The sequence below is a fragment of the Phragmites australis genome, chromosome 5, assembly GCF_958298935.1.
Source record: "Phragmites australis chromosome 5, lpPhrAust1.1, whole genome shotgun sequence".
NCBI classification, from domain to species: domain Eukaryota; kingdom Viridiplantae; phylum Streptophyta; class Magnoliopsida; order Poales; family Poaceae; genus Phragmites; species Phragmites australis.
In genome coordinates this window covers 37,995,197-38,067,285 of record NC_084925.1, presented here as the reverse complement: position 1 = coordinate 38,067,285, position 72,089 = coordinate 37,995,197, and the positions used below count along the sequence as shown (strand labels likewise).

General features: G+C 42.8%; 3 protein-coding genes and 1 pseudogene across 7 annotated transcripts; 3 read left to right on the top strand and 1 right to left on the bottom strand.

Moving 5' to 3' along the window:
* Window positions 1-36,060: 36,060 nt before the first annotated feature.
* Window positions 36,061-38,855, top strand: LOC133919519 (mitochondrial import inner membrane translocase subunit Tim13). The gene is made up of 2 exons (XM_062363939.1): window positions 36,061-36,313; window positions 38,534-38,855. The coding sequence occupies exons 1-2, from the start codon at window positions 36,200-36,202 to the stop codon at window positions 38,681-38,683; spliced, it is 264 nt and encodes an 87-aa protein (XP_062219923.1). The 5' UTR covers window positions 36,061-36,199; the 3' UTR covers window positions 38,684-38,855.
* A 959-nt stretch (window positions 38,856-39,814) lies between these two features.
* On the top strand, window positions 39,815-44,707 carry LOC133919518 (protein TRANSPARENT TESTA GLABRA 1-like). 5 transcript variants are annotated; one of them, XM_062363933.1, is made up of 2 exons: window positions 39,815-41,067; window positions 43,887-44,707. In XM_062363933.1, the coding sequence occupies exon 1, from the start codon at window positions 40,002-40,004 to the stop codon at window positions 41,061-41,063; it is 1,062 nt and encodes a 353-aa protein (XP_062219917.1). In that variant the 5' UTR covers window positions 39,815-40,001; the 3' UTR covers window positions 41,064-41,067; window positions 43,887-44,707. The 5 variants fall into 5 exon arrangements, with proteins under 5 accessions (XP_062219917.1, XP_062219920.1, XP_062219921.1 ...); XM_062363936.1 differs by having other exon boundaries at window positions 44,343-44,697; XM_062363937.1 differs by lacking the exon at window positions 43,887-44,707 and adding an exon at window positions 42,482-42,840.
* Window positions 44,708-50,160: 5,453 nt separating this feature from the next.
* LOC133919517 (brassinosteroid-responsive RING protein 1-like) lies at window positions 50,161-51,710 on the top strand (annotated as a pseudogene).
* A 2,729-nt stretch (window positions 51,711-54,439) lies between these two features.
* Window positions 54,440-61,030, bottom strand: LOC133917661 (MADS-box transcription factor 6-like). The gene is made up of 8 exons (XM_062361540.1): window positions 60,833-61,030; window positions 58,246-58,321; window positions 57,153-57,214; window positions 56,894-56,993; window positions 55,585-55,626; window positions 55,215-55,256; window positions 54,938-55,086; window positions 54,440-54,812 (listed from the first exon to the last, which is right to left on the bottom strand). Exons 1-8 carry the CDS (start codon window positions 61,012-61,014, stop codon window positions 54,716-54,718), a joined length of 750 nt encoding a protein of 249 aa, XP_062217524.1. The 5' UTR covers window positions 61,015-61,030; the 3' UTR covers window positions 54,440-54,715.
* Window positions 61,031-72,089: the final 11,059 nt, after the last annotated feature.

Genomic DNA, 72,089 nt, shown 5'->3' with positions numbered 1-72,089 from the left:
TGCATGAAGGCACGCGAGCTCCGACCGGCCGGCAAGTGTCGCTGCCGAAGGTAGGTGAAGACATGGACGTTCTCCGGTCCGCTTTGGTCGCCTTTAAATTGGGCCATTGCCCAACTTCAGAAGAAGGTTGGATAATGGCTATGATAGTCTGATTCCTTCCTTGATTGACATGCTCTTTGCTTTGCTGTCTGATCGCATCTAGAACAGAAGACTTTCATGCTGTCATGCTCATGCACGGATTAAGGAATCAATCTTTCGCCGAGATATTTCAGGCTGGAATCGTTCGATCTGTGCATCACACAGAACCATTGTGATTCACACGGACATATTACGCAGCTTACGATATATATTAATACATAATCATATGACACGAGCATCGGTTCTAAGGTTGTAATAACTCACTACTACATAGAAGATCAGCTTTATCATTTTTTTACCGTCGATTCAGTAATTACTGGTAATGATAATATATATGTAACAGCCCATAATCCTAAAACCAAAAAATATATAAAATTTTTTCAAGAAAATAAAAGAATTTGCTAAGCTAAATAATTCTTAAGTGTATATATGTGTATATATTTGATTGCTTGCTCGATTGCTTGTTTAGGTGAGCCTATATATATGTGGTATATACATTGTATAAGTATAACAATACGTGTGTATATACATGATAGAAAAAAAGGGAGAAAAGCTTTTGAATGTTTTAGACCCAAAGCCCAGCTCTCACCTCCTCTCTTCCTCTCTTCTCTCTCGGCCCACTCAACCAAGCTGACCCAGCCTGCTCTCTCTTCTCTTCTCTCCCTCTCTGCTTCAGCTCAGCGCAGTAGCAGCTGGCACCACCCCACACGCGCGCTATTGTTGTCGTGTTTGAGCTATAGAGCAAGCACCCAACTGCAAAACGAGTTCATCCAAGCATCTAGAAGCTCAAGTCCACACTGTTTTTGCCCAAGCTCGAGCCAAATCCGAGATGAACACGCATCGGAGTCCACTAGTCACCCAACATCCATACCAAATTCGCGAGATAATGTTAGAGGTAAGCAATGGATCAAAACGGGAAAGAATCCAGGTGCTCTCTGTGAGCTTTTGGCCAAGAGATAGAGTCTCGATCGTGGTTGAATCGTTGGATTCGAGTTTGAGCCATCGCCACCACCCCTTATCAAATCCGATTCGATTTAGACATTAGGTAGCCTCCCGCCTATATATATGCGACCCTAGAGCCTCCCTAGTTCAACCCGAAGCTTTGCCCAACTCGCCGAGACAAAATCGTTGCCAGAGCTCATCGCCGTCAGGAACCGAAGCTTCAAGCCGTTGTGCACCATAACCCACCTTCCTGGAGCCTCTTCGACATCGACGTGTCCCCTAGGTATGATCCCCGTACTTCCCTAATCCTTCTCTACCACTCGCTAGAGTAGTTGGAGCACCGGAGCGCCGTTGCGGTGATCTTCCGGCCGTGCGCCGCCATAGGAGAGACGCTGCCACCCTTTGTTCCGCCAGAGTCGAGCGCCAAGGCATGAAAACCATCCGATCCGAAGCTAACGGTGCAGATTAGAACCACATCATATCCCTTCGCCAGCCAACCCGAGCGTAACACGTGGCTTACATAAACCCAGTCAGCCGGTCTGCCACCTCACTTGCCCAGTCACCCAGCCACGTCAGCATTTTTGCTTACATGTCAGCATTAGCAGCCCAGACAGCTTTTGTTTTATTTTTAATTATTTTATCTGTTTTGCTAATGTCATAAATAGTAAATATTGTGCAACAAATAGTTTTTTAGTATAAAATAATTCTAAAAATAATAATAATTAGTAAATTAATTTCTAATAATGTTTTATAGGTATATTTAAATTTTTTTTAATAGTTTTAAATAGCTTATAATTCTAATAAATGATAGAAAATCAAGGAAAATCCTAGAAAATCATAGATGGCTTTGGAAAAATCCTAAAAAATTTCTAGAAATATAATTTCATCGGTAGATAATCTCTTTAGTCCTGTTTTAATATTTAGAAAATCATAACTTGTCAACTGTAGCTCCGTTCTGACCCGTTCTTTTGCTAAATTGTCTAGAATGGTGTAATCTAGTGATGATGATGTTTGGTGTTTATGTGTTGTTATTTTTTTGTGTATGTTCTAAGTAGATGCCAACGTTCAGGAGGAGCTAGAAGATCTGTAGGATCAAATTTTTGAAGATCCAACTGAGTTTAGTGAAGGAAAGTTGTGTTCTTAATCATTTTTATCCTAGTTTTTAAATATTTTGTTTTATAAACATACATGCTAATAATTTTGTTGGGAATCCCAAGAGTTGGGCTTTACCCTAGTTTTTTTCCTTATCATCATTGTCGCCATAGTATGATTTTGGGTTATGGATGAGTAGATGATGCTTAGCTTTGCTTTGGATGGTAATCATGATAATTGTTCCACTAACTTGATAATGGTCATATACCACAATGATAAAATATGATAGAATAATTTTTCTAGCAACATGGTATAGGGATTTGAGCAGGTGGTATGATGAGATATATGGTTGGGAAAGTGGTAGTCTTGCTCAAATCTAAGGACTGGTTCATTAGGTGACATTTCTATGTTCATAGTAAAACCACAAGTCTATTATGTAACGGACATAGCCAAGTAATTTAATTACTCTCAGTATATTGTAGACCATGCAGAAGAGCGGTGAACAGACGATGTCTTGGGATACGGAAGGCGCAAGAGGGGGCCTTCGTTGTTAAGGTGGAATCACATGGCAGTGAAACCTTAGCGGGTAGACATGTGCTAAGAGGGGGCATTATAAATGCTTTGTAGTGGATTCCTAATGCATTCCTCGGTAGTGTGTAAGAGTTCTCCGTCGGCCAATGGATGCTTGGCAAAACGGGATGAAACGTTTTGTGGATAAAGTACAACCTATGCAAAGTTAAAATTGAATATTCAGTCGTGCTCACAGTCATGAGTGTCACTGAAAACCTACCATGATTATATCTTGATGTTTTGGTTAGTCAGGTCAACTCTGATGATAGGAATCATAGTTGAGGATGGTCAATCATAGTGGTGAAAACTATGATTGAGGGTTCAACCTTAATGGGTGAAACTTTGGTTGAGGTGTTGGTTAGTTGGTTAAGTCAAGATGGATGGAATCTTGAGGTGATTTGTTCACTTAATTATTATTGATTTTTAAATGTTTTTACTTAAATGTTGATTTATGCAAAGGAGCCATTCAACCTATTTCTTGTTAAAGCTTTCATATGCATACTCTTCCTTAACAACTTGTTGAGTACGACAAGTGCTCACTCTTGCTATCACCAACCACTCAGTTGGAGAAGGTATTGAGGAGTACACTGAAGGTGGATCGTTATAAGATGCTTTCTATGTTGATGATGTCTATGGAAGAGTTGTAAAAGATTAGAGTCTCCATAGTACGTTTAGTTCTGCTACAGTTTATTTGGTTCTTCGACCCTTAAAGGTCACTTTTGTAAGACGGTTAATTCAATTAAGTATCGATATTGTAATGATTATCATTAATGAAGTCACTATTGTCACACCCGGTTTTAACGACCAAAACCAGATGCGGCTTATGTGTGCCCAGGATGTTCAACACACATAAGGATGTCACAGGTGAAGTAACAAATGCAATACTTTTATTAAATAAATGTTAAACTCTTACAGCAATTGACATATATTGTCTCTTATGAAGATATCTGCAGCGGAACAGAAGCACTGGTGCCTAACAACACCGCAGGCAACCGACCGGGAGACACGCGCCTAGAACTTCACAACCTCGTCTTGATAGTCTTCAACATCTTCACTCACTGAGCAGCAGCATACATGTTGCATGGTGTAGGGAAAATAGCAAGTGTGAGCACATAGAGTACTCAGCAAGTGGGGGAAAGTAATGATATGCAGGCTTATATCAAGAATAGGCTAACAAATGATATTTTTGCGTAAATGCGAGTAATAAAATCATATTTGGACTTAAAAGCATTAAGTAATTATTAAGTGAATGTAACCCATACAGTCCAACACGCAGCATACAAGACTCCCCACCTTGCATACCATAATCATCTAGTACTCCCTGTACCAGAACCATAACCATAACCAAACCCATAACCACAACCATCTAGTACTCCCTGTACCAGAACCACAACCAAACTCATAACCACAACCCACTAATCATGTGAGGATCCAAGTCTCTCATATCCGTGAGCACGGCTGTTATAACAGTTTTACACTCTGCAAAGGTTGTCCAACTTTCCCCACAAGTCAGCGAATTTCATGTTACCGTGTTCGCGAAACACTTAACACACACCAGTGGTGTGCCACCAAGAATCACTGCATGACATTTGCGACTAACCAGAGACTAATCCAGTATGTGTCTGCCCACTAGGTTTCACCGCCAGGCTTTACGCAAGCTAAGCTCCTACCCAGAAGCCCTCTTTTGTGCTGACCCAACACATAATGGATAGACTCTAATCAGTATGTCACGTCTTACCCATATCAGCCTCATAGTTGGTACGTTACTTCTTGAGTTGTCGCTCCACGAACTGGTCCTTACTTAGGTTACTTGAGCAAACACTAAACCAACATCATAACCATGACAACCATCAAAACCACTTTGCTCAAGGCCTAAGGTTCCATGTTGTTAGACCATTAACAAATTAACCATCAATGTTGTATATGTTCATTAGTCAAGATCATGACACTTCTTAACATCCCAAAAGCATGGCTAAGCAATCTACCCATAAGAGACACCTAACCATAAACCATCTAGGATCCAAGGGATGATAAGGGAAAATATAGGGAAAACCCTAACATAGGTGACTACCCATCATATTGACAGATATTGCATGCAATTTTGTAAAACAAAACTTTTAAAAACATAGGTTCAATATGATCAAGGACACTTACCTTTTACCCAATGCTGCTCAGTGTTGTCAAAATCTTGGTCTTGAAGTCCCTCGAACTGCTCCGGAACATTATCGACTAATCGCAAGAACAACCGACAAACAACACAAAGAAAACACTAAGAACAACATACCAAACATCAGCAAAACACTTTAAAAACACTATGGTTGGATAGGGATGATTTTAGTAATATTTAGACGCAAGAATCGCCTAAATCGGAATTAAGATGAAAAGAGAACAGCTTTCGAGAGATGGATTAGGCTGAAAAGGAAATACTGATTTTCCGGAACTATCTTTCTATGGGAAAGACTTTATTGTACGATCACTATGTCAGGCTTGACAACAATATTGCGCAATATTCAAGAAGTGTAGGGCAGACTAGACTTCGCTGACTAGGTTAAGGAGAATGATGGGGCGCTGACTTGGCTTGCTATGTGAGTAACATCTTGGATTAAAGAAGGGATACACTGAGATCTAGTTTTGACCACCTATGATGGGTCAAAAAAACCAAAGGTTGCGCTTCTAGGTTTAGGATACTACTGGTGACTCTATGTAGCGGTGGTGGTTCGGTTTTCGTCGAAGATGGCGATCGGGTATGTGGCCACAAACATCGATGTCGGCTTCAGTGGTGTTTCAGTGAAACGAGGGAAGCATGGCGTAGAACACGGAAATACTAACTCAGCGGTATGGTTGGTTTTGGAAGGAGTCATTCGAGGTAGCGGCAAAACAGCAATGACTGCTTCTAGGTTTGGTGGTGACCGCGAACAAATGCAGGAACGAAGACACTCGCGATCCAGGAGATTGGCTATGAAATTTGAGAAACCGTTTGAACAAAGATGTTCATATAACCCGGGAACACAATGCTATGGTATGGGTTTTGGTAGATCATCCACTGAGAGGAAGAATGATCAGCATAGATGAAACGGGTGATGGCTGCGACATGATGTGGTTGGCAATGGCGTCCTGGTCGTGTCGCTGCACAAACAGGGATGGGCTCCTAGGGTAACGTAGAAGACTCCATGGGACACGACGTGACGTGGTTGGTGCATCCATACAGCTTTCGGATTGACGGGTGACGCGAATGCAAACCCGGTGCGCGCGCAGAACGCGTCTAGAAACCGGACAGCAGGTATGTCGACCTTGATTTCGATAGTTTGGCTACTCTACTGGCCGACCTGGTTGGTGAGGGCATGGGAAACATCATGGGACATGCACCGGTAAAAGGGCTTGGTTATTTGACCTCTGATCGGTAGGGAACATCGATGCCAATCGGCTACAGCGCGACTGTCTCGCAGCTGTCCGTGACGATGACGACCGTGGCGGCGTAGATCAGGCTTTGGCGGAGGCTAGAGCTTAGATAGGGACTTAGTATGATGCTAAAACAGTAGTAAGGGAGGAGAATAAGGGGACCTCACCTTGCTTTGATGGTTGAAGAAGGAGGATTCGCGGAGAAGACGACGTAGCGCATCACGGGCGACGGTGGCTCCGGCGAACGGCGGCGCTCCGACGACGCACGGACAGGGCAGCAGTGACTTCTATGGCTTGGGGACATGGAATAGAGGTAGGAGAGGGCGTGCAAATCATATATATAGGGCTAGGGGCGGCTGGTTGAGGTGGAGTCCAAACTGAACACGATTTGGATTCGAGTTCGAGTCGGTTACGATTTCCTTTTTCACATCTCTGTATTCTAAGGATGATATCTTCATTGTCCAGACTCCAAATTGGACGTTTCTTGATTCTAAATTGTAGTACTTGAAAAGATCTACAACTTTGGTAGTCATTGGAACTTCTGAAAAAGCAATCTTTATTTCCAAAAATACGCCACAAGATAAACTGTTTGAACTCGGACTTCTCTGCGCAGCACTGATTTCGGGAGCCATAACTCCTAGCTCCATTATCCAAAAGAGGACTTCTATAGGTTCAAATCGAAGCTCTTGACGTGACCTACAACTTTGGTATTGTCAAGATTTGCATTTGAGGCCGTTTTGAACTCCGAAACGTCATGAGAAGATAAGGCTGTCCAGGACTCCGCGAAAATTTACAGATTTCGTGGATCCTTTGTTGGGCCATCTAGAAGACTTGGCTAAGGGTTTGTACTTGAGCAAGATTAAGCCCAAAGACACTTTAGGTATATCTAGGGTTTAGAAAAGAAACTTTTTTAGAGAAATTTGAATAGGATTTGAATTTGAATTGAGTTTGGAGTGAATTTAAGAGGAACGAAAAATAAGGTTGAACAAGAATAGGAGTAGATAAGGAATTTGAATTTTGGATTTAGGTAGAATTTGAGAAAGAGAAGAGATTTACTTTAAACAAGAATTTGGATAAGATTTGAATTGACCTGGAGAAGGTTCAGATATGATCAACGATTGAATAGATGATGAATTCAAAGATTTTGAATTCCAACCATTAAGATCCTTAACTTATTCACTACTGAGTTTTGTAAAAACCTTTTCAAAATCTTTTTCACTCAAAACACCAAAGAGAAAGAAGAAGAAAAAGAACTCTAATGCATTTACCTGGCTCCTAACAAAACTCAGCATGCAATGCACAGAAAATAATAACCTATATTGATTGATTGATTAAGAAAATAGGTTTTAAACCTATACTACTAGTGAAGTTATTCAATACTCTTGGAAAATTTTAGAAATTTGAGAAATCTGAAAATCAGAGTGTTACAACTATGTGTTAGGATTAATTTATAGGCTCAGCACATAGATAAGATTGGTTTGTTTTTTGAACCGATCTCGACAATATCACCGTCAGTTTATAAGCCCCATACGCACATAAAAAATCGAGCTAATAAGAACTGACAGTGATAATAGTTATCACTGCCGATTCTAGTTGCGAACTGACAGTGATATTGAAATTATTACTGTCAATTTTTAAAAAGACGTGTATTTAATAACCAGCAATGATAATATTTATCTTAACTGGTTTGTATTATAAAGCAACTATGATAATATTTATCATTACCGGTTCATTATCCAAATCGACGGAGCAATAATTGATGAAGACAGACTGGAGGCGTTAATTATTATCACTATCGGTCTGTATTCTAAACTAGCAGTGATAATTCTTCTATAAATACATCTTGTCTCTCTCAATCACCCCATCTCATTTCCTTCCAATCTTTTGAAGCCGCTCCCAAGGGGTAGTGATAGTCGAAGTGGAGCGGTGGTCACCGTCTCCACTGCGGTCACCTCTACCCTTGTGCCCAGCTTCAACACCCTATGAGCCATAGCCACCTCGTGTTTGCCGAGAAATAGCCACCTCACGTCTATCGTGCCTGCCGTCCACCAAGCCTGCCGTCGCCGAGCTTGTCGTGTGCTCCCAATCTCAAGAAGCTGCTCCCAAGAGGTAGTGGCAGTAGAAGTGGAGTGGTGGTCACCGTCTTCACTATGGTTGTCTCTACCCCTTGGGCCCAGCCTTTCCTAAGCCAACCTGCGGCCAAGCGCTCTCACCATCTCCTCATCTCCTTTCCCTGTCTCCATTGCACGTGCGAATGTTGTGTGAGGATGACTATTGCAATAGGTAGATCTAAATGAATAGCATAAATCACAAATGTGTTGAAGATTGACTATGTTTTTGTCATTCATTTTGGTTTACTATTGTCATTGCGAATGCAGGTTTAGATATTGCCATTCATTCAAGTTAGATTGTGGCAATAGGCACATCTAGTGAGTGGCAGAAAATACATTTTCTTAAAGATGATTATACATTTTCTTAAAGATGATTGTGTTTTCTTCATTTAGATATATTATTGTCAATCGGATACCGCAAGATGTAAAATGGATATTTCGTATATAAAATATTCTACCTCGAACATTTCGATATGGGATTTTTGTCTAAGTTTGAGATCAAACTTAAGTGGATCCTCATACCGAATAGTTCGCGGTGTGAGGAACAGTGACATCCTAAGAGAGGGAGGGCTGAAATAGGACAATTAGAAACTAATGGTTCAAAAAACTTCACAATATAAACCTATCTCAATTTCTATCTAAATGTGATATAAGTTCATTTAGTGTGTCTATTCTACTGTCCAAGAGGATTGCAACATACTCTAACAAGGTAAATTGCAAGTATGTAAATATGGAAACACAACTAAGGTAGAGAGACAAACTCAACACAAGGGATTTTTATCCTATGGTATTGGTACCACATAAGACACCCCTAATCCACGTTGGAGCTCCACAAAGGATATGCTCCCGGTCGTCAAGTCTCTTTCGGTCACGGCTCCTGAGATACCAAGTCACCAAGACAAGGCCTCAAGCATGATGACCCACCAAACGACTAAGCCAAGGTCTCATCAGTAACCTCTCTTCCAACCACTTGTGCGTAGTCTTCACTTCGGAGCTTTAGTCATAAAGACAAGGGTCTTTGTATCCCCGCACAATCTTGCCACCGCTCTACACTAAGTCAAAGGGTTAACAAGTTACCCGTGAGTCACCAAGATTCCAAGGTGTTAGCGTACCTCTCGGTACACGGTTGGATCACTCCTTTATGCACTCTCTAGGTTACAACACCTAGAAGCACTTTGCTCAAGGCCTATAAGCACTAATCACTCTCTAATTATGCTTAATCACCTTAGATTAACACTTTAAGCACTTTGATGCTTGGATGTCTTCTCAAGTGTATATGGGATTCTCTGGACTCTATCACCTTCAAATAACCGAGTGGGTGGGTATTTATAGCCTTAAACCCACCAACTAGCCGTTGATACACGTCTCAACTTTATTGTGAACACCGGATGGTCCGATGATAACAGTAGTACAATCACCGGACCATTCAGTGTGTACATCAGTGGATGCTAGCTGTTAAAACTCCACTCTAACTTCTTCTAAAAACCGGATATTCCATCATCGGTCTTTCCTATGTGTAGATTTGAACCTGATCGAGCCATCTTCTACACTGTTCAACTATCCGGTGTGTAGATCTTCTGATTACCTTTTGATGTGTTAATTTTTATCTCTTTGCAAACTCTCTGGAAAACACTCCGGTGTGCACTGTCATCTAATCAACGGACCTTCTGGTGTATTGATCTTCAGTCTTTAACAATTGCAGTCTTCTTTGGAACAAATGTGCCAATGTGTAAAGCACACAGATCACCGGACTATCCGGTGAAGTCATTTATTTCCTCCTCTGAGTGAGAACACTTCGGTTTCTGCAATCTCTTGAGCACCAGACCTTCCGGTGAGTACAATCTGATTTCAACTCAGTTTTCTATCTTTCTAGAAAATGCTCCGGTGTGTATAACCGATAACATCGGACTTTTCGGTGTAGTCATTTTTCCTCAGACTTCTTCAATTCAATCAAATTTTATCATAACTTCGGTGGCTTCTTCATGTATTGCATCCATGAGACCTACTAGCATATATTCTTGACAAACATGTTAGTCTCAATGACTATGTTATCATTAATCACCAAAATCACAATCATGACCTAATAGTGCCATTTTGCTACACGCGGTAGAGTATTTTTATATATGATGATGAATTATCACTGTTAGTTTAAGGCTGCACCTGATAGTGATAAATTGGTAGTGATACTTACTATCACGGCCGGTTCAAAAATTGATAGTGATTATTATGTCGCTAATTCATAGCTGATTTAAAAATTGGTAGTGATATTAATTTTAAATCAACAGTAATGGTTTTTTCTACAGTAATGACTAATAAGTATCGATTGCATGTATCTTTTGAATGTGAAGGTTGGGATATGAAACTAACATGAGCATAAGTGTGAGTGCCTGCAAATGCATGAACCAAATGATGGCGCCTCCTAGTCATGCGTTGGGTGAAAAGTTAAAAAGGGACTCGAGTAGTTGTTGGAGAGTTTCTTTTATTTGTATATTTTTTTTATTAAATATTTAAATAAATAGACTCCTGATGGCAAGATTTGCATAAATAGGCGCCTACCGCCCTCTGAAAGGGTTGCAGCCCTTTCAGAGAGCGGTAAGGATGCCATGGTGGCACCACCACCCCTTACCACCCTCTCAGATGGCAGTTAGGCCCTTCCTGCCCTCTGAGAGGCAGGAAGGGCCTAACTGCCCTCTGAGAGTTACCGCCCTCTCAGAGGGCAGGAAGGGCCTAACTGCCCTCTGAGAGGGTAGGTAGGGCCAACCCCCTCGACCAATCCCCTTACCGCCCTATGAGAGGACAGGTAGCCCCTACCCGCCCAATGAGAGGGCGGGTAGCCCCTAGCCACCCTACCAACGGGCGGTGGGGAAGTTTGTTTTTTAATTTAACTTTTGTATACATCAATTTGAAAAATAGTGCACATTCATTCGGTGAAAAATGTTAGTTGTTGATATTTTAGAAATTTTGGATCGAAATGGTCAAAAAGTGGCCAAAACGGCATCACGGAGTAGTTACTTTTTGGAAATTGTGGATTGATGTAAATTTGTCGATATTTGTTTATTTATTTGATGTAAAATTGTATGAGTAACTTTTTAGTGACGTATTTTTGGAGGATACAAAATCTAATTTTTTGAACAATTGTAGATGTGAAGCACTCTTAGCATATTACCCGGCAAGGAGGTTACATACGGTGACAAACATTGCATGGGACATAGGGTGACAAACATTACATGGGACCCTAACCATAAAAACACGACGACAACAAATGGTGGCATGTATGGTACGCCTAAAGACCAACCTAATAGTGTGCTGCTGCTAATCCTAACATGCCTTAGGGAGTGAAAATATGCTGGGTTACATTAGATGCTCTCTACTGAGTGCACCTAGGATATTTACCCTTTCTCAAGGCATTGGGGCCAACCGCCTTAGCGCGATGGGCCCTCTCCCACTTCCTTTCCCTCTCAACTTTGCATGCTTGAGCCGCGGTATGGTCATACGCTACCTTCCTCATGCGCTCCTCTTCCTACCGCTTTAGTCATAGTTTCTCTTGCTGTTGCTAGTACTCCCGACGTGTGTACGCTTCCCTCCTCCACCGCATGCTCATGTCGACCCACCATTTCTGGTCTTCATTTTGCTCCATGTCGATCCATTCAATGAAGTCACAGATAAGTGAAGGAGACTAGACAAATAAAACAAGATGTGAGATTAGTAAAATAGTGCGTGAAATCAGAAACAATATGTGGAAAGTGTCACATGACTGATCTATGTCACTATACCGGTGAGTACTCATACGGTCCATGTTGATGCTTGTCGTATTGGTAGTTGGCACACATGAAGAAGCGTAGGCTATAGGTGCAGGAGATGTCCTGGGACTCACGAAGCTTACAAAGGTCACCACAGAAGCACATCAGTGGTTTGACCTCCTAGGGAATGAAAATCTCCCAATATTTCTTGGGTGGGCTTGGTGGAGCTGAGGAAGGCATTGCAGTTGAGAGAGTTGAGGAATAAGTGGTCTATCCACGGATGAAGGTGGGGTTATTTATAGTGGTTGGGGGTTGGTGCATGGGCTAAGTGCATATTCTTGGCGGAGGGCTGGAGCATTGGATTCCCTGATAAAGAATGAAAAAGTTATGGCATTGATGTTGGGCAGAGATTCCCTGTGTCAAGATAGAAGTGTTGTCATTTAATTTATGGTTAAAGCTCTCCCATGTAGTCACTTCTTGTCTACAGCCTGTGTCAGGATAGAGGTGTTGTCATTTCATAGTTAAAGCTGAGTCGTGTGGTCACTTCATGTCTATAGATTACGTCAAGATAGAGGTTTTGTCATTTCATGGCTAAAGCTGAGTCGTGTGGTCACTTCATGTCTACAGCTTACGTAAGGACAGAGGTGGTGTCATTTCATGGTTAAAGCTGAGTCGTGTGGTCACTTCGTGTCTAAAGCCAGACTGCCGACAGAGGTGTCGTGTGGTCACTTCGTGTATAAGTAGCTTTGTAAGAAATGCTTTTCTAGCTCTGTCGTGAACGGTTCACACAAAGCCGAGGATGATAGAAAGTAGCATGTGGTCACGTTGGATTAAGAAATGCAGCTAGTGTGCGGTTACGTTGGATTAAGAAATACAGTTATGACATGGTAAGTAGACCATAGAAAATAGACACGTCCGAATATGTAAGACTAGTTCGCGAATCGAAGATGCATCATGAAACAGACATATAAGTTACAAAAGCAAAGGTACAATCCTACTGCTGTCTCCCCCGCTGCCGTTGGCCATTCCCACCATCATGGTCCCGGAGCCACTACCAGTGGTTCACCCTCATGTGGCCCCTAGAGTAGGTCAGCACGTCCGGTGGACCAACCTGTCCAGTACACCTAATAGGGATCAAAGGTGTCGAGGCTTCCTCCTGGGTGTGTTGCATTCGAAGTGGCACTGGACAGCTGGGACTACACAAAGACGTCATAGTCCGGTGTGGCCCTGAAGAAGTCCCTCACGGTGTCAAATGGGGGTCTGGCCCAGGCTCATCCTCCTGACTCGGGTATGACGACTGCAAAGGTTCCACCGTCGTCCATGTGTACTCACTCGAGGAGCTTACAAACAGATGAATTTATTAGATATGGTAAATATGCAAATGAAAGTATTTATATAAAATACAATGTTGTACATGTATGGTATGTAGGTGCAGCATTAGATGGCCAGGCATGAGTGCCGTAGTAGGGTGCGAATGGTGGAGCTCTGAACGGTGGATGTGCGGACGGTAGAGGTGCAGATGAAGACGGCTCGGCTTCATCACCGTAGTAACATGCGGAATATATTAGATATACTATTGAATATATTGAATACGGTAATTTATTGTCGCCCATTACCTAAGAGGCCTGCAAGCTATGAGGGTATCGACACTGGGCATGGTCTAGGTGGCAGCGTCGAGACGTAAGTAGGTGCACCTAATACTTGTTTGAAATTAATGCTTCGGTAACAAAAGAATATTGCTAACCGCCGCGCGTATGAAAAATGCGTAACTATTGTGTCTGGGCATGGAGGGCGTGGTCCAGGTGATGGTGTGGATGTCGGTCCTGATGGACGGTGTTACATATCAGACCTCCTGGACGACTCTGCATGGACCCTACTCAACCTGACAGGAGCGCCGGCGATGTCTGCAGTGGATTGGATAGAGATAAGCTTCAAGGCCCGCGTGGACTTGTCGAAAACCCGCTTGACAAACCCCGCTACATCTGCCACACTAAGCTGCACCTCTTGCCTGAGACGGTTCATGGTTCCAGCCGCGTCCCGATGGATATCATAAATAATGTTGGCATGTTGAAACAAATATAAAATGAGAATTTCAGTTTATAGTGGTTCTTATGGGATTATAAGATAAATAAACGAGACATTAATTACACATACCGCTAATGCAACGTCCTCGTCCCAATGGCCCGGGTAGGCCTCTGTAGTCGACGCGACGTGCTGCCGGACAGTATTTGGGGTGTAGGTGACCGGTGTATGTGTACGCGGGACGTACCACCGCAGGTACTCCTCGAAGCTCGGTGTGGAGAAAGGATGAGGCTCCTTGACGACATCCTCAAGGGCATATGACCACGCTGAGACGTATGGCGTCAAATGATCTGCCCAGAGGTTGTCACCCGGCTATTCCTTTCGTGTATATATGCAATTCAACCATGTTAAATAGACTGTCAATGAGATGAATGCTATGGATTATTTATTTGATTTTAGTTACCTATGGACGTGGCCCGAAACCGTGCGAACGTAGACAAGGGGAAAGCCTGGAAGCGTCCGAACTGCCTCATCACATGGTGGGGTGAGTACTTCTCGATATAGATGTCGAAGATGAGCAGCTTCTTCGTAAGCCAGTACTCCTCGTCGTGGCTACACGATGGAAATAGACCGACATGCGCACGGGCTTGGATGAACAAGTGGTTGCAAGGGGTCCAAACCACGTCGTCTGGACACAGACGGTCGAACTACGACCAAAAAAGCTCGTACGTGCTGTGGGCCTGCTCGTGCGCCCAGTACGGCTTTGGAGAAAAATAGTAAGAAACCAGAACTAAAACATGTGGCAAGTAAAGCATAACTATATTTCATACGGACTCGGCATTGACACCACAACAAGCCCATGGTGGGCCCGTCCTCCTTAGGATCGTCGTACCATTCCTCAGAGTATGGCTAGTGGCTCCTTCTTCGTGCACATGTCGCACAAGGCCCGATACATCGTAGCAAGGATAGTAGAGGCCCAACTCAACTAGGGGACATCATTAGGCTCCGCATCTGCGATCCACCTCGCGTACGGAATAAGGGTCCTTGACATTAGGTGGCCTTAGCTGCTGGTGAGCATAACCCAGCTGAACAACCAAAGCAGGTAGGCCTCCAAGTGCCTTGAGACCGAGTACAAGCTGGCCTTCGGGTGGATGTATGTAGGCTATAAGTAATGCAAATGATGATGAGTAAAATATCTTTGAAATCATAAAGTAAATGGGAAGGTAAATTATAAAGTACCTAGAACTGGAGGATCCACTTCTTCGTGGGCCCTCACGGATCTGACAGGAACTCGAGCACGTAGGCGGGTGCATCGTCCATCCACTGAACAGGGGTAAACCACTGATGCATGACGTTCATCCAGTCTGCATCCACGTCGGCGACTCCAACAGTAGCTCCGGCGCAAGGTAAGCCTAACAGGTAGGCTACGTCCTGCAACATCGGAGCCATCTCGCCGCAGGGGAGGTGGAAAGTGTGGGTCTCAGGCCTCCACCAGTCAACCAGTGTAGTGATCAGTGAGCGGTCGAAATAGAATCACCTTGCCGCTACCTTAGGGTTCTCTATCGCTCGGGCCTCCACCAAACAACACAGCGGTAGGAGTCCAGATGCTGCCAACCTCCACCATTTGGAATATAAAGTGAATGTAGGGCATGCAATAAATAAATAAACTGGCACATATGTAGCTAATTAGCGACATACCAGTGCTTTCACGATCGTCGATCGTAAGTAACTCCCCAGGGCCGCGTGGTCGGAAAACCCTTAACTCCGTCTCGTGAACGGCACATAAGAAGCTGTGGTGCTTCTTGTCCACTGTAGGGTCAAGAAGCTCGGGGGTCGGTGGGTGCGCCATATCTTCATTGAAACCAAATATATATGAATATATTACAACATGTAGACAAGAATAATATACATTGAAACCAAATATACATGAATAATATAAACTGTCTATTACATGAAAATATGCACACAGTTATGTGAACAGCATATAACATACACGTACACAAAGTTACATGAATATATTACAACATGTAGGTACACAGTCAGATACAAATATAAGGTCCAAATAAAACATAAATAACTAAGGCGAATGCCTTAGAAATATAACATCGAGATATGTTAAATACATTCACACTTAACCGCTGTCACGACCCCACCTACACAACAGGTATATTTTTCAGGCAGTACTTGTATGTGTGATCTATTTCATTGCAGTTGCTGCATCACTTCACCCTTGGACCCACCTCGGATTCATCCGTATCGTTTCGAATCCATTAAGTTTGTCGACGTCCCGGTGTGCTCTTCATCCTCTCAAAATCTAGCACATAGATTCGTGAGGGACCTGAATTACTTGTAAACGTATCAGCAATGCTGTAGCCATACAGCTCATGGTTCCATATGTTCAGTATCTGATTCTTCATAAAGTACTTAGAAACATATTGCCTAGGTAGCATATTGTGCTCCCCACATACAGCTATGACGTGTGTACACGGCCTGTGTAACAATTGTGGCTTCTGGCACGTACAGATGCATGTTCCAATCTTAAGCACGCACTCTTGCACATGACGCTCATGTCTGCCATCCCTACGACCCTTATCACAGCACAAGACACTGAACCTGTACTCCACAGTTCCCTCCTGATTGGCGCGGTGCATATATGCCTTCTTTGTGGCCTTCTCCATGTATTCACATAGCATCGATCCATACAGCATATGGTTATCTTTTATTGCCTTCGAAGCAGCTGCGTAGCGATCAATAAAATATCTGCAAGTCACATGCATAATACCTTCTACAATTCCAACAAGTGGGAGGGACCTCATACCCAGCATGACCCAGTTGTAGATCTCAGCAAGATTAGTTGTCATTATCCCATACCTTGCCCCTCCAATGTTGTACATCAAAGCTCATTTTTCTCTTGGCTCATTTTGTATCCACTGCGAAAAGTTCTTGACAGCTGACCTTGACCTCCTTACTATCTGGGGAGTGTCTGTTGGGAGTGGTCCAAGAGCAATCGGTTCATCTCCTGTGGCTTCTAGCTCAGCTATCTGCTTCATGGTTAGTTCGTCTAGTCTTGCCCATAGGGCATTGAACTTTCTTTGCTGGTTTTGGCTGCACAATTTCTTGAAAAGATTCATCAAGTCCTTATTTTTAAATTATCTATAAAATTTTGCACCCATATACCTCATGCACCACCTGCTCTTCATGTCGGGCCACTTTGTTGTAACTCACCGTCGAACACTGCCATATTGCATATCCAGCAAAGCCTACAACAGCCCTGCATGTCTATCATGAATCAAACAAACATTAGGCCAGTCCAGAACAATAGCATGCTTCACCCACTCAAGGAACCAATATCAGTTATTCCCGTTCTCACTCTCCACGAAGGCAAACCCTAGTGGCAGGACTTGGTTGTTCCCGTCTACCCTAATTGCAGACATTATCTGTCCTTTATACTTCCCAATGAGGAACATCCCGTCCAAGCAAATGATGGGTCGACAATGCCTAAATGCTTTGATGGTTGCAGCAAATGCAAAGAAAGCACGCTGCAATACTCACTTTCCGCTATACTTCACATCAGTCGAGGGGTAATGCTTGATGTCATAGTAACTTCCAGGGTTTCTTGCACATATTGTAGCTAATTGACGCGATAGATTATCATATGAATCTTTGTATGTCCCAAACCTCATCTCAATAGCCTTCTGTTTCATCCTCCATACCTTGGTGTAGTTTATTGTGTACTGAAACCTTTCTTCAATAACATGGATTATTGATTGTGGCTCATACTTCAAGTTGTCCATAATCTCCCCGTACATAACATTGGCAGCAAAACCAGATGACAGATTCTGGTGGAAGAACTCTATTTCCTCAATGTGAAAATTATGCTCACTGACTATTGAGCACCCTCCCAGTAGTCAACCCACTTCCGCCTGAATGTATGCACCCACAAAGGACAATCAAGTACTAAACACTTGATGTCGTACTCCATTTTACTCGACTTCACAACATTGAACTGCCTCCAAAGATACAGCGACCAAAATTTAACTGCATCAATAACAGCCTCCTTACTAGGGTACATAGCACCCTGGGACATCTCATTCTCATGATATTCCCACGGTGTCCAATTAGCCTCACTGACCACTAGCTTCGAAAATTTCTGATTCCTCCACTATGTAGAAATAGGAGCATTTCCCTCCTTGTCGGATGAATCCTCATCGGTAATGGCTTCCTCCAGCCCTTGATCCTCCATCTCCATCTCTTCAATTATCCTAGGGATGTGCTCCCACTCATTGGCAACACCCCTCGGTTGCATCTCATGCACATCCTCAACATCTTGCTCGTCCCTGATATTTACTGGGTCTGCTTCATCCACCACTGCGTGACTTGTTCCTACTACTACTTCTGCAGAGTTTATCTCTATTGGATCCTTCTGGTACACCTCAGTTAGCAGCACAAGAGGGAGACGACATTCACATGATATATCTACATATTGCCTCCAAGTAGATATCGTATTGATCGGAATGAGCTCTCCAAAGTACCCCTGATTAGCACAGCTTAGCACAACTCTCAGTTTATGCTCATGTTGCTAGGGATCTAGTTAAAAATGGCGCATCAGCCACTTCCACTATGGTCTAATGAAGTATAGCGAACATATAAAGAACACAAGGTATTATGAATAAATAGCACAATGTATCATGAATAAACAACACAAGGTATCATGAATATACAATACAAGGTCTAATGAATAAACAACACAAGGTATCATGAATAAATAACACAAGTATCATGAATATACAATAGACGGTCTTATGAATAAACAATACAAGGTCTCATGAATATACAATACAAGGTCTCATGAATATACAACACAAGATCTTATGAATAGACAACATAAGGGTCCACAACTTAACTAGTACATCGAATATGCTAAAAGGAACAACATAATATTAATGTCCATAGTAGTTTTGATGGTCTGCCCATATCCTCTCAGCAGTCAACTGCCTCTTGTCAACCATGAATCTATGGTCATGTCAGACCCATCCAATTTACACTCGGCTTAATCGACACACTAGTTGATTAAAACGAGAGTAATTCTGGCAGTCCCGATATATGCTCAACAAAGTCCAAGATAATAACATATATCGTTTAACATAGTTTTGTCACAAGATATGAATAGAGTGCAATGATTTTAACTTTTATTAGATACCTTGTTCACAAGTATAGTGTCTAATTAGTAGCAGAGTTTTCACATGCAGCAGAAAGATTTTTATAAAATAAAAGGCTAGTAACGCCATTGCCCATAAGGCACCACCGAGATTAACTTAGACATTCCTCCTCTACTCTTGTCCAACCACGACATCGGCAAGATAAAAGTATCCGTACACGAGGTCATCGTACCTGCATCAACTTAAGGGCAACACACTAAGTAGGAAGGTACTCGCAAAACTTATACAATATGGGTATATATATTCTCAACTCTAAGGATAATGCATTTGGATAAATAACAAGAAAAGGTCACAAGATTAAGTTGATTTAGTGGAAAAAAGCACATTGATCAATATAATGACTTGAATAACTAGAATTAGCTAAAAGTAATCATAATCTCCAAGAAAGTAAGCTTGCTCAACTCAAAAAAGCATCAGCAGATGCTTCTCATCAACCCACATATATTCCATCGATATTTCCCAAACTGAACGTAACTCTACGGTATTGCCCAATGGACATTAAGTGTACTCCATGACCGAGAGTGTGACAATTCAAATTGATTGTGCATCTTGCAGAGGAGTACATATTTACCCACACAACACGAGACCATTTGACTTGCACAATTGATCATGTTGCACAAGGGGATACTCGTGACAATCTTTCCCAAATAAACCCCAACTACTAGGAGCATACACCTAATAGTGCGGAGGTCAACCAGGTCCACCCCAGAGCAACCTAGATACCTCTTACAAACTCGTTAGCCGACAACATCATAGACGTTCAAGATAAATGGTCACAACTACATAAGGTATTCAGCTCATCTTTACCATATTCGGATATGTAGTTAGTACAGAAAAGTTGAAAGTGCATCTAGATCCCCTATGTGGGTTTTGGATAATTGATGAAAAACAATTAAGGGAATAATGAATTCAATGAGGTTATGAATAGGTATTAGCCCCATTGAAGAAGTTAAAAGATATTGACATCCCTCAAAAAGAAAAGAAAAACGTCACGTGGTTGTTCAATAGATTTAAATTCATTTTATTTTTAAAATTGAGTATAGGTATGCCATACTATCAAGAGGGATGCATATAGATTGACTTGAAGATATCTCAGCGTTCAATATATCCATTTAGCCTAAAGATGAGAGACACAAAACACCTCATGAATATCGAAAAACTCTAGTGTGCTAACTGTAACCGAATGTTTCGAATAGCCGGAACCTCCGAATTTTCTCTAAAATAGGGTTCTCAGGTGAAAGTTCTTTGTGGACCTTGAAGTTCCGGATTGGATCCGGAATCTCCGAATTCTAGATATGATATTCGGAAGGCCCGGATAGTTTCCAGTTGGGGTCCTCGGGTTGAACTAAGTTTTGGACCTGGGAGTTCCGGGTGAATTCAGAACCTCCAGATTCTGTTAAATCGTTGAGGTTCTTAGTGAAGCTAACTTGGGTCAATTTGAAAGTTCCAGATGAATCCGGATATTCCGAATTGTGCCAGAATTTACTGTAACGACTAGTTTTGAGGGGTTGGGCATAAATACCCCCTCCTCTCATGGTCTGCCGACCTAACCCATGACAAACCCATTGAAGGTACCTCTAGAGTTATCCCTACTCCCCTTGTCTTCAATTCTTGATAGGTTTTGAGAGTTAGGTGAGGGATTTGAGATTAAGTGCTAGTGAGCATTATTCCCTTCTTTGAGCACTTGAAATCTTCATCATGGCACATTGACATCGCGTTCATTACTCTTGGAGGTTCATCCTCCTAGACGGCTAGACACCATCCGCTGAGCACCCAAGCTTGTGGAGTGGCACAAAAAGTTTGTGAAGGCTCCTCCTCACCTCTACAAGAGAAGAGAACAATTGAGTAAGCCCGAGCTCGATCTTTGTGGTCGCTTGGTGAGATAAAGGGTTGAAAGAGATTCAACTCTTTGTGAGCTCCTCAATGGAGATGTAGGACCCTTGGATCCAAATTTCGGGAAATAAATTACTTGTCTCCTTGCTTACTTTCTAGTGTTCTTGTGTTTATTCTTGTTCTAGTTAAATTTTGGGCAATTCGACCTAATCTACGTGGTTGTGTGGTTGTGACTACAGGTGACCTATGGAAATAACTTACTACATTTCTTGTGACATTTTGTAACAGCTAGAATCAACTAGGAGTACCTAGGCATTGTTCGATTTTTATTTCATCCTCTGTATCCGGAAAGTCTGGGTTTCGCTCGGAATTTTCGAGTACGGAAGTTCCAAATTGAACCTGGAGGTTCTAGATTTTATTTAATCCACCACAAAGTTTTAATTTTTCAGGAATACCTATTTACCCCCACTATAGGTGACATTACGATCCTTCAATTGGTATCAGAACCTAATCTCCTACAAGGCTTCACTGCTTGAAGAAATTGATGATGTCAACATTCAGGGTTAAAGTGCGAAGGGGGATAGTACAGAGAAGCCTATTGAGTTGGGCGATGCTTTAACAACAAACGGCTTCAAGGATAAAAAGGGAGTCAAAATTGGTTTCAATTATAGCAAGTTAAATTCTTCCTCTAAAAACTTCATCTTCGTGCCTTCCGGACGTGTGCCGTACTTCGATGATACACACAAGATGAAGATGCATCTAATCTCACTCTATCCAAGCATTTGGAAAATCGTGTGTGTAGGCCTTGATTTTCTGGAGGAAGACATGGAACTTACACCAGAGCAAGAACAAGCAATTCATCGGAATGCTCAAGCAACGAGCGTCCTCCTTAGTGCCTTGAGCCTTGAGGAATTCAACAAGGCAGATGGGCTTGAGGAGGCTAAGGAAATTTGGGAGATGCTCCAAGTGGCACATGAGGGCACCACAAGCGTGAGAGAGTCAAAGATCAAGCTCTTGGAATGGAAATTGGGAAGGTTTGTGATGGAAGATGATGAAACTCCCTAAGAAATATATGACCACATGATGGTGCTTGTGAACAAGATTAGAGTGCTTGGAAGTGGTGAGCTAGATGACCACAAGGTGGTGAGAAGATTGTTGAGAGATTTTGCACTAAGAAATCTCGCCTTGGTAACACTCATCCGTGAAAGAAAAGACTATAAGATACTCATGCTAAGTGACGTGCTAGGAAGGATCCTAGCTCATGAGCTCATGGAGGAGGAAGCCATAGAAGTATAGAACCTTATCAAGTAAATCTCAAGCTCCAAGACTAAAGAAGTGGCATTGAAGTCAAGCAAGATCAAGCAAGATGAATAAATAAGCTCAAGTGAAGAAGAGAGCTCCAATGATGAAGATATTGCTATATTTGTGAAGAAGTCAAAAAAATTTTGAAAAATGGCGGCTATAGAAAGTACAAGAAAGACTAGTCCAAAAGAACTTGCTTTGAGTATGCCGAATTTGACCATTTTATAGCCGAATGTCCTAACAAAAAGAAAAATAATGACAAAGAAGAGATGAAGAGCAAGCCTTATAAGAAGGACAAGCGCAAGACCCATAAGAAGATCTATTCAGGTCAAGCCCACATCGGTGAGGAGTGGGAATCAAATAACTTCGACTCCAACTCCAATGACAAAGGGGTTGCCACCATTGCCATCCGCTCCACTCCTCCAACAAGGTCACTTTTGGGTGGCATGAGCGACAACAATGACAATACACCCACTTGCCTTATGGTGAAAAGGCGCAAGTTACAATCACAACACAAGCTCTTAGATAGCGATAGTGATAGTGATAGTGGGCGTGAAAAATTGCTAGAAGATCTAAATAAAAATGTCATAACTAAAATGAAAAAACTAATGGAGATAATAAAGAGCCAAGAGGATATTCTTGAGAAGCAAGAGGATTTTCTCATCCTTGAAAATGAGAGATACCTTGAACTCGAGAAGCTCCTTGCTAAAGAGAAGGTTGAGGAGTTGACCAAGCAATTAAATTTGGCCAATGAATCTATTGTAACTTTTAAGGGTACTAATGACACACTTCAACTGAATTTCAAATGTTTGGATAAAACTCATAAAACTCTTGAAGTGCAATTTGATACCCTACAGAGTAGCACATCCTCTTTCTCTAATGATGCAAAAGGCCTCCATAGTGCCTCCACTAGTGAAGGATGTACAATGTATTACAATATTGATATAAATTTTTGTGCTACTAGTGGTCAATCCTTACAAACATTATAAAAGAAAAATGAGAGGCTAAATGCTTTGGTCAAGTATGGGTGTTTGAAGACGTACAAATCTAAGGACACCCTATACAAGACCATTGAGGTCAAGGACAATAAGCAAAAGAGAGCACTTGGCTTTGATATGCACAAGAGCAAGCCAAGTGAACGTGTGGTGATAAATGGCAAGTAGTGCCTCAAGTTCATCAAGAAAAGCAAGCAAGTTTCGGATTTCATACTCTGTATTCAGAAAGTCCGGGTTTAACTTGGAACTTCTGGGTACCGGACGTTCCGGATTGAACATGGAGGTTCCAAATTCTATTTAATCCGCTGCAAAGTTTTAATTTTTAGGAACGCCTATTCACCCCCTCCCCCCCTCCATGCGACATCACGATCTTTCAAAAGTGCTTAAGCCAAATGATACCCTGGACAATGCTTAATTGATGCAAGCGGTCTATGACACCTAGGTTTTCTCTCCCGAACTCCCCTAACCCTGCCCACATCTCATCTCAATTTTACCAACTCACAAGCGGTCTATGGCACCTGGTCTCCTCTCCCAAACACTTCTAGTACCACCCACATCTCTTTTCAATCTCACCAACTCATCATCTCAACTTGTCATTCCTTTGGAACAGTGATTAAAAACCCTATAGCTCGCGAACAACTGTGATCTTATCCACTCAACTTCTACCAAGGAACTATGCAAGGCTAAGCAATTACCGCATTACTTTTAAGTTGGATCATGACACATTATACCCAGGCTACAAGGATAATAATTGACAACTTTGCCAAGGTATGTACAATGCAATAAATAGGATCTACCTGATTCCCAACATCTATTTGCTAAAATATGCATATACGACACATAGAATATCAAGCAAATTGACCAATAATTCACCAAAATTTAGGAGAAATATGATTGATGCTTGCCTGATGCTTTCTGCATAGCATTCACAAAACTCCTCTGGTTCATTCTCGATTTCAACCACGTGACTCTTTGAAGCGTTGGTTTCTAAATAAGGATAGGTGCATCACAATGAGTATGATGGCATGCAATGACAGATGCTCCACAATGCATGACGATAGTGGAGATGCAATGCATCATGTTATGGATTTATAGCATCAAAATTTTCTTAATTCAAATTATTGTTAAACATTTAATACGTTCCTTAATTAATTAAGCTTAGCTCAAAGTTTAACCCTAAATAGAAAATTAATTAAACTTAACATGAGGGTGATTATTTTTAATGAACAGGGCATCAATTAATAAGATTATAAAGCAGGTTTCACCAATGTTGGACTTACCAATAATTAATTTTGAATTATTAAAGCTTAAACACATTTCATTAACTAAAGAAATATCAGTACATATTTAATGGCTACTAGAATTTTTAATATGAAGCTAACAAAATTGGTTTAACTATTTTTGTAGCTCTATATAGTTTATGGTACATTTTACATGTTTCAGCCAATTTAATAGTATAACAAAATTCAACTTCACTTTTTCTCTGGAATTACCGAATACTAAAAGCTCCTAAATATTTTTTGCACTAAGGTTCAACAAGCCGCAGATGTGGCCAGTGGGGCCTGGTCAAAGGGGTGCATAGTGCCGGCCACAGGGCAACCGACACAATGGACATGGTCTAGCACGCCGGTGGCAAGGGAGCGGCGGAGCTCAGCCGGGGAGGGTACACGTGGCGTGGACCTGTCCGAGGCACACATGGACCCACAGTGATGACCTTAAGCAGGTGGACCCGTTCGAGGCACACGTGGCCAACGGCGATGACCGAAAGATGGCCAGCGATGAACACAGCCTGACCAAGGATACCTAGAGCATCTACGCGGGCACGTGAACTTGATGGCATGGCTATTGGCCGATGATCCCGGCTGGAGCACGGTTAGTGGCGTGCGACCAAAGGTGGCAACGCCGATGTTGGGCCAAAGGGAAACGGACACGCGCATAAGGAAGAGGAGAGCGAGGAGAAGCTCAACGTGGTTTGGATTGGAAAACGGAGTAGCGACACATTGGTTCGACGATGAGGTGTGAGTAAGATGCCGCAGTTGGGGAAGAAAGCATCAGTGCGCCAAATTTAGCCGGGAAAGATGGAAAGCTTGGGGGAAGCCTATGCGGCCTTCCTTCATGCTCCACGAGGCTTGGGCCCGGCTGGTATGGCCTCGAGCATGGTGGATTTGAGTTGGCGGTGTGCTACTCTGTGCTCTGCAACTACTCAGCTGAGTGAGAGAGACGGAGCATATAGGGAGCAAGTGAGGGAGAGAGAGCTGTAGAGGGAGAGAGAGAGAGAGAAAGCTGTAGAGGGAGAGAGAGGAGATAAAGATGGTGACCAACGTCTCTGGAAGTTTCTCAGTGTTATGTCTCGGTGGCGTGGCTCAATGGCATGACACGTTGGCCGACCTTGTCAGTCAACAAAGATGGTGGCAGACTGAGAGCAGAGAGAGGGAAGGGATGATGATGATGAACAGTAACCACCAAGCAAAAAGATATCATCCCCTTCTGAGAACCAAAAACAGGTCTTCCCAACCTCCAAAAATTGTGAGAGAAATTTTGTGGGACTTAAAAGAACTCTTAATATGAAAATACACATTAGAAAATGTTCTATAATTCATGTGCAACCTATTTTCACTTGTTTGATCCAGAAAACCTAAGCCAAAATTAAATGAAAATTCTTCAAATTTGCAACCTTTTCAAACTTCAATTTTTAAGGCCTCAAATTAACTCCAAAAAATCTGGAAAATTCACTAATATTCTTCATATTTCATGTAGCAATTTCTAAAATTATTTCAAGCCCTAAGTTACATAGTAAATTTGTGGGTTCCTTCACAAAGCATCACTTATTATTGGATTTAACAATTCTTTAATTTTAAATGCATTTAATAACTTGCTCAAAACTTCAATTATAATGCTAATGATGCTCATGAATGCTTAATTATATGATTAAGAATTTAGGATGTTACAGGTCATTTGCTTGCTGCCTTGTAGTCCTTTGGGTTAGGAGTCCAATTGTTCTCTAGGACAATCAATATGTCACTCTCATGAGATAGAAACCAATTATGAAGGATGCAACATGCTATGACAATATCAACCTGAGAAGGCAAGGGGAAGAATGGGGTGGCATCATCAAGAACTTTGAACCTCTTAAGTGAACCAAAGGCACGTTCTATGGTCACACGCAGAGAACAATGCCTTAATTTGAACAACTCCTGCTCATTTTGAACAGGATTATTCCCCCACTCATTCAAGTGATACCTTACACCACAGAAAGTTGGCATGAATCCAGGTTTAGCTCCATATCAAACATCAACTAGGTAGAATTTTTCTAAGATATTGCGAACATAGTTATTACATTGGTTGCAAGAAACTACTAACGTCGTGAAAATTTCTAAAACAATTATGTTACCTTTGGGGACAAGTAGGTCATTCTCATGCTCTAGTGCATCTGGTAAAACCATAGCATCATGTGTTGTCCCCTCCCAATCGGCCAAGACAAATGTAAATTTCAAATCGAAATCTACAGCCACCATCATATTTTTAGTAGGAAATGACTTCCTACCACGGAAGGTTGGATCCATGAACTTACTAACAAATGCTCTTATATGTGTTCCATCAATAGCTCCAATACAATCCTATTTGGTGAACACATCAGAAAAAAAAAATCTGCAATTGCGAAATTCAAACAACACATTGTTATGTTATTACTATCACATGGCATACCTTAAAATATGAATCACATCTTGGGTTCCCTGCAATTTTGGTAGGTGTCAGCAAAGAAGGCGGGCGAATCATATTATTTCTTAGCTCACCTATGGTATGGAGGACTAATCTAAAATATCGGCTAACTGTTTCACCAGACCTATTGAAATTATTACCTACCATCCTATTCCTTAGGTTATGTCGAACTGTATTTAAAAACATGGCAACTTGTTCCTCAATGTATATAATGCATATATGTATAAAGACTTGGAGCAAAGAGCATTCTCTCAACACATTGCACAACTGAAATAAATGAGCTCTCCTAAGCCTTAGGGTGTTCATACATGTTGTATCATTCCTGAAATTTCTTTTATTTAGATAGTCAATCCTAGCTTTGTCTCTCTCCTCCATTGGACCATGGTGATAGGTTGCCTTCTATTTCATAATCTAGATCGCACAAACAACAATACTATACAAGAAGCCACATATGCAGCAACACTAATAATCAACTTAACTTTTTTCCTCCTCTGATCCATCTACATATTACCAATGGGAATACAAACACATATGAGATGAGTATCAAATAAAACAATCAGGTTCATTGCAAACACAATATTTATTCAGAACAAAGACTATATTTTGCTAATTGGACAAATGGATTCAAAACCAATAACATTTATCGAGTAAGAAAGTCACTTAAAAGTGATTAGCAACAAAATGGATCAAATTGACATCAAGTCTCTGTCTCTATTGCAAACATAATAGGTACTAGTGTTTCTGCCCTCTCGACACCTTTGTCTCTATGTACATGGATGGATGAATGCATGGAACAAGAAGTTAATTTCCATTTGATGGTAATTAAACCCTGGTTAACTAAATCTTGAAAATAATCTTATCAAATTGAATTAACCAGGGTTAAGCTAAATTGATGTGTCTATGTGCTAACAAAGACATTAAGCACATAGAGATGTGTCTATGTGCTAAACTGAAAATAATCCTTTGTTAAGCACATAGAGATTTGTCTCTATGTGCTATGGCCACTTGCATGGCAATTAATCCGGTTAAGCTAATTTTCATTTGATGGTAATTAAACATTAGAACAGAAGATTAAAGATGAACTAATAATACAAATAATAAGTGCAGAAGCGATGAATGCCAAATATAAGACCCACAAATCAGGAGCTCTAATTCAGTAGGTGTGTTTAGTCCGAAACAGGTTTATAATTTCAACTCAATAGTTCCATCACACTGAATTAGCACTAGCACGTCGTGGCCTTCGTAGCAGTAGCAGCGAGCGCTCCAGCTCGCCCATAGCACAGCCACATACATAGGTAAAATATGGTGAACATAGGGGTGACCTCACCTCATGATGGTGGTGACGTCCTTCTGCGCTGGGGTAGTAGGATCTGATGTTGCCGTTGCTTAGCACCATAGAACCTAGGCGCTAGCGGTGTCACTCGACGGGACAAGAGCGGGGGGTGGTGGTGACGACGCTCGGCGACACTGCAATGGGTTGGTGGCAGTAGATCTGCATGTTGTCTTCTGGTGAGCAGATGGGAGAGAAGAGCGTGAGAGGTGACCCGAGTGGATGGTGTTCGGGATAGGTCTAACTTGGAGGGAGTGGTGTGACCGATTTGGGTGCATCGGGTTGTACATGATTTTGAATGAATATTCTGCGAATCTGTAGCTCGGTCCTGTACAGGATAATTCTATTTAATCAACCAAACACTAGACATAGACAGGATCATATTCAATACAGCTTGACACAGGTATCCAAAACACACCCTAACTTTGTTAGGATTCATCAGCACCAACTAAGCCGCACTAGGACTCACTGCTCTCCTGTATATGTAGCCGTTCCTATGGCCTATACAGCTGCCGTAAATGTCCTCTCTGAGTGCATACTGGCGGCCTGCTATCACGGCACCGCTGCCTGTCCTGCTGCATGATCTGCCCCCACCTGCCACCTGTTCCCGCCTGCGCTTCTACGCTGCAGGTAAAGCCTGCGCCGCAGTCCTCGCAGGGGCCCTGCCTCCTCGAGCCGTCCAGATGCATCGTTCGAGCGCCTTGCAGCCAGCTGACCGGCGCGCATGGGAGCGACGTCGTCGCATGCTCATGGAAGCAGCAGCTGCGACACTGAGCGGCGAGCGTCCACCAGCGCCTGGCTGACGGCTCAGGCTCTGCGCCGGTCCACCCACGGGTCGCCGTTGCTTGCAAGTTGCAACACAGGCAGATGAAGCCGGTGCCAGATACACTTCCTCGTCACAGGCTCACAGCGATGGTCTCTGATGAGCACGCATAGGTCCAGTGGTGCTGGTGGACTCCACGCCTCTGGGCCGGACGCGCTGGCTTGTCCGCGGATGGGCCCTCCGGATAACCGCGCCATGCTCAGTGTCACATCGATCAGTGCCCGTATTTCGGATGGGCCCTCCGGATAACCGATCCATGCTCATTGTCACATCGATTGGTGCCTGTGTTTGGGATGGGCCCTCCACTAGTTCCATCGGCTGAGCCGTCGTTTTCTTGCTAGGCTCACTCAATTTTATCCCCCGAGGCCTTCTGCGTCTAACAACGAGTTTTTTACTTTTATATTTTTTCTATTAAATATTTCAATAGATGGAGTTTGATAGTAAGATTTACAGAAATAATCGTCTACCGTTCTCTGAAAATGCTACAATATTTTTAGAGAGCGATAAGGATACCACGGTGGCACCGTCACCCCTTACCGCCCTCTCAGAGAACGGGTGGGGCCCACCTCCGCGCCTACCGCCCTAACTGCCCTCTCAGAGGGTAGGTAGAGACCTCCCCTACGTCCGTCACCCTTACCGCCCTTAGCCCCCTTACCACCCTCTCAGTGAACGGTCAGGGGCCACCTCCCGCCCGCCCTCCACCACTATATAATGGCCAAAATTCAGGAAAATGCCTCATTTTAATCTGGAAAAAAAGAGAAGAGAGGAGAGAGAGGAGAGGAGGGAGAGAAGAGGAGAGGAGAGGAAAGGGAGGCAGCACGGTGAAGCCCTACTGTTTTTGATCTGTGGATTTTGGATCTCGCTTTCCGGTAATTATTTTAGACTTATGTTTTTATTAGTAATTAAAGTATCACTAGATCTAGAGTTTAGCGGCATAACAATAGTTAAATTATATATGACCTAGGGTTTAGAAATGTATGATATGCTGTATTTTGTAGTATATTGTAAAGATTAATTACGATATGGTAGGATAGTCATCAGATGCATAGTAGTATTTAGAGTATGGTAGTTTCGAATATTTAGATTTTACAGAATAATGATGTAAGTAATAATTATAGCTAACTAGAAACTTTATTAAATAGATGGATGGTTAATTAGTTTAATTTGGTTAGTTTGCTTAGGGGCAATATTAAATAAATCTATTGTTAGGTCATCATCGGTGTCGGTAATTTTGTTAGAGTTTCGATAATCAGAAATATAATTTTCCGATATTAACATTAGATATATTTTCGGATGTTTCCAGTGATGTTAGATAAATTATATTTTCAGAGCAGATTGTTTAGACAAGTGCAATGTCAAGCTTTGTACTTACCTACTTGACTCACCTTGTAGCTAGTGGCACTAAGACTTCTTCAGGCTTCAAGCTTGTTCATCTAAATGGTTGTGCAAGGGCTTTGAATGAGAAAGTAATAAAAAGATTTATGCAAAGATCGAGAAGATGTAGAACTTGAGTGGAGCTCTTTGGGATGAAAACTATTGCACCATAAGTCTTGAGCCAGAGTATTACAATGGTCATATCAAGGTTAGTGTTATATCGAATAGTCCTATCTATACAACTTTGCTACATTATTATTGCTAACTATGTGTACTATGTTCTTACAGGACCACCGTGATGATGCCAACTACTTGAATACTCCACTTGAGTACTACCATGAGATTACCACTATCTTTGGTAAAAGTTTGGCAATTGTTGCATATGCTAAGGGAGCAAATGAGCCTCTTGCCACATATGTCATTGCAGCAGACGATGTGTCCCCATTCACAGGCACAATCACTACAAGTGATACACCAATCTATGAATAAGTGGGTGGTGAAGAGGAAGTAGGGTTATGCAACACTGCTGGGGAGAGCTTAGGGTTCAAACCACCAGTAGCAAAGAAGCCCAACATAGTTGTTGAGGATGTCATGGTGGCTATGATGAACATGAGTCTTAGTCAATGACCACGGCTATAGCTAATATCGCAACTCTAGACAATAATGTTCTTGAGGGCCTCTACAGTGACATGATGATGAGCATTTCAAGGTTCCAAGAGGCATATCTGGATCATTATTATACCTATTGTGTGAGAATCCTTCGCAAGCAAGAGCATTCTACAAACTCCCTCTCTCAAGAAAAATGATTTGGGTTGCTAGGTACATCAAGAAGCACCTTTCAGATATAGATCCATAGCCAGTATGAGATATGATGTATTGCTAATGGTTTGCTAGTTACCTACGAGTGTCTTTTGGAGCTGCTTTTGCTAATGGTCTGCTAGTATGAGATATGATCTTTTGTGAACCTGTTAACTTTTTAACTTGTGACCTGGTAGTTATGTGAGTGTCTTTTGCTAATGATGTTCTGAAACAGCCTAAAAAAACTTGTGAACTTATGATATTGGGTCCATATGGATTTTTGAACTTGAGAAGTTAGTGATAATGGGTCCATCTGAATTTGACTGTTGTGCTGATTTCCAACAATCAATGGTTTGAGTTCCTGTGCATGCTTGAGACTTTTATTAGTTATAGGCTATCAAGTGCATTGTGATTCTATTAGATACTTCTGTTTCAAATGCACTGGTTAAAATGTATGGAGAATGTGCAGCTTTGTCAGAGTGCAAGAAGGTCATGCGTCTGATGTTTCTTAGAACTCTATGATGGGGTCATGAATATCAAATTAATTTCATTCCATTGCTTTTGATTGGATTGACGAGTTACATGCGTATGTTTGATTAATGCAAGAGGTTTTGATGCAAAGTAATCAATTCAGTTGGTAGGAGAAAAAAGTCATTCATATTTTGGTGTTGCCGTTGGCAAAGAATGTTTTGAAAAAGTATTGATAGTTATGATTGACAAGTATCTATACAAACACAAAAAGTCGTCACTAGTACAAAATATCATCTTCTTTTGACATCAAAACTCAAAAACATTAGCCAGCATTTGGTTACAATTTGCCACCTGCAAATTCTACCTTCTGTAAAATCACGCGACAGCATTATAGCCTGCTTCTATCGTCCCTATCTCCCTCCTTCTACTACGATCTTATGAAGCAGCAAGCTCTGAGCAGGAAAGACCATGGCAACAGGGTCTCCTCCTCGTCTAGCTAGCTGTACCAAGCATGCAGCAGGAGGTAACTTCACCACAAGAAGAGAAGAGATGATCTTATATGAATAGATTCAACTAACCAAACATGAGGTTGTATAAGGTCGTCTAATCTAAACAACCAACCAAACAAAAATAAGTATCATCCTATACAACCAACCAAATATCTAGACTGTATCAATCCATCCAGGACCATCCCATCCACCTGAATCATCCTGTATAGGTAAGAGTTGGTCCAAACATCCAGACACACCCTTACAACTCCAGTTAATAAGGCATCCGAGGGCATAAGATAACTATAGTTTATTTTATTTTGAATGTTATTATGCGTTATTTAGTTGATTACCGAGAAATTTCTATATATGATAAGCCGATTTGTTTCGGATTTCCTAGACGATGGCAGTGAAATGGCTACATGTATCCTTGATGTCATCTTGTGAAAGAATCGAATGGTTTAAGAGAGAGGTGTGAATTGGGCTCTAATTAAAATTACTTCTACCGAATTTTATAACAAGTAGCCACATTATCCTAGATGAAAGATAATGCAACTACATGAACAAACTAGAGGAAGGCAATTAAACAAGCAAGCTAGAACACAAAGTAAATTACAGAATTGAAGGCTTGCAAGAATGTAAATGCGAGAAAGTAAAGAGATTAATAAGAAGACACCAATTTTTTCCTGAGGTATCGATGAGTTGGCAGTCCCCTCTAGTCCTCGTTAGAGCATCAACTAAGGATATCGCTCTCGCTTGAGCCACCAAGACTCAGTGCCCCCTCATGATTATCACTTGTCCATCTCCAGATTGGCGGGCATCAAACCAAGCATAAAGTCTCTCTTAGGGCTCCCACAAGAGCTCCAAGAGCTCACCAAGACCGGCTAAGTGTTGCCAACCATTAAGAGTAACAAACTAATAGCTTTACTTGGCCAAGATCAAGGCTAAACTACAGCTAAATGTACATTTGCTACTCTCTATGCACTAATTATGTCATTAATCTTCGATTAAGAATTTTAAAAATCACTCTAGTGCATTCTCTTGTTTCTTGATGACACACACACATTGTATAGGCTTTTCTGGGTTCGCAAGAGATTTAAAGTGAGACCAAGTGAGGGGGTGTTTATAGGCTAGAGGTCAAAATCTAGCCGTTGCTCAACCAACCACATTTCCTATGAACACCAGATGATCTGGTGTGTATATTTTTTAAAGCTCGCACACTGCTAGTCGTTATTAGCGTTACTGCTGAGAAATGCTTCGACGCATCTCTTTCAACACACACCGAACCATCCGATGAATAACAACTTCACTGAACCAAAAATAAATCTTTTGAAAAATGCTCCAGTGCTTCATACCCGTGAACATCGGACCATCTGGTGTATTCAATTTCATCCTCTGAAGAATTTGCACTTCTCCTATAAAACACTCAGGTGTGCATATTGGTTCAACACTGGACCATCCGGTGAAGTTTTCACCTCTCTGCACAGAACCAAAAATACTCTGATACGTATAACCTCCTGATCACCGGATTATCCGGTGTATGCATTTTCTTCTGAACTCGTCCAATTAAACCATTCTCGAGTTTTAACTTTTTGACATCTCATCCATGGGCTTCTGTGAGCTACCTAGTGCTAAAATTTCACAAGTGTGTATCCAATCAAGTTTATACTCAACTAGGTTATACTACTACTCTTAGCCCCTCTTTATAGTACAGTCAAAAGATTAAGAAAAGAGATATATACTACTCTAAGTATCATTCATCTTCTTGTGACACTTAGAACTAGAAGATCCTTAATATTGATGCTCATATCCTTTGATCGTCCATAGAATCAACTTAGGAACCAAAAATACACAATCATTATTGTGAACTAAATTTTTGATACCCTTCAAAGCACACTTGTTAGTCATAATGATACGATTGTCATTAATCATCGAAATACTTACCACTTATATATGAATCTAGATGTTACATGCTGTTACATAGGCCAGAAGTTGTACTTCCTTTATAAAAAAAGAAATTTCTTTAACTTGATTGTCTAGAATTTATAATATTTGATATGTACAAAACTCAAACTTCAGAAAAGAAAAGAAAAGGCAACAGAGTGAGTATCAAACAGGGTCATTGTATATCGAATACAAGTACCAAATGTAATATACCAGCCCATTAGTGTTTTTAGTTTCAGCCTAGGTGACCCAAGTATTCCAGCGTGTTAGATTTAGTATCACCTTAATAATTTATATATGTTAGGGTTAGCTTATAAGCCTTTGCGCTCTAAACATAACACCTCTATGTTAACCCTTTTACACGAAGTGAGGACTAAAATACAATAGAGGTGTTATACGCATGTGGGTCTGCTGCACAAGTGGGCTGAGCTGTAAGAGAAATTTTAGAGATAAGGTGTTACATATGGTATTAGAGCCAACTCTCGCTACATGAGTGCATGCATATCGATCCATTGAGGGGACATGGCATGGCCGTAGCACCGATGAAAGATCCTAGGTATTTGTTTGCCTCTTACGCGATAAGCTATCGTGGGCGTCAACCCTGAAGGTGGGTGTAATGCCCCGATCCATTAGTATTTTTGGTTTCGATCTAGTTGTCTCGAGTGTGCCCGTGTTGTGAATTTAGTACCACTTTGATAGTTTAGATATGCTAGGGCTAACTTATAAGTCTTTGCGTTTCAAATATAGTGCCTTCAGGTTCATCCTTTTACTTGAATGGATGATTACAAGTGTAATAGATATGTTATACATATGTGAGCCCATCCCATAGGTGAGCTAGAATGTAAATAAATATTGGAGGCAGGGTGTTACACCAGAGAGACCCATTGCATATCTGAATAAGCCACCCTTCATATGACTTTTTTATTTTTATATTTCAAAAATCAAAAAATTGTAAAACTAAACGTTCATTTGAAAAAAATTACAAAAATGGACTACTAGGGCTGATAGGTTTAAAAAATAAATATATCTCCTTTCAACGTGTGATAGGTTAAAAAATAAAGAAAACACTGTGTTTTATTGCTCTTAAAATTCAAAACACTATCGAAATAGTAATGAAAAAATATGTTGTAGAGGATGCTATAATCTATCTATCCAAAAAATTTAATTCAAACAATTACTTTTACAATGATAAAAAAATACAAATTTTATTGATCAATAAGAAACAAAAAAGACAAATTTCATTGACAGACTATGTACAAAGAATTTTGAGAGTTTTTATCTTTTTATTTGAATTTTTTTAGAGCTAGATCATAGTATCCTCTACAATATACATTTTTTAAAGATTTTATGACTATTTCGATAATATTTTAAATTTTGAGAGTAATAGAATGCAATATACTTTTTAACCTGTCGCCCGTTGGAAAGATAATATCTTTATTTTTTAAACATATCGCGTGTGGGAAGGGCGATGCCTTGCTATCGTCCTTCCAACAGACGATAATAACCTATTTTTATAAGTTTTTCAAACAAACTTCTAGTTTTGCAATTTTTTGATTTTCTAAATATAAAAATAAAAATAATTCGCCTTCATATAGTTGAATTCTAAAGTACAATGGGCTTATGGTCTTACATAACATCTTTTTGATACGTGGGCTTACAGAATTGTTGGGCCAAGTCCTTTGGGTGAAGGTGGGCTAGGCCTTTGTTTTTCTCAAGGAATCCGACCATCTCGCTAGGGTTTTGCTACCCCGCTCCCGGCCGCCCCCGCGCAGTGTAACCCTCCGTGCTCGGCAAAATCATCCACGGCGGAGAACTCCTAGTAGTAGTAGCCTGTAACCGCCGATCACCTGCGAAGACTTGGAGAGAAAGCAAGGGGAAGCAAGCGTTCATGGACTCCTTCTCGTCGCCGTCGCTGTCGCCGTCCGGGAACCCCAACCCGGAGGCGGTCATGGAACAGATCAAGGCGCAGCTCGCACAGGCTTACGCACAGGAGTTTCTTGAGGTCAGAATATATCTCTTGCAATCTTTCCTTCTCGCAGCCCCTTTGTTATTGCGAATATATATGGATGGTTAGGTTTCTACTTGATAGCTACTGGGTTAGGATGATTCTTTATTTCGCAAATAATGCGTTTGATTGAAGAGAGCGAATATTTGGGGGGTTATTCTTGTTGTAATTGTTTGGGGCAGGTACTGAACTACTAATTAGTTGTTAGATAGATAAATAGATTGAGCTATATAGGTGTTGCTGGCATTCAAACTGAACGCATGTCCTGTTCTTGATGCAAGGGAAAACTGAACATTTTTAAGGAAAAAAGTAGAAGCCTCTAGTTCTGAACAATCAGCAATTCGGCTGCTGGTACAAGCTTAGTAATCCAAGACCCAACTCGGGGTGATTTTGTTGTCTATATCACCCTCATGAACTTAAAACCTAATGGAGGGGTTACCCAGTTTAAATGTGTTGGTATAAACTGTTTTACCCGTAGGTGCATCTGTAGATTATAATTTAGGATGAACACGGCGAAGCCATGCTAATGCTGAAGTGCCCATCTATTGTAGCCAGAGTTTCAAATAAAATTCCCAGACCCAGGACAGAGCTGTTATTGGGCAGCTACTAGACTGATAGCAGCTGGTTCCTGATTCAATCCCGGTGACTTTTCAGATTCATCTCATTTATCTTGCAATCATTCTTTCGCTCTGGGTGATCTGGAAGAGAAAGTTTTTTACAATGCCACTCTCTCCCTGCCGGTCAGGGTACAGATGCTCACCAGCCTCATAGGCCTCTACACTAGAGCTTTTGAAGGAAGCTCGTAACTAGTGTGCCACTTGCAACAGGCGTTGCAAGATGTACAGAGGTGTGATATCCACCTCATCTCTGTGACTTGTGTCTGAATGAATAAATCCTTAATTTTTCAAAGAAAAGAAAAGAAAACTGGTGTGCCCAACTAGTAGATGTAATTAGCTAGTGTTCTTTTTTGTTGTACCAGTGTTTTCACCTGAGTAAGCAATGAGAAATTTCAGTTGGGTAACTCCACAATTGATTCCTAAACAAACGATGTCCAACAAGACAACAAGTTCTAATAGCATCTAGAGCTCAAACCGACAAAAAAAAAAGAATAAAATAACATCACAGGGAGCTATGGTGCTCCTTTTACGTGCCTAGATTTCTGGTTTCTGGTGGTAACCAGTTACTGCTCAGGGAACCCTGATTCTGGCACCATTCTGATACAGATATTATGTGATATGCACCAAGTTCAAATTATGCATGAGGTATGTGGTCGCACATCTAGTGATGTAGCATCTTATACTCTCTTGTACTATCCAGGGAGGTGCAGAATAGAAAAAATACTCTTACAATCCAAATCGGTATCCAACAGTTGGAATGCACATCGTAGCACCAGTTGAGATCTGGGAAGCTGGATAATTGGCTGGACTATGTTGATGAAGTTTACGTACCATTTGGATAATAGATTTGAGCTTCATACTTCCAGATGTTTCCTTCATGTGCTTTAAATATGGTGATATTCTGCATTCTGTTTACTTTCTAACACACACTCTTGTCAATGCACTTGTTTTCCCTTTTCTTATGATGCTAGATTTTTTAGCTGATTCTTGAAATGATGTAAATGCAATATTTGTTAAGCCTGTTCTTTCAGTTTAAAAGGATTTCATAACAAGAGCTATACAAGGAGTTAGCAGCAAAATTTCTGCCTTCTTGTTGCTGTACCATTATTTTAAATTTTTTATGTTGGGTCATATGTCATGACACATTGATTGATTAGTTTGTCTTTGAGGTCACATGAGGAGAAATTGAAAGCTATTCTGTTGCCCTGGAACATCCACAACTCTGTAAACATGGTGCCTACTGTTCTCATACCTTGTTAGGCAGAGCTTCAGCTCCGAGATCCATGCAGGATTTAGAGTTTTAGGATAAAAGAAAATAGTTTAAATATTTGTTTTCAGTATAAAATAAGAACAAGATGTTTAAACCAAAAACATTTAATCTGCCCACAGTTGCAGCTCTAAGAATTTTTAGAGCTAGAGATGACTAGCTTTATGAATTCTTGGAGCTGGAGCTCTGCCAAACATGCCCTTAATATGTCGGTATAAACAACTATGGTTACATGCTAGAAGCCAAAATGTTCTTTTCCCGGAAATTCACCTGTTGCTAAATTTCTTTTGTTAAATGCATAACATGATGTTGATTGTTTCCTTTGTATCACAGACTGTCGGGAAAAAGTGCTTTGAGAAGTGTGTGACCAAGCCAGGATCAAGCTTGAGTGGAAGCGAGAGCAGCTGCATATCACGTTGCGTTGACCGTTACATCGAGGCAACTGGTATTGTCAGCAGGGCTTTGTTCAGTTCCCAGCGCTGAGAACACGTGAAGACAAATGATTTCAAAGAACACAATAACACTTGGTGCTTCATGCAGTGTTAGTCGCCGTAAGACTCGAGAGGTTTTCCTGTTAGCCTCTGTTCTTTAGTAAAAGAAAACAGGCTCTATTAAGTGGAGCAGATCCTTAATTGTGCTCAACTTGCGATTTGTTTCTCTGTTCCCCAAGCCTTCAGGCGGTTATCCTGAAGGGTGCAGCAGGATGTCTCCATCAGAAGATTATATGCAATCTAGTAGATATGTGTTGCTCTCTGTGAAAGAGGAAAAAGCTAGGCAGCGTTGTGCATCGAGATCATCAAAATACGCTTCATCTGGCTGTTTGACGCTGGGCGGCATCTGGCACCAGTGAAGCTTGCTCATCCTACTTAAGTATGGCAGCAGTGATGCATGGCCTTCAGTGATGCAATCAGTGATCGTGCAGATAATCTGTGTTGACATTGAAGGTGCGTGTCAGCACGATTGTGCTATTCCATTCAGCCATCAAGACCGAGCATCAGGCCGCCGTGCGCGCTTCAGCTGTCCAGGCGGCAAAGACCCGCGGCCCTGTCCCGTCTGCCGCGCTTCGTCAAGAGCCTGACGGGGCATGGGTCCCAAGCAACCGGTCCGATTGTCTCCCATCGCCGGTGGTCGGTCCGACGCTCCACCTCCGTCATCGTTCTCGGCTCCCCGTCCACGGAATGACCGGACTGACCGGAGATGCACGCAACGACCGAATCGCACGATCTGGCGATGGGACACAGTCGTAGACTGTTCACAAATCCCTTGGTTAGTTAGGCAGTTAGCAGCATACATCGAAACAAGCTTTGACCAGACGATGGCTGGTTCGTCGGCCGGTCCCCCCGAGCTCCTTCCTATTCACAAAATCGCCGGCCGTTAAGTTACCGTGTTACCGAGTGGATTCGGTTAGTATCGTATACATAAATCAGACTGGTTTTCGGTTAAGTTTAAATTTAAAATTAAAAAAACTTAAAAAATTGACAAAATTCGATCATTTTTCATCAAATTGTAGCAAATTGCTATACAGTTACCGTGGTAATAACCGAGGACCGGTTTTTAAGGTTAAACGCATTTATAACCCTGACTCCCATCCACCACAGCCCGCCGGGCCGAAGAGTCGACCGCGTCGTCGTTCAACTCTTGTGCCCGGCCGCCGCTTACCTGCCGCTCCACGCGCGCCTTGGACCCTCCTGCTGTGTTCGCATCACTGCTGCTCGGCCGATCCCTTTATCATCTCTAAAAGTCCAAACCCGATCGCCGATCACCCAGCCCAAGTCCACCCCCAAATCCACCCAGCTCTTCCATGGACCATCCCAAGCCGCCGTCCACGGACGCCTCGGCTTCGCCGGACACGCCGAACCCGCACGCCTTCACCTGCGAGCTCCCGCACTCGATCTACGCGCTGGCCTTCTCTCCCACCGCGCCAGTCCTCGCGTCCGGCAGTTTCCTTGAGGACTTCCACAACCGCGTCTCCCTCCTCTCCTTCGAACCCGTCCGCCCCTCCGCCGCCTCCTTCCGCGCCCTCCCCGCGCTCTCATTCGATCACCCCTACCCGCCCACCAAGCTCCAGTTCAACCCCCGAGCAGCCGCGCCGCCCCTCCTCGCCTCCTCCTCCGACGTGCTCCGCCTCTGGCACACCCCGCTCGACGACCTCTCCGCCTCCGCCTCCGCGCCCGAGCTCCGCTCCGTTCTCGACAACCGCAAGGCCTCCGCCTCCGAGTTCTGCGCGCCCCTCACCTCCTTCGACTGGAACGAGGCCGAGCCCCGCCGCATCGGGACCGCGTCCATCGACACCACCTGCACCGTCTGGGACATCGACCGCGGCGTCGTCGAGACGCAGCTCATCGCGCACGACAAGGCTGTGCACGACATCGCCTGGGGCGAGGCCGGGGTCTTCGCCTCCGTCTCGGCCGACGGTTCCGTCCGCGTCTTTGACCTCCGGGACAAGGAGCACTCCACCATCGTCTATGAAAGCCCCCGCCCCGACACGCCTCTCCTCAGGCTGGCATGGAACCGCTTTGATCTCCGCTACATGGCTACGCTGCTCATGGACAGCAGCGCCATCGTCGTGCTCGACATACGCGCGCCCGGGGTGCCGGTGGCCGAGCTGCACCGCCACCGGGCTTGCGCCAACGCGGTCGCGTGGGCGCCACAGGCTACCAGGCTCCTCTGTTCCGCTGGGGACGACGGGCAGGCGCTGATCTGGGAGCTGCCGGAGACGGCAGCAGCTGTGCCCGCCGAGGGGATCGATCCTGTGCTAGCGTACGACGCAGGCGCTGAAATAAACCAGCTGCAGTGGGCGGCCGCCCACCCGGACTGGATGGCCATCGCCTTTGAGAACAAGGTCCAGCTTCTCAGGGTCTGACAAGGTTGGTTCCATGGTCATGCTGGTTTGACACTTCTACAGTTCATGTTGATTCATCGGAGTGCGTTTAAGATTTAACTGAAGGTGATTTTGCACATTGGTGTTAAGTATTGGAATTGTAGAATCTGGTCGGAAGGAAGCGGAATAATTAAAAGTAACGTCATTTGATTAGTTATATGAAGCTTGGAGCTTGCTAATTTGCGGACGCGCAGGTAGCCCGATGGCAAAACCTCCAAGGTGGGAGTGAGCCGACGGGTTCGAGCCCCCGTCCCGCACACCCCCGGTGAGGCATCCAACGAATGCCGGGTAAAGGGGATGGTCTAAAAAAAAAAAATGTGCACTAAGTTCAATTTCTGATGGACTATTGACCACATGTTATAAATGCTCAACTATATTTAGAAAATGTGTGGTGATGAAAAAATCGAAATTGGGAACAGATTCATGTATATGTGATGGATGCCTAGAATTTAGCCATTTAGGATAAACACATGAATAGTGGCAAACAATCTGCATCATTACTTTACGCGAGCAACCCTATCTTTCTGAGCTAACCCCAGTTTTCACCAACTTAGGCCATCTCCAACGGAGTCTCCAAATCTGCAAATTCCAGTGCTACAGTACTTTGCGGTGTACTGTAGCGCTGGAAATTCATCTTCAACAGAGCCTGTATCCAGTGATACAGTACTGCTATAGTGTTAGTGATAGAGGATGCTGTAATAGTGATAGGAGATGCTGTAATAGTATTTTGAGGATGAAAATTTGAGGTAGCTGTTGGAGATGGTCTTAAGGAGGTTCAGTTTTACACCAAGAGAGGCCATAGTTGTCTTGTGTGGTTGTGCCAACTGATCAAAGATTAATGGTTCAAACTCCAGCTGAACCATAACATCAATCAGGATGCAAGTCCTTCGTAGGATGCTTTCCTTCATTCCCCACTGAACTCTGTAGTTGTGCCACTATCCTCTGTCCCTTCCTCTGCATCTTTCCAAACAATGTCCAGGAGGTGAAAGCTTTTATTTTTAGTCTTAGCTTAAATTTCAGACTCCGTTTATGACCAAACATTAGAAAAATGATTCTGTTTATTATCAGAATTCATACAATGAAACACATACTCTATATATGATAAGAGATTCTGCCATAAGAGTTGAGGAAATTATGAAAGAAGAGATTCTAAAATATCCCCTTCCCTTCTCATTCTTCAATTTTGAAGATAAATATCCTGCATCATATCAGCAGACAAAGTGTTTAGTAGGCCAGGAATCTCTCATTTGAAACTTTACTTTTCCTTCCATCACTCAACCTTATTCTCATCCTGTTCAGTTCTTATGGAATTCAATCATGTTGCCATTTGCTCAATAAGCTATTTACTAATTCCTAGGCTACCCTACTCTTTTCTGATGAAAATTATTTTTTGTTTTTAGATGATATTTTATGTGAATACTGTTACCACCGAAAAGTGTGCAGTGCAATTGTCAATCTTTGGTACTAGCGAGTAGCAACTCGCCCAGGCAGTATTTGAACTTGTTTTATTGGGGACAACTATCGAACATCAGAACATGACTTCGTTTTTTTAGAGGGGAACAGTAGGGGTGGACCCTTCTGAATATATATTAATATATAAATATAGGGTTTAGAGTTTATGTCAAAGGTCTACAAGGCCAAACTACAGTAGATAAACAATGTAAAAGAACTGTTGCTAGAGGAATTTTATTGTTCAGATTTAACCAATTCACTAATTGGAGAAGAAATCTCTTGGACGCTCTTTGCTTCATTATCACCATATCCATGTATTCTGTTTTTCTGCAGCCAGATGTTCCATTACACCATTGTGATAAGCTCTTTGAAAAACCAATTTACCAGTCTGGTCTCTGCCCTGTTCCAGTCTGGTTTAGAATCTCAAGAGATAGATCCCAATTAATACCCAATAAATCCCAGCAACTCTTGCTAAACTCACAAGCAAAATTTTGTTACAAAAGCAAAGTGATTAAGGTCTTTTTAACAATTATTATTACATAACTCACAGTGATCTGATTCAATATTGAAGTTCTTTGTCATCATTGTTCTTGTGCTCATCTTGCCATTCAATAATATCCAAAGGAATACTCCGTACCTTAACACACTGTTATTGCTCCAAATCCAACTGTATATAGGTGAATTATGATTGTATTCCATGAAGGCCAGGCAAGCTTTAGATGCACTAAAAGAACCGATCCCCAGACATAGAGCCAAACATCCTTTCCTAGCAGCAACTGGATCTGGGACGACATTACATTAACGCATTCAGCTAGTTCTGACTTCTGAGCAATTCCTGAGAGGGGGTGGAACAAGTCCTCCGAAGCCATCATAAAGTTCAACTCTTAAGAAACGTAACACAGTATGTTCCTACCTCCAGAAGATAAAAGCAGAGTAGTAGACTTGACTCCCATCCAGAAAGCATTTGCACAAATTTACCATAGATCCAATCAAAATCATAAACTCTGGGCTTAGATAGGCACATGAGCAACCTCAGATAGGTTAAAGGGAAAGATTGAATTTTGCGACCAAGTAAAGCAGCAAGCATTTATGTTTTGTGCTCACCTGAATTAATTGGGAGTAGGGATGACTTGTGAAAAATTACCTTGAGCCCAGTGGATAATGCATATGTTTGGAGCATAGCTTAAGGTAGTTCTTTCATAAGATTGAACATTGCTCTTTCAGCTGCCAAGCAGTTTCTCTATTTTCTGAAGACCTCTTGAGCTATCCTTTCCCATTATGTTATTATTAATTGATATCCAAAATATTTGACATGAAAAACCCCTTTATTTGTGATGCAAAACTCTTCTGAAGAAAGCTGGATTCTATGGAGCCTTGGGACTTCCCAAACCATCTGATTATATGCATCTTGTTTTGGCGAACCTCTTGACATATTTGGTACACCAGAAGCAGCCATCCTGCTAAGGCTACAGCAAGGAACAGTATCTGTTCTCATATGCTGCCTATTTGGCTAGTAAGGACTGACCTCGCTGTCTTGAGCTAAGAAAAAAGCTATATGCACTAGTGGATTTATCTCTGATCTCCCTGTGAAAGTAGAAACATAGAGTTAGCCTTACCTCATCGGTTCCTAATTCCTAAATGGATTAGGAAGTCATTCAGTCATTGTTTTGGCCTGGTTCTGTTCTTCAATTTGCTCTGTTACTTTCTCAGTTTATATGATCAGATGGTTTGGGAAGTCCCAAACCATGTATCTTATGTCATACTGATCAGGATGTATCTTATGTTCATCGCCATGTAATTGTTATTCAGGTATGTAAGACTCCAATTATGTTAGACAAAAGGGGGCTCCTAAGTAAACGGCAATAAGTTATTATGAAGCGGGCATAAAAAGAGAGCCTTTTAGGGAATTTTGTCTGAAAGTTGAAACCCTTGTAGCCTATGAAGTGTCTTTCGGCTCATGGAACAATGAAGACATTCCTAACTGATCTCAAACCAAAAGGGAAAAGGTGTATACCATGAGTGTAAGAATTTTGTGGAACTTTACAAGAATTTCATTGAAAACGTGGTTTGTTTTCCATGGGTTGAAGACTTGTAGATAATAGGCTGAATTTGGTTGGCCCGTTGGCTTCACTGGGTACAAAATTATCGTATGATTTGGCTCTGTCAAACTGACAGCACCCCCCTCCCGTAATCTTGGACTGTTTTACTTTTATCTACATTGCAGCAAAGCGGAGTTTTTAGACGAAAAGATTTGGCTGAACTCTTGGATTTGTGGATTTGACTCTTGGATCTTGTTGAGGGCACCATGATGGGACCACGATACGTCCCCCTGTATTGTCATCCGCTGAGCACTTCGTCTTCATTTCGACTTGTCCAGCGACACGGAGACGAACGAGTACGTAAGCCTGTCTTGCTTCTGCCATTTTTTCGTCCGTGGATAAGTGTAGAAATGAGAGGTTTTGGTAAAGCACCACACATGGTAGGCATGCCACTGGGTGGCTATATGTATTGATCATAGGGAATTACATTTTAAGTATAACAGAATACAACTAGCGGAAGGTATCCAAACCAACCATAAATGTACGGGCATAAGAGGAAACAATCATAGGCCGCCAAAGCAATGCGCTAGCAGAAAAGGAAACAATCCTAGGCTGCCAAAGCAATGTGCTAACCCCCCCCCCCCCGGGCAGTCGCAGCGGGAGGTTCCCGGACACCAAGATTGGACCGAAAATCAAGAAATAGCTTGGTTGGCAAACCCTTCATCATGATGTTAGCGAACTGAAGGCTAGATGGCACATGAAGAACACGGATATGTCCAAGGGAGACCTTCTCTCACACAAAGTGAATATCAATCTCGATGTGCTTCGTGCGATTGTGTTAAACAGGTTGGCAGACATGTACACCGTGCTAACATTGTCACAATAGATAACAGTTGCCGACTGAAGAGGAAGGTGCAATTCTTGGAGAAGCTGGCGATCCAACAACACTCAGCAACAGCGCGGTATTCTGCCCCGGCGCTGGAACGAGAGACCGTCGGCTAGTGCTTGGAAGACCAAGAGATGAGATTATCTCCAAGATAAACACAGAATCCCGAGGTGGAGTGTCGAGAATCAGGGCAACCGGCCCAATCAGCATCAGAATAAGCAGTGAGAGCCAAAGTCGAAGAAGCATGTAGATGCAGACCATAACCAAGAGTGCCTTTGACATACCGCAAGATGCGCTTGACAAGGGCAAGATGAGGCTCACGAGGATCATGCATGTGTAAACAAGCTTGCTGAACCGCATAGCTGATGTCAGGTCTCATGAGGGTGAGATACTGGAGAGCTCTTGTGATGCTGCGATATTCTGCAGGATCGACGATAGGCTCTCCTGACGTAGTCGATAATTTGGATTGAGTATCCACTGGAGTCCCTGTAGAGTGACAATTAGCCATACCAACTCGCTGGAGAAGATCAATTGCATATTGACGCTGAGACGGGAACAACCCTGAGGTGGACCGTGTCACTAAAATGACAAGAAAATGGTGAAGATCACCAAGGTTCATCATAGCAAATTCACTATGCAAGCGGCAAGTCAGCTGTGTCAATAGAGCATCAGAAGAGGCAGTGATAATGATATCATCCACATATAGCAGTAGGTAGGCAATCTCAGTCCCAGAATGAAAGACGAAGAGGGACGTGTTGGAGATGGCAGCAACAAATCCCTGTGATGCAATGTAGGTGGCAAATCGCTAATACCAGGCCTGAGGGGCCTGCTTGAGGCTGTACAGGGACTTGAGCAAACAACAGACGTGCTGGGGCCGACTGGTGTCAACAAAACCGGACGACTGCTCACAATAGACTGTCTCATCAAGGGTGCCGTTGAGGAAAGCATTCTTGACATCAAGTTGATAGATAGACCATCCTTGGGAGATAGCAACACTGAGAATAATTTGTATAGTAACAGGCTTGACAATAGGGCTGAAAGTCTCATCATAGTCGATGCCTGGCTGCTGAGAAAAATCGCGGACAACCCAACGAGCTTTGTAGCGTACCAGTGAGCCATCTGAGTTGAACTTGTGCCTGAACACCCATTTACCGGACACTACATTAGCACCGGGCAATCGTGGAATGAGAGTCCACGTACCATTATCGAGGAGTGCCTGAAATTCATCAGACATAGCTTGTCTCCAATTAGCATCTTGTAATGCAGAGTGATAAGACTTGTGCACCGACGAAGGAGTGGCGTGGTGAGTGGAGAAGCTGTATCGCTGGATAGGGGTGATGATGTCATCTTTGGCGCGCGTCCGCATGGTATGAGGACCACGCCCACGCCGAGCAACAGGAGCAGCTTGGTCAACAACAGGCGGTGCAGCAAGACCGTCAGGTGCCAAAGCTGTCTTGGAGGCAACCGACCCTTAGGAGGAAGAGGTAGAGGTTGGTGCAACAAGACGGTCCGGTGCTGGTGAGGACGCCTGGGTTTCCACACGTGGTTTCCTGGAATAAACCAAGTGCACGAGCGGCTTGCTAGGGACTACTGGTACCGGAACCTGAGGAAGAGGCATGATAGACAGGGTGGGCGCCAAAGTTGCTAGTGAGCAGCAAAGGGGAAGCACATCAATCTCCTGCAAAAATCAAAATCTCGCACCGAAGAAGGTGGAGATGATGTTAACGAAGAGAACGGGAACACAGACTCGTCAAAGACTACGTGACAAGACAAGATGACGCGCCGACTGTGTGGATCATAGCAGCAGTAGCCGCAATGATTTGGGGAATATCCAAGAAAGATACAAAGAATGGAACGGGGTTGGAGTTTGTTTGTGGCATTGGCAGCGACATTTGGGTAACACAGGTAACCAAACACCCGAAGGTGATCGTAGGAAGGGTGGATCCGATAGAGTTTGTAGTAGGGTGTGGCAGAGGCTAAAGTCGTGTAGGGACATCTATTGAGAAGATAGGTGGCAGTAGACAAGGCTTCAGCCCAGAAGCAGGAGGGGAGTTGAGCCTGAAAGAGAAGAGTTCGCATAACATCATTGATGATGCGAATTGCCCATTCAACAGTACCATTTTGTTGAGAAGTATATAGACATGACCGGCGGAATGCCACGCCATGGCGAGCAAGGAATGCAGTTGTTGCATGGTTAACAAACTCTTTGCCATTGCCAGTTTGGATAGAGCGAATAGGAATCCCGAATGGAGTGTGGACAAAAGCGGAAAAACAATTCCAGTTCAGCAAACACATTAGATTTGACACGCAGAGGAAAAGTCCAATAAAAGTGCAAGAAATCATCAATGATAAAAAGATAATATTGATAGCCCGACATGCTAATGCAGGAGATGTCCACAAATCACAGTGTATTAAATCAAAGGGGACCATAAACACTGAAGTAGATGAATGAAACGACAAGCAAACATGTTTGCCAAGTTGATAAGCATGGCACAAAGAGCGGCTGGACTTTATTTGTGGAATAGCATAGGGCTGCTGAAGTGAGGCAGTGGCGTCACGACCAGGGTGACCGAGGCGACGGTGCCAGACTTCAGGAGACACGACAAAAGACACAAAAGCTGAGGCTGGTAAAGACGGAAAGGTGTAAAGATCGCCCCCACCATTGCAGCGATAAATTGTGGCCTTCGTATGCAGATCCTTCATAGAAAAACCAAGGGAGTCAAATTCAATAGAGCAAGAGATATCACGAGTAAATTGCCGAACGGACAAAAGATTGCGAACAAGAGAGGGGACGTGAAGAACATTGTTTAAGACAAAAGAAGACCCAAACGGTGTATGAATGAAGGAGTGTCCGGATCTTGAGACAAGAATGGAAGTCTCATTCCCGACCGTGATAGATGAAGGATAGGAAGAAGAGGAGGTGGGATGGAGTATACCATTGTCGGGCGTCATATGGGTGGAGGCGCCGGAGTCCACAACCGAGCCCCCATTACTGAGCTGTAGGTTGTTCATTGCTGAAATCAGACCAACGCTATCCCAGGAGTGAGAGGCACTCATGGGAGTTGGGGCCTGCGTTTGGTACAACGAGGCGGCAACGGTGACATAGGCCTGAGGAGGGCGCGCTCCAAGGATGCCGGTCCCACCGTACGAGTGACCGATCTGCTAGGGAGAGGCGCCTGGGGGGCAGGCCACTGCCCCTGGCCGAGACTGAAACATAACCATGGGCCCAGGGGAGGGAGAGCCTGAGATGGTGCGGGGGCGCCCTGGTTGCCGCCGGAGCTACCACCCTTCTTCTTCCATTTGGGCTTCGGCTTAGAGGAGGATGAGGAGGTGTTACTGCGATAGGCATCACCACTGCATGGAGGATGTTTGGTGGTGCTGGACAGGAGAGCAGACGCTGACTCGGTCTTGGTAGCTATGCCGAGACACATCTCTTCCTTGAGCAGAGCAGGGCAGGTGGCAGTGAAGTCCGACAACGGAGAGGTCATGGAGATCATCGTGGCAACGCTAGCCATGGTCTTGTTCAGACCACGCAACACATTGAGAACCAAGGTGCGATCAGTGATAGATGAATCGGCGTCACGGAGAGCGTCGGCGAGGCGCTTTTGCTCCTTGCAATATGCTGTGATGGAGAGATCGCCCTACTGGAGGCCATGGAACTCGTTCAGGAGAACAATCGCACGACTTTCCTTGTTGCCACAGAAGAGGGCTTCGGCAACAACCCACATAGCACAGGCATTCTGCTCCTTGTCGAGGATGATGTCAAGAACGTCACTCGTCATGGAGCCGTACATGACCATGCGGATAGCACAGTCATCGGAGACCCAGGAAGCATCAATGGGCTGAGCAGGGGCGGTGTCGTTGACATGGTGGAGAAGACCATGACGACCAAGAAGAGCTTTGAAGAAGATGTCCCACTTGTAAATTCACAGCATCAAGGTCTAGAAGCACATGAACTTGAGTGTGGTTGGAGGAGAAAAGGCCGGCGGCACCAGGAAGAGAGGTGCCGGTAGGCAGGGGCTGTGGCGTGAGGCCAGAGGTGGAGGAGAAGGAAGTCGCCGAGTTGCTGAGAGGCTCGGTCGACATGGTGGTAGCGGAGGGGAATCTGGCGGAAAGAAACACCGACGACGGCGGTAGGCTGGATCAAAGGTCAGGAGAAAAAACTAGTCTCGTGATACCATATAGAAAGGAGAGGTTTTGGTAAAGCACCACACACGACAGGCATGCCGCTGGGTGACTATATATATTGATTACAGGGAATTATATTCCAGTATACAAAATACAACTAGCGGAAGGTATCCAAACCAAACGTAAATATACGGTTAGAAGAGGAAACGATCCTAGGCTGCCAAAACAATGCGCTAAACAATAAGTATCAGTCGACTGCTTGCTCATATGCCTGAGACATTCGGCACCGATTCTTCGATCATTGATCGCAGATTCTTGACGCCTAACTCTTCTGAAATTCATGTGCCCGATGCAGACCCAAACCGGCAAACCGAACCCCGACACGGACGGCAGGCAGCAGCCAAACCCGAAACATGATGTATGCACGAGCACAAGACGCGCTGCACAGGCCAAATCACGCGCGCGCTCCGCGCAACCTCTGTGCCGCTCTCGCCTAGCCACACGACAGAGACCGCTCAGCTAACCAAAGCCATGTGCCAGCCATAGGCGTGCGCCCCATCCTGACAGCGGACGGCTTACCGAATAATTGGCATTGCTTCGATACGCGCCACGCAATTAGTGGCTACACGTGTATCGTGGTGCGCTGATGGGGCTGCACTCATCAGAGCAGAGCAGTTCATCACCAGGCAGCACGATGCTCTCTTCTAATAGTACTATTCATGTATTACCTTGCTCCAATGGAAAAACTATTGCTAGTATCATTCATGTTGGGGGTGACAAAGTTCCGCAGAAACCGAATGCTTCCGTCGTCGGCCTTACGACCGTACAGAACATTCACTTCATATACTAAAACTCTCTCAATCTCTCTCTGAACATTGGACAACGTTGCACGCGTGTGAGTGTGACACAATGTCCTGAATCCTTATCTGAAGTGACGCTTTCGTCATTTCCTGTACACCGAGCAGGTAAACACGTGGAACATCATTCTCAGTGATGTTTATGACGCGGAGAATGTGCAGAGCTGAGCTGTGGAGTAAAGAACGCAAGCGACACCTACGACGAACCTTGTCATACGCCACCCACGTTCGGCTGACCAAGGGTTCAGTACTTCCACGCGCGGCCCCGCCCGCGGGCGCGCACCCGGAACAAACGGACGCCGACGACTTGTCCAAGGCCGAATGTTCCGACCATTTCCACTACGCGAGTTCGGTGTTTTCCCGCGTTCCGCCACGCCCCTGGACCTGTACTTTTACCTCGGCAGTCAAGCGGCGGCACGTACTTCGTGAACCAGTCAGGTCGTCACGTCCGCTACACAAGCCGCGGGCACCGGCCCGTTCCGAGACTTCCACACAATCATCAGGTGGGGGTGGCACGGCAGATGCACTCACTTTTCTTCACCCGCCGATCGATGCACCACGCCATGCCGACAAAAATCACGTGAAAACGACCCGTGCTTTCCCACCCCGCGGTGCCTCCCCTTTCCTTCAGGTTGAACTAGATCATGGGGTTCCCGCTGGCGTGCTACTGCTTCGCTGTCCCGAAGCCGCTCATCGCCTTCTGCAAGCTCCTCAATCCTCAGCGCCATCAGGGATGCCGTCCTGCTGATGCTCCGTCGTGGGGCTCGGCCGCTTCCCGCACGACAGTGCGCGCAGCTCGGTGGACGCCCCGCAGCCCGAGGATGTAAAGAACCGGCTCCCCGCCGTCGAGTATGGCCAGCTCGTTGCCGAGCAGTCGTCTCCAAGCAAGCACGCGCCGTGCCACGACTACGGCAGCGAGGCTGCGGCGTCGTCGACATGCATCGTGTGCCTGGAGAGGATGGAGGCGATGGACCATGTGCGGCGGCTGGCGCAGCTGCGCGCATGCCTTCCACCGCGAATGCATCGACCGGTGGATCGACCTCGGCCGGGCGACGTGCCCGCTGTGCCGGTCCAGCCTGCTGCCGCACGAGCGGGTCGGCCCGCTCGGGTTGGGCTGGCTCGCCAGCCTCCTCACGCGCGTTCGGTGAGGACCCGCGCGCGCGCAGGGGGGGCGGCGGGTTAAGGAGGGTAGTTTTGTCTTTTCGATCGGGTGTTAATGTTGTATATAGTGTGATAATATGAGCATTGATATTACTTTATATGTATAAAAATAAGAACTTGACAGTATGAAATTTATACGCATGAACAGTACACATAATAATACAGATTATGTAACAACAGTAATCATAGACATGTGTAATGTATGAACTGAACAGTAAGCATAAGACTTTTGTGAAATTGTCCTCAGAAACAGTATGACAATTGGCCCCAGGACCTGTATAATCCTGTTCACTAATTGTCATAACAAGTATTTCATCGATTGGGCAAGTTCCTAAAATCTCAGCTAGTAAAATTATAACCTGAGCTAAAATCTCAAAATCTGAATGCATATCTAGACAATGCTGCAGCCCAATATCAGAGAACACAAAATTGGCACAGTAGAAACAAGATAGCTAATACAGAGATGAAATTAAACTACAAAAAGCAAAAGACAGCAACTGCAATTTGAGGTAGCAATCCATCTACAACCAGATGTGTGCAAAGTATACTCAGATCACACTCAACACTAATCCAAAACAAGGTTAGCAGACAGATAGCTTTCAACCCAATTCAACAAAAGTATCACGGTATGCTAGAAAACAAAATATGACTACACACTGAATAGCCTCCAGGTAGCACCAGATTCAACCAAATAAGAGAAACTATAGGTATATGCTAGTGTACTTAGTGAACATGTTCAATCTCATAGCAATTACACATCATCGAGCATCCCGTGTGGTCCAGACCATAGAAAGAGAGGAAACCGAATACTCACAGTGAGATTTGCTTAAATGCAAAATCAATCGAGGCAAGGCACGACACAGATGCTGCTATCCCAGAAATCCTATTCACCGTTGTTGCCGCCGGCGAGGAAGACGGAGATACAAGGCCTCACCGCACCGCGTCGGTGTGTGCGGGCGAGCCTCGACAAACGCAGCTCCAATAAACACCAACATAGGAGCTTCTCCACCAAATCACCTCGAGAAAATCAAAGCACCAAAGCAAGATCAGAGCCACCCTCCAATAAGCTCAGAGATGACAACCAATCGAGAGAGTTAATGGAGAACCAAAGAGAAAAGAAGAAGTTTTTCCTCCTTTACACAGGGAGAAGAAGTCAATCCTCTTGTAGAAGCGGTGCAGCCCTTCAGAGCCTCACGATTCCCGCAGGAATCAGGGTTCGGTTGCGCCACCGCCATTGCAAACGAGCAGCCGCTCGGCCTCCTCACTCTCTTTTTCATTTTTTTCTTTTCTTTTCACCCAACCCTAGCCGAGTGGCTGCTGCCCCATTTGAGCTGCCTGCCATGGGTGTGAACCACACACTCGTCAACGGGCTAGCAAAACAAATGAGAATAAACCCAAGTAAAAAAATATATTGAAATTTATATTTTCTTCAACAGTTAAGTGGTGCCGGAATGGTGCGGACAGGTTAGTGATGGCAACGGACCGGCCGGGTGGTATAACAGCAGCTGGGTTATTAGCCAATAACCATTAATCAATGGGGCTTGATTAAACCAATGGGGCTTGATTAGCAAACCATTAATCAATGGCGACGGACCTGTCAGTTGATATAGATATTTAAATATATAATCATGGATTGACAGGTTCGGTAGGTGTAGAGAATCATGATCAGAGATGCACATTCATAGTGCTATCAGCGATATTCATTAATTGTACTATTCTTTTCTCTTTTTTCTTCAGATCAACTAAATTATTTCTTCAACTCTTGTCTAATTTAAGTTGCAGAGTTGGTCCGTAAACGAATAATTTATCAAACAACTTGATGATCGTCTCTTCAAAGACGTACTAAGAATCTGATCAGATTGTTGTTTGTCGTTGTTCATCAGTTTGGCGTTGCCAATGTCCAATAATGCTCGAGGAAGATTCTGAAGTTGGTTGTGATATTCTGTGCATTAGAAGTAAGGTATTAGAAAGTTGGCTGTCCAATAATGTTTGTCGTGGTTGTTCGTCAGTTTGGACGGCTTCGCTAGAAAAGCCAAATGAACTAAGGTATTAGAAGTAACCCCAATAAGATCGCAAATTTCTTGGCCTCACTGTCACGCGAACATTTCCAAATTGATATGTGCCACAATTATTATATCCAAAGTATTATACTCGCTATTTTTGTATCGGTGATAGGATTTCTCCTTACTCTCAATCCATCAGTCAAAATAAAAGACTGCAAAACTCATCCCCTATACCCATCACATTCGCATGCATGTAGTGAAGCAAAAATGAAGTGCCTCACGCTTCAGCCACCAATTAATTCATTTTGGTCATGATCGGATGGACATGTACATGGCTGTCAAGCCACCACACTAGCTCCTGTTTCCTGCATGAGATAAGGACAATCACTTCAGCAATCTACAGAAATTTAAAGAGAAGATACGGATGATCAGTGCATGCACGCCAATTAATCCATTAATGAGTGCATACGGCATTCTACCTGACAATTAAAATTAAGGCAACATTAGATTCCATAATTCAAAACTGTACAATTATTCCCACCCGATATACTCTTGCAGGAAAACAGTGCTCAGACTCTGACATGTCGTTGTCGCCTTACTGAAGAACTAAACTGTCTGTACTTAAAACGAAGTTCTAGTGAAAACAGTGCTCAGACTCTGAAAGTTGCGGATACCATACATCATCTACATACTGAAGTAACAATATATTGCATTGGTGTGGTCCAGGTGAATTACCTGGTAGCTTTGATTAGAACAATCTGCTCAGTTGGGTCAGAAGAAAGAGACAAGGCAAACAAACAATCAAGTGTAGTGAATCTTGCATCGGCATAATAATTAAGTACCGGTCCAGGTAATTTTGGAATGCATACTGCACCGGCAGCATAAGTATTTTACAAGATTCATGGTCCAAATTAAGTTATAAAAGCACCACACCACAGCCACATAGAATAAAGGTGCAGTTCTTAGTTCTTACACACCATACCGATAAATTTAAAAGACCGACCACGTCGCGGCAACTCAAGCACTACTTGAGCATGAATATGCATGTAGCACTGAACGCCTTTTATTTGTTTCAAATTTCATCTGATGGATGGATCAACATGTCGAATCAAAGAACCCATCCCAGCATGAAGTTGTTCTCGCCTCCTGGGGCGCTGCGTGGAATATTGTTGGCTGCCTCAGAAGGCAGAAACTGATGAGGATACCTAGCAACAGAATCAGTTTTGTTTTGTTAGTACATGGAACTTCAGATGAGATGCACGCGCCATGACTCGTGAGTTACAGCAGATACACGTCTGTTTTTCGAATTGCGATTACTTAGAGACTGTACCCGATTTGCAGAGTTGGTTCACAGTCCATAGCAGCTGCAGGGGGCTGCACATGAAGTGTGGCGCCGTCATGATCCGCGAAGGCGGCACCGGGAGCTGGCCAGGCGGCTTGTTGCAAGGTTCTGTAGTTGCTGCAACCTTCAGTCTCGAGCTGTAGAATTGGACAATATATAACATAGTAAACAAAGACACACTGTCCATGGTAAGTTGAAACGATCCGAAAAAAAAAATATGAATAAGTCACATGTATAGGTGTTCCACTAGTAAACAGATAAGGACCTTGTGCTTGAGTTGCCTGTTAATTTCTCCCAGGTGACGCTCCTGCGCAGTCCATTAGAAATGTGATATAAATAAAATACTAGCACTAATCTCTTGCGCGAGAATTATATCTCCAAGAAATACATGGAAGCCACCTAGCTATACGCAGCACTACTCTAGTTGTTTGGACAAATTAAATTAAGGATATACTAGTTAGGATCTACCCTAATGTGCATGCGATATGTCCTAGCTGGCTACAATGAAAACCAATGGCAAGTCATATGTGGTAGTAGAATATATACTAGCACTTCTCTAGAGCCACACCCACACGCCCATACGGCTGTACTGCTGCTTGATTAGAAAATTTGCGAACGAGTCTCGTTCAAAATACCTTTCTGCGAAGTTCCTCCACTTGCTCCATCATAAGCTGTGTCTGCCAACAATTTGAGGGGAATAATTAGCTGTAGGCACAAATAGGAAGTATATATATAACATAAGGAAAGCTAATTAAATCAATTGAGTTACTTTTTATATTGTGAACTAAGCAAAGCTAATTAAATCAATAGAGCTGCTTTTTATATTGTGAAGTTTTGTTTTGTTAGGTTTCTTTGGGAATTTTGGTTTATACTACATGGTACAAACCCATAAACTAGGAGGGCGCCTTGTTGATGGGTTGCGATTAGTCCCATATATTCGGATTGGGAGGGAATTTGAAGGGATTGGATCAATCCTGTCTATGGAAACAAGGTGCCCTAAGTTGCATCATTGTACTACCGAGTTCCACCTATTATGCCATTTAGAGATTACATGTTTCTATTCAATGGTGCCGTTTTGAAGTTTTTATATATACTACATTTTGAAAAAAATATAGAAGAATTCATAAATGTGTGAACATATTTTTAGGTAAGTTTTTCAAAGGCATGCTAGGATGCTGCAGAGTGGTGCCCCTGTCGTAGCATACCAAGAAAATAAATTGCATCCGCATGCTTCTCTTTCGGTCCAATGTTTGGAGCCTCTTCATTTAGCTCTGGTGGATCCGGTGTGTCCTGTCTTTGGTGTTCTCTGGTGGTTGGGATTGAAGTTGTCAGACCTAGCTAGAGATAGAGCATTTTGTGTGCGTTTGTGTAATTTAGCTAGTTTCTAGACGACTTTGTTTAATACGAGTGGTTGTAATCATTGTTTTATTTTAATATAATTCAAGCACTATTCACAAAAACAAATATATCGTAGCATGCATAGGTTATAATATTGTTTCCTTCATACCAAAGATAACGTTGCTAACCAAAGCTGATAAACATAATGTCTTGGAAATGCTAATACTCGACTTTATAAATGTGCCAAGATTCTCAAGCTAGCAAAATAAATAAGATCAGTTTTTGAATCATATTAAAGACCAAATTTTTTCGAATCTTCCTTGTGTGCAATTTTCTTTCAAAGAAATGTATACGCAAGTATTCCTCTGTTATAAATTATGTATTTCAGCCCCATAAAGATTTGGCAAGTACATAAATTAGGTGTTATCTTACACAAATTAACTTACTAATACTAACACTAGTGCTGTGGGGATACTACATATTCCACTGAAGACACCTCCCGTTAGCTGAGTTATATCATTGCATTGAATCATATGTCCACTAGCTCTAGAACAGAACGTTTTTATGTTCCAAAATATGAGGGAAGGGAAGACTTCAGATGTGAACCTTTCTCTGTCTCGCCTGTGACATAGCACATTCTAGCTGTTTCTCTAGCTGCTGCAATTCCTTCACGCTCAGCGGCCCAAGGTCCTCCCCAAGCAAGTGCCTTTTCAAATTATGCAACACAAAAGTATTATGTAAAATTTTTAGTCACTTAACGTGTACACCGTTCATACAGAATATAAAAAGGTGTACTTTCATCAAAGAGTGGATTTGGTTTCATTGGAGAGACATGATATTATCACATGTAAAAATATGACAAAACCTCTGAGTGCGCTGCAAAGCCTCGAATTTTGCCCTCAGCTTCGACATTTCCTGGTACCAGCTCTAAACAGAAGCACACGCAGCCTCATTAGTTTTATTGCCTTGACAATTTACCAGATCGTGTTTCTAAGTTTTAATGCAATGAAAGACAGCAGGAATAACCTTTTTACAATGTTTAATACAGGGAGAAAACAATTCTAGGTAGCAGAAGCTTCACTAAATTGTAGAATTAATTTTTAGGCATGCATTGGGAGCATGTTTACTACGCACAGCTACCATTGAAAGACACCAGGAATCCAGGGGAAATAACTCTAGGTTGCAGAAATTTCATTAAGTTCTGGAAATGATGTCTAGGCTTGCATTGGGAGCTTGTTTAGTATGCACAACTGAAGACCTATATGTAGTATATGTCAAAAGACAAACCATATGCAACACACTGTTTGTGGAGCAGTTTTAACAATTAGGGTTTGATTAACGATCATGGTTACTTGGCATTTATGAGTTTGAAGGTACCTCAGAATCTAAGAACAAAACATGAGATGATGATTGTTAGTTTGAAAGGTTCTACTGGCTGGCCGGTATGGTATTTCTGTAATTAAGTTCTGAAAACGAATTCAGTTTTCACAGTAGTAGGTTCTTTCCTTAATATAATTAGCTTGCGTGTGCTTGTAACAAGAATGTAAAATATTTATGACATTTTACCATGTTTCCTTTGTCGATCAAAACTATAAATACGTGGCAACAAAAATAATAGTTGATGTTGTGATACAAAATAAACAATCCATTTATATGCAATTCACCTTAAGTTTTTATATGCTCGGATTTCCATGATAAGATCGATAAAGAATATGTACTCATAGCTTTTTAGTTGTAGGCCGGGTAGCTAAACATTGGTCTTAAACTTGATGGTGGATAAAATGATAAAAAGTTTGAAGATCTAGAATATATGATTGTATTTAAGATATGATAAGAGCTGATTACACATCTTCACAAGAAAGTAAAGAAACAAAGTAAAAACAGGTATAATTAATTTTTGGAGGAGAAATGTTTTGAAATAAGAGGCGTCACGAGAACAATTGATGGTATATATTTACCTGAGTTTCAGAGAGTGTATTGGAATCTTGAGTATTGTAGCAGCAATGTTGGTACCTTTGTAATGTCTTTGTTATGCTGCAGAGAAAAGCTTTATGTAAGCAACTCATTACGATGAATTGCAAAAAGAAAAAAAAACTCGTTAAGATGAATTGCAAAACATGCTGAAAATGACTTCTATAAGAAAATATAGCACTGAGGATTTTTTTGGGTAATTGGTATCGAAGGCTTTCTTGGTTATACACTTCTATTTAGTGATATTGGTATATACTTATCATACAAAAGACTGATTAATTGCATGCGTACTTTCATGTAGACTTGGATTAGGAGTGATCCAGTGAACCACATTACGGATATGGGAGAACATTATTTTGAGGGTTCCCATCTTCATAACAATATCCAAGAAACAACATCATATGCCTACTAGAATTCCTTATGTTCCACAGCTAGCTCTCGATTTCCTACTTGTATAATATAAAACTCATTAAAGAATCGGTATGCTTACGTAACAATTTGTGTGTAACACTAATATATGCCTACGTACAAGAACCTACTTCCGCTCAAAAAAGAAGAAGTGAAGACTACTCGTCTGATTACCAATCCAGGTTCATCACAAAATTAAGTAAAAGGCTCTAATCTAAAAGCCATGCGTGAAGAAAAATAGAGGTACATGAACATAGAAAATTTTCAGTCCCCGGATATGGAGTGCAATGTTTAGAAATGAACCTAGCTCTTGCTTGGCAGTATAACATGGTACAAACGGGATGAAAGTTATTGTCATAGGTAAACATGCATGCAAGATTTACGGGTGGGAGTTAGGAGAACACTACCACGAACTCATGATTCCATAAAATCAAGGCAGAAACCTTTGATGAAAGAAGATTAAAAAAGCTTAGTAAATTGGTGATGGATATTTTTATAGAACTTTCTTTGATAAATTAAACATTTTTTTCTGGAAATACAACTTCAGGATTTAAATTCAAGCAAACGCGATTTTTCTACAACAAAGCAAACAGAGCTCAGACTTTTCCTCATAAAATAGAACACCTATTACCCAGAGACACATAGTATAAGGGATCTCCCCATATGTTAAAGAAAATTTGTAAGATGCATTGATTAGTATAGAGGCCCAAAATGCGAACAACATACTGTCGTATATAATTGGAATTTTGTCTCTTTGTCATTCTCAGGGAGAAACAATAATTTCATAATTCAAGTTACAAATGGATCGACCTTGCGTGAAGGGAAAATTTTCTTTTGGACAAAAGATAAGCAACTGGGACGTGGAACTTCATCTCCTACACTATATTATTGCAGAAAACAAAGAACTTCGATTTAATTGGATTATTAATTTAGATGTGTCGCATGCACAAACAGGCAAGCAAAAAGATTTTCAAGCAGCAGCTGAAAAAAAAACAACATGTGCGAAATAGAAGAACGAAGTGCAAGCAACATCCAGGATCAATAGAAGTCAAAGAATGATTAATGTCGCAGTAGCGCTCATGCATATAGGCAAAAAGGAGAACAAGCAAGGAAAAAGAACAAAAGAACTATTCTTCCGGATATCCTCTTGATCAAAATACCTTAACAGGAAACAAACAATATATATACATCAAAACCATTCAGGAAATGAAAGGAAGACAAGAACAAAGAGAAACGATCAAACAAGGGAAAAGGGTGAAAAGGAAAAAGGGGGGAATTAAGGGAGAAAAATTACCACCATGCTTTCAGCAGTCAACTTGAGAAGCTCAGAACTCATGAAAAGCAACTATATCTAAATCTTTTTATGGGTCAAACGAAGCAAAATCGACCTCATGTTTTCCTTGCCAAGCAAAGTGACATGAAATTGTAAAAGAGAATGGAAGCAGTCAGCATGCGATAGATCGGGCAAGATGGAGTGGTTTGCTGCCTGAGGTGCCCTGAGAAAAACAAGTATCAAGACAAGTGTATGGGCAGGATTCAAATGCAAGCAGGCGCTGGATCAAAACGGAAAGAACATAACTTCCTTTCCCCTCGCAGCCCTTATCGTGTTAACTCTCTACCTTCCCACCCACACACGATCCCCTATTGGTTCAGCAATTGAACCGTCTCTGACACACGCACGCCCCAACACGAAAGATGGCCACTCCAAGGACCCGGAGAAGATGGAGGAAAGAGGTGGAAGACGTACTACTCCGAGTGCCAGGAGAAGGTGGAAGAAAGAGGTAAAGGGGTAGGGCTCGTAGATCTGCTGAAAGGATGTCTCATGCTAGTTAAGGATCCACCCGGTTTATATGAACACCGCCATGTCCCTATGCACAGAAACACACGCACATAGCAGGAATAAAATAACATGTGTCGAAAAGCCCACGAACTGCAGGAGTAGCTCTGCTACTTGTTGCTAAAAACCAAGAAATCCCAGAGACGAGAGATGGAAGCCTCAAGAAAACAACAAAGCCAGGAACAGCAAATAAAAGAAAGAAGAAAGGAAGCAATCAAGCAAAACATCAGCAGATCTTTTCGTCAAAAGAAATAAAAATCAATCGCAGCAGATCTGCTTGCGGGAGTTCAAAATTAGTAGCCGTGCATGTGTTGATTAGTCGTGCATACCCAGCGCTGCCGAACTCGTAGAGCTTGCCGCGGCTGGAGAAGATGATGAGCGCGACCTCTGCGTCGCAGAGCACGGACAGCTCGTAGGCCTTCTTGAGCAGGCCGTTGCGGCGTTTGGAGAAGGTCACCTGCCGGTTGATCTTGTTCTCGATCCGCTTCAGCTCAACTCGTCCCCTCCCCATGATCTCCTCCTCTCCTCTGAGCTAGCTCCCTCACGGCCTCTGGCTGATGATCAGCTCAGCTCAGCCCCACCACAACCCACAAGGCCGGCCACAAGGTCTTGTGTGCAATGGTATAATGAGCTGGGGGAGGAAAGGAGAGCGGAATATTAGTGGAGACCGGGAAAAGGGCAGGGGCACTGTGCGATAGTCTGTAGCTCTTTTCACCCGTCTCTATCCATGGCCCAAGCTCTTTCTCACTCAACTTTAAAGGAGGGTAACTTTGTGAAATGGCACGGGCCAGTTACCCACAGGGTTTACCCTAACTGGGAAGCCCGGGCCGAAATGGGGGCAATCCAATGCTGCAGCCCCCACGCCACAAATATACAGGGCGCGATATCATGCATGATGAATGCATGTAGGCAAGAAAGACGGGCAAAGGGGCGATCTACCCATTTAGAGAGAACCTCCTAGACCTAACCCAAACCATGCATGTCGCCACCTACTGGGTCCCGGCCCCTTGGAGCACCAGCCCGTCCGGTGGAGGCTGCCCAAAAATAAAGAGGCAGGGAGGGGTGGCTTAAGCCGTGTGGGGAGAAGGTCTGTTTGATCCGATAATCCCAATTGCCCTAGCTTGGGCGCTAGTACTTGTGTACTGCCTGTGAATTATATTCCGGCCTTGCGCCGATTGTTTGCACGTCTGGGGCACCCATCCATGATTGATATCTATACTGCATGCTATTGTACATCAAATGGAAACTTGGATAGCGAAATAGGAGCATATGTTTGCTGCATTCGCGATTTGACGTTGCTTTGATTCATGCACTTCGGGCAATTGATTTGTTGACAGCATTCTAACTTAGGTAGGAGTTAGGACTCGCTTAATTAGCGATTCCTGATCTACTTGATTTGTTAGTTAATAGTGCCAAAGAATATACACTTGAGTTCTTTTTAGTTGGATGATCTAGCTACTTCACGGTGTTCTCAATTACGAGTTCCCACTTGAAAAGGACAGAACACTTAATGCTTGCTTTAATCGTCTTGGCGCATCATCCAGCTGCAGTTGCACATGTGTAGCAAAACAATTAACTTAAGGAAGTACCATGAGATTTATAAATGGGGGGAGCAACCATGACTGCCTTATTCATATTCAATGCCTACATAATTATTTATATATGTGGATAAAACACTTGTGTAGGTCAGAGGATCAATAGGCACTAAAATGAGGACAAACCGATTTCTGGAACATAACTTTTCTTGCAATCTAGATATATGTTATGATAAGAAATGGTCTATTTCATTTCTGGAAATTAATCATACTTTTTGCATCATTTGCTGAAATGTAAAATAAGTCCAGTCGGTTCGGAACTATTTGTACAGTTGGTTTTGGAACCGACTGCACTAAAAATCGACTATGACAATCAATGTGATAATTAATATGACAATCAATATGATAATTAATATGATAATCGATGTGATAATTAATGTGATAATCAAGCAACTATGGTAATCAATGTGATAATTAATGATTATCATAGTCGATTCTAGAACTGTCTTGCCATCCTTTCGAAAAAAATTCTAGAACTATCTGTAATACTCATTATTATCATAGTCGTTTCTAGATGTGGTAAAGCTATTATCATAGTCGGTTCTAGCACACAACGGACAGTGATGACTAGGCAAGACCGTGGAGCAAACAACCCACTATGATAACATGTCATCACACTCAGTTTTTCAAAACTAACTATGATGACTAATGGTGAACGGACTGGATTTGGCCTTTTTGTAGTAGTGAGTTAATTACCAAGCAAAAATATGGCGACTGAATGCAAGTGTAGACCATTTAAATAGATGAAAGAAAAACCTAGGAAAAGACTATCTCATAGATATAAGTTGTATTGTCCATGGTGTTAATTTCTCTGACTCAACAAATAGCAAGCATCTTTTTGAGCATCGCTGAGGATTCATGCTGCTAATGTTCAAGCAAAGTTATTCATTGAAGAGTGTTGGCAAGAGCAAACGGTGATAGGAGACACTAGAAGATGAGTGGTGGTATACGCGTCATTTGTTCGTTTTGAAAGACACTATAATTCATCTTTGTTATATAGTTTCAATAAAAAAGATCAGTGAAAAGTGCTTTCATGCTGCATCGAAACACATACTACAAAATTCTGATCCTAAACAGTATGATAGCTACCAATAGTAAATGTGGCAAATACTTTAAGGCCAAACTTGGTAGACGTTATTTTTCCCAATTCTTGAGGGAATCGATTTTTTTAAGTTTATTGCAAACTTTTATTTTATCTTAACACAAAGACACGCAGCTTGGTCTGCATGTTCGGTCATGACCGATAGAGTGTCAAGCGTGATCCAAGCCAAAATTTTATGTTCAGTAACTTAAGGTATTACTGACAGTATCCATAATTAGTCCTCGTTTTCTTTCCCATTCTGTTGTTGAGGATTCTAAGCTTTTGTGGTTGGGCCACGGGCGCAGAGCTTTACGCCTTTGTTGAAACTGATCAGAAGAGCAGCCTTTTCTGACACTACTAGGATCTAGTCACACCAAGGACAGGACGAGGGAGAGAGAGAACCTGATGACCCGTCCCAGGTGAGACGCGATAGGCAGCGCTACGTGTCAGCCGTCGAATGGCGCGCCTTCCTGTCACTGGAGCCATCAAACCAGTCCATTTTCCTCCGTATCCTCGCTCACTTTGGTCTCCTCCACCACCATCTCGCCCACCCGTTCAGCCAGGTCACGCATCCATACGAGCTTAACCTACGGCCAGCGAGCCAGAGAAAGATGGCGAGCGAATGCATGTGGGATTATGCTTGAACGTGCCGAGTCGGGGCACGCATTGGGATACGCGGCAGCCGTACGCGGATTTTCCTCGCCAAAACGACTGCGAGCGAGGCGAGGCCGCGCCTCCGGCCATAAACTCACCCCTGACCGACACCCGCCCTAGCTAGTACTAGGAAGGAGTACTGGTGCTACTAGGAGCAGGACCTCACGACAAATGGCCAGCACTGGTTGTCTCCCGTGGAACTACCACTCCAGTAAGCATACACCTCTCTGACGCACGCGCCTTTACCGTGTACGTACGTACGCGCGAGCTAGTTTTGGCGCATAGCGGCGCGCGCGGGGGAAGGCAACCATGGCCGAGCATGTTTGCACCAACAACCCGCACAGTGCCTGCCGTAATAATACAGGCAGCACACCGATAGATCCAGCGGGTCCGTGATACTAGCGTAGCTTTAATGGTTGAAGCTAGCTATATCGATTATGTCGTTTTAAATTTTTTATATCTTATAGTGAAGATGTGCTAAAGTGAGATCAACTTTGTGACCCGAGCTATCTCTTAATAAAGAGATAGTTTTTCAAAATTTCCTTTCATATATGTGAAATACTCATTTTTCTCGTCTTCACAGCTAGTAACTAGCTCAACCATTGAAGTTGCCTTAAGCGCGGTACCTATCAAGGTCTTGTACCATGTATATATATGATAGTGCTATTTTACATCAGTAAACTAGTATTCTATACCTAGCACCTAACCCATCTAATCGGACCTCTCAGCCCACCCGCACCACACTCACATGTTTGACTCAGCCCGCCTATACGCAGCAGAGCATGCCGTGTGCCCGCACGCTCGCACCAACGTGACACTACTGAACAAATTACTGAACACTACTGACACTAATGGACTACTGAATACTACTGAGCACCTAGTATGCCTAGTAGTTTAGTGTTCGGTAGTTCTAAGTCACAATACTGACACTATTGAATAAATTACTGACAACTACTAATACTACTGACACAAACTACCGAACAATTTTATTATAATTTAAAACTATTAAATATTGAACTACTGACACTGTTAAATCATTTTCAGCAATTATTCAGTTACTAACATAATTACTAAACAATAGAACTATTAAAAACTACTTAAAAAATTACTGAATAACAATTATTACTGAAAAATAACCGGATAACAGCTACTCGAAAACTATTGAACCAGTGACATAAAACGAGCGTGGTGCTGGTACGCGCGTGGGCGCGTGATGCGAGCAGCGCAGGACACGTGGAGCGTGTGGGCTGAGCCAGTGTGAAATAGTTATTCTATAGACCGGATGTAAAATAGCACTTTTATGGTGCCTCGACCGTTTCAGAGTTGCGAGGTGAAGCATGCATGAAGGCGCATGCATCTAGGTCATGCATGGAGGAACACGTTCGAGTACTCGTGCACTTCTGCACATCCGGCACACGAACACGAATCACGTACGTCACACGATCAAGCTGCAACAACCGGCAGTGCTACCCTATGCGCGCGCGTAGCGTACGCACTCGTCGCCGGGACAAGCAAACGCTCTCGATCTGGTCGCGCCGGTTCCCCACTCCCCAGCCCCCAGAACGGGAAACCTGAGAGCGACCAGTTCCTCCGCCTAGATCCCCCAGCCTCGATCGCACACCCATAACCTCGTGGGTCGCGGCGCAAGCGCTGCACATCCAAAAGTGTCAACATTCCTTTGTGCTGCACGCACCGCCAGCTTCAGTAAGAGCGCGTACGTACTACGTATTTCCATAGCCGGCCGGGTGCACGCTGCTGTTTTAAATCGTGCCCCGAATGGATCCAAGCAAAAGATTGGCTGCAGCATGACCACTCCCAGTCCACCAAGAAAAGAGAATAGATCGATCGAGCAAATGGGGAAAGGCTAGATCGCATAGAGATTTTTTGGAACGGGGCAGCATGGGTGTGACTTGTGAAGCAGATTATACTGCGCGATAAACCCGAGGGAGGAAAGGGGATGATATTTCTGGGCGGGTGGCCTGGCGTCTCAAAAAAGCAAGGGAGCGGTGCCCAGGCCAAATCCAATTCTATCGTATCATGCTTGTACGGCCTCACAGGCAATTAACTCCAGTTGCTTTCCTGAACAATTAACGTAGGCCCCGCCAAAGTTACACCAGCATATGGCTGCCCAACGTGTATGTATACTACCGTACAATTGGCGCGTACAACAGCTGGGTATACTTGAAATAAAGCTAGTTTATAAGGATGTATCTACATCTACTTTTGTCAGCAGATTTGTACTCCACAAAGGTTCTCCAAGATTTATGAGGATGCATGTAGTACGTGCCGAGATATTTTCTTCATATTACCTAGATGAGCTAGGCAACTTTTAATTAACAAGGAGAAAGGCACCTAAAGACATGCATAGGCGTGTCTAATGGCAAATTTTGTAGTTCCTAGAAATAGAAAAATAACAAGTGACAGTGTGAGATGACGTCGTCAACTGAAATAATAAAAAAGTAAGTTGGGTTTGTTCACTAGATTCTATACTATGTATCAGTCACACCATATGTTTAATTTGGAATATGCTTGAATCACGTGACCTTTTGACGAGTTGATCATAAGAGCATGTATATGAAGCAACCAAACCCAATCAAATATAATCTATTTTTTATTCTTATCGTGGTGGTTGCTTCATCGTGGTTATTTGGCTCCATCTAAAGAACCTTATCTAAATTTTTTATTGATACCACGCACGCGCTCATAAGTGCCTGTCTCACAAATATTGTTATGGGAATGAATTACTGTTCACAAAAGGGAATTATTGCGCATCCGTGTGAACAGTAATTACGGTGCTGTATCGCGTGAGTTACTGTAGCTCACGCACAGTCTTATCTTTCACCTTGTTATTTAGAAAGGTTATGTAGCATTTAGAGATAAGTTAGTAGCAAAATAGCATTTAGTATTTAAGTAGCAGAGATAAGTTAGTCTTATCTTCTGCCTTGTTATTTAGAAGGATTAGATAGCATTTAGTAGCAGAGTCAAAGTTGGCTCGGGGCGCGAGCGGGGTGGTCACTTCGGGATCTCAAAATCAAGGGACCCATATGTATCAGTAGGTCTTGAGTACAAGGTAGCATCAAGAAAAAAACACTATTATAGAAATTAATTTTAGAGACGGTTCGTAACCTGTTTTCATATGTGTTTAGCGCATTCGCCTGTGATCGAAGGCTTGTGAAACTAGATAATTTCTACAAGTGTAAAATAGACCGCATGTGGAAATAGATTTTCACAGACGGTGCACTTTAGCATCTACTTGTGGATGGATAAATTTCCACATGAGGGTGCCATAAGGATCCACCTGTGGTATGTATTTCATTCAAAAGTTAATAATGACAATTATTTTATTCCCTCCAGATTTCAACTCATTTTCAAGACAGATTTCAACATCACAGATTTCAACAGCATTTAAATCAACATAAGTCTAATATTTAACACAACTACAATAATATTCACAGGTACATCACAAGTCAAATATTCAACACAAGTATTGTTTCCTCTCATACTCACAAAGCCTCGGATGGCTAGCCAATTCACCTCCGAGGTCAAAGAATCTGCCACTCTTGTGAATGACTTCATACATGATGAACCAACACATATCACATTGGATATTTTGGATATCTTCGTCTTTGAGCGATGTGTGGATATGTTCTATAATCCGTGCTTGAAATGAAAAATACAACTAAAATAGTTAAAACACTACTGACAATGAAAGCAGAACCAAAAAAGAATGTGCAAGGGCAATGATAACTTATGTCGTTGGGGTTCGTTGTGTACCTCCCGTTTACCTAAGAAACTGATAAACATAGTATTCACAAAGAACAGTATCGAAACTTTGCTTATGACACTTAAAATAAAAACACAATGTATTCGTTAGTTCAATAAGACTCTTTGACATAAATAGTGAGATATAAACATTGGAGGTGTGTTAGTACCAGAAAGTGTGTATGGACCGTCATCGCATCCGGCTTGGCCATATCATGTATCCTATCTTTCATTACGTACCACTTGCAGGCTCTATTCGAATGCCAATAAGTAATTATCAATTCATGAATGATTCATAAGAATTTTATGTATGTGGATTTTCTTTACCTCTGTATAACATCGATAAGATCTTGGTAGGATGATGGGAGGAGATTGGCTAAGTCAAGGACCTCGAGTCTGCTCTGCTTCGGCATCAGCATTATTCAAATAAAGTGGTCGCTATGTGAATACTTATGTTAAGTTCTTGATCGACCAATTAAGTTGAATACTTATGTTAGGTTCTAGATGTATCAAACTTATTTAAAGTTATAGAGAGCCATGATATATTCTTTATCTTGTATTTCTAGTATAGACTTTCCTATGTAGCTTGACATATCAAGCATGCGTGATTTGGTCATTTCTCTTATGACCCTTGCTTTCTCCTTTTTACTCTTCCCCTTAATCTCGGGGGCATTAGCCCTCAACTTCACAACCAAGTTGGACTAGGAAATTCGTTGCGGATCAATGAATCCGACTGATAACTTTAACTTTTCCGCATCGTTAAATTGCATCTACAAAACAAGTTACTAGTCATTATCTTCTAAAGCATATATTGGTAGATATATGAACATAGGGGTAGATTATAGGCATTTACAGGTACCACACACTTATGAGATTGATGTCGAGTTTGTTGCAGCGGAACAAAGCATGCATGTCCTTAAAATCCACTATGAGATATGAGTCTTCGCTTAGAAAAACGTTAGTGGAGACATAAGTAGTGATTATAGAGAACCCGCGTGACATGCTCTCATGTACCATTCGTGGAATCTCCTCATCTCCCATGGACCTTCTTGGAGTTGAAACAATGGTAGAAATGGCTTGCCATTATCATATTTCTTAACATCCAGAGTAGGCAAGAAATCCACATGAGGGGTACTTCGTGTTTTGCCGGTCTCTTTCGCGAGATCGCCCTTCGCTAGAGATTCCTCAAGGGATCATGCCTTTTCTTTGGAGGACAAAAGACACCTCTTCACCTGAGATGTTAGAGTCTTTTCGTATGGGGTAACCATGATAGGGACTCTCCGATGCTCAGATGAAGGTGCTAGAGGCGTAGACGCTGGAGGCGGAGATGCCAGAGTCGCAGATGCTGGAGGCAAAGGTGTCAAAGTAACAAACGGTGAAGCACGATGCAAAGATGTCTGAGGCAGAGAGGCATGGCGCTAGGGCGAAGGTGCCTGAGGCAGAGATGTTAGGCGTAGGGGCGGCCCTGACGCTGATGATTGTGACTGCTGACGGTTGAAGATGATATCCCATCTGGGCCACAGAGTGAAGTTACTAACAACCTCATCGAGAATCTTGATACCCTCAGGTATGCTGATGTCTAGCTTATACCTCATGAAAAGTGGTTACGCTGAGCCCACTTGTACCTTGGCGTAATCGGCTGGAATGTCTTGATTGTAAAACACATGGCCTAGAATGACTTGGCCCGTGGTGGCCTTGATAGTGAAGTCTTCCTTGCCGACTAGAATATGTAGCATGCAAGGGGTAGCCTCTGTGATATCATCCACAAGACATGTCTGGTTATTGGCTTGCGTGGATCCGATGCTGCTCTGAAAACCTGGGCTGGTTGGTTGCTCTATCATCATTAATGCTGCCCTTTCCTTCTCCTTTTCATTCCACATTTTTGTGAACTGGAACTTAACCTGTTCTTGTATCTCTTCCACTAGGGTCTTCTTATGTCTATTATGGGTCTTGTACTGGCCCACAGCGTCTAAAAACCCATGTTTCCAGCCCACTTTTGATCTGATGCCTCGAGTGTGACCCGGGTGTTCCTTGGTCCCCAGGGCCTTGGTAAGCAGGTCATTCTCCCTGTCGGGCTCTAGAGACCCTTCGTTAGCAATCTTTTGAATTGTTGGGTCACTTCCTTGGTCTTGGGGATTTTGAAGGCTAAGTCCCTAGACTCGGTTCATTTTGACCGAGCGTAGATCTAGTTCCTGCTTTACTCATCATAATTTTCCAAAAGGTTGGGTTCCCAGCTCGGGTAGTCTCTTCTTCTTGCCTCCTCAATTCAGAAATTTTAGGGGCATACCCAGACGAGCCCAGGTGATGGTGGTACTTGTTCTTCTTTGCAAGGTGCTTCAAAAATTCACCCAGTTTGATAGCCTCAGGTGTGGTCTTCTGCCTAACAAACTCCGTCCATTGGTCTAGTGTAATCTTTCCGTATTTATTAAAAGCTACTAAGTTCTTCTTCATGAAGTCCTTATTCAGCTCACTCTTCCAGCCTCGGAAGCTCTTTTTTATAGTTTTCAATGCATTCTATTTAGCGGCTTCCCTTGTTCTTGAGGGGAAACAGATAGTTCTCTACAATGTTGCCTACAAGAACTCCTTCGTCTCAATCGACAATAATAAAAGGGGATCTAATGTCGCCTAGCGGGTGGGTGAATAGGTGTATCCTGAAAATTTTTACAAATTGAATGCAGTGGATTAGCAATATGCGGACAGTCCACATATTTTTTTTGGAACCTCCGCAGATATACGGAGGTTCCGCAAAAATATGCAATACTCCGAAGATTTTAGGGAAAACTTAAGTAGATGCCTATGCAATTCAACGTGAATTAAATCCATAAATTACCCAACACCAGTGGATGTATTCTAACCTATCTCACCAAGTACCTACAGCTGAAACTTCACAAGAAAATAGATCAAGCAATATGCATAAATAGAGAGCAAGAACTCAAGAACAAGAAACAAGAGAGGAGACACGCGATTTGTTTCCCAAAGTTCAGGTACCTCCACTAGAGGTTCCTACGTCTCTGTTGAGGGGCTCAGTAACCTTGAGCTAGGTCTCTCTTAACTCTTTTCCTCTCCCAGCTCGGTCACTCTTGAGCTTGGCTTCCACACTTGATTTCTTCCCTTGCAGAGGTAAAATCGAAGCCTTCACAAACTTTCCCGCAGCACACCACAATCTTGGGTGCTCACTGGTGATGCCTAGCCACCTAGGATCTCTAAGCTACAAGAGTAACAAACACGACGATGAACTTCTTGCCGATGAACTCGAGTGCTCAATATGGGATTTAGCTCACTTGCACTCAATCTTTCAATTTCTCAACCCAACTCACTTTTCTTCTCAAATCTCACACTTGAATGGAATGGGAAGAGCACAAATGGCTTTAGCTTTAAGGTATTTCGCGGAGGCACCAGCAGCAATCAAAGGTGGGGGTGAGGGGGCATAAAAATCAAACTCCCAAAAACTAGTCGTTACACCTGAGAAAATACGGATTCTCCGCAAAAATTTGCGGGCCCTCTGCACTTTAACACAAGAAGCCATTGTTTTTTTTAAAAAAAAACTAGCTGTTAGACCTGGAATTTGCGGACTCTCAACAAAAATGCAGACTCTCCACAAAAAGGTGTGAAGTCTCCACAGTTTAACAAAACAACCGAGGTCACCGAAGAGAAAATGCCATAACTTTTGATCCCGAAGTCCAATTTTGACGATTTCAGACTCTATGGAAAGTTTATTCAGAGGACTACACATCCAAATTGAATTCATTATATTAAACCCATAGGATCAAACTAGACACTCTCCGAAACTCAATTCAGACACTTCCACACTTTAGGCATTGGGCTCCTAAAGCGAATTCTCACTTTGAGGTTGGTTAGAAACTTTTGAGCACTGAGATACGACAAGTTGTTCAATGTTGTGTCTCTCTTAATAGTGTAGCATACCAATACTTAACTTCAAAGATAAAACACATTTGAACCACTTTGAGCTTTTGAATACCTTCAAGTACCTTTTCTTTCATTCAAACTTTAGAGGGATGCCAACTTTTATATCGTAGTGATTCCATCTCTTCTTGATTCTTCATGTGATTGATGTGAATCACCCATAGTTTTCCATGGCCTCGTATGTTATTGGCGCAAAGCCTTCACTCGTTCTTTACTACGGCCTTGGTCCTTTGGTGCCAAGCCATTTGCTTGTCCTTCACCACTGGATGGTCCATCGCAGCCGAGTTTTGCTTGCCCTTCACCGTCTTGCCATAGAAAACTATTTTATATAAGACATCTTCAATAAATTCACTTTATCATATATAAAGTCTAATCTTGTTCTTCACTTTTGGCATATATGATTTCAATTCAACTTATGCCCTCTTATGGATCCTAACCCCAACTCACTCTCAAGCACAAAGCACGTGAGTTAGTCCATAAACTCAATTGATAATGGCATACCTTTAGTTACTTGATTTTTACAAGTAACTTAGCATTCACACTTATCACCAATCTTCAATGAGTTTTTCT

Excerpts from the sequence above, each read along its gene's own strand:
- LOC133919519 (XM_062363939.1), top strand. The coding sequence starts at position 36,200 with ATGGACTCCTTCTCGTCGCCGTCGCTGTCGCCGTCCGGGAACCCCAAC. Across the intron at positions 36,314-38,533 it reads ACGCACAGGAGTTTCTTGAG|ACTGTCGGGAAAAAGTGCTT; the intron begins GTCAGAATATAT and ends TTTGTATCACAG.
- LOC133919518 (XM_062363933.1), top strand. The coding sequence starts at position 40,002 with ATGGACCATCCCAAGCCGCCGTCCACGGACGCCTCGGCTTCGCCGGAC.
- LOC133917661 (XM_062361540.1), bottom strand. The coding sequence starts at position 61,014 with ATGGGGAGGGGACGAGTTGAGCTGAAGCGGATCGAGAACAAGATCAAC. Across the intron at positions 56,994-57,152 it reads GCTTTGCAGCGCACTCAGAG|GCACTTGCTTGGGGAGGACC; the intron begins GTTTTGTCATAT and ends TAATTTGAAAAG. Across the intron at positions 54,813-54,937 it reads GAACCAACTCTGCAAATCGG|GTATCCTCATCAGTTTCTGC; the intron begins GTACAGTCTCTA and ends TTCTGTTGCTAG.